At 38.3% G+C, this 72,089-nt stretch overlaps 1 long non-coding RNA gene across 1 annotated transcript; it reads left to right on the top strand.

The window, feature by feature from the left end:
- Window positions 1-32,249: 32,249 nt before the first annotated feature.
- On the top strand, window positions 32,250-67,807 carry LOC125965452 (uncharacterized). The gene is made up of 3 exons (XR_007479326.1): window positions 32,250-32,282; window positions 64,924-65,086; window positions 67,735-67,807. It is a non-coding gene; the product is annotated as an uncharacterized LOC125965452 (long non-coding RNA).
- Window positions 67,808-72,089: the final 4,282 nt, after the last annotated feature.

Genomic DNA, 72,089 nt, shown 5'->3' with positions numbered 1-72,089 from the left:
TAGCCACATTCTCATATTCTTTCTTGTTCTCCAGCCCTGACGATGCCCTTGTGTTTCTTTGTACTTCACACTGTGGACAGTAGAATCAGGCACCAAAGGGTGAATTTAATTTGGAACAGACCTCTGTCTTGATAGAACTGCCTTTACTCAAGCTCAAATGCAGCAACCTGCAATTTGCCAAGGCAGTACCTCATCTCACGCTATCACAGGCTCTAAAAATTAAGTCCAGCCTCGGCACCTCTCTTAGCTCACCCAGCTCCCAACAACAACACAGAGTGGTTGTGGACACAGAAGTCAGCCAAGCAGCAATGGTTCTCTCCCTGATGTAATCAAATGCAGTGCACGGGTATCACTTGATTAACAGCTGCGGTATTAATTTCCCTTTTTGGTTGCTTGACTCACAGCAAGAATCATGTCAAGGCAGCAGAGAAGCAATTAAATTGATTTTAATCTTTGTCAGGGAAGATAACATGCCTCTTTCTCTTCTCATTTAAATAATTAAAGTTTCAGGAGGTATTATTTCTGGCTTTAAAGAAATTGGTATCTTAATGTAATAGAATCCTTGTAATTATATACTTAATGGGTCTTAATAAGTTAATCATGGTTTTTCATTTAAAATGTATTTTTTACTTATTAAACTTTTATTTGTTATAGTATCTTTGCTTTTAAGGAGAAAGGGGAAAACAAAAGAGAGATACAGTTCTGTCATTTCTCATTATTAATCCTTTCAACAGCTTTCTTCTCCTTTTGTGGTGTGTTGGACTTAAGTTTGAAGTAATATTTTTACATTTTAATGCATTTAAAAGAAGCCCACTTCTTATAATGACAACATATTTATTTTAATGATAATGGAGGTTTGGGCTTCTATGACAATTTTCTTATAGAACATCATATGTATTTAAATTGTGTGGGGCTCCTTTAAACTTAAAATTTCATTAAGGTCTTAGAGAAATATTGGAAAAATATTGCAGGTGGTTTCATTCCTCTTTGGTATTCAGTCCAATATTATATAGTTATTTTACTCCTCACCTCAATATTGTGAAATGTACCATAAACATTTCTGAGGAAGGGAAATAGGGGCAGAATTCATAGATCAAGTGGCCTTTCTCACTAGATGCTGGATTTCAGCTGTCATGCACGTGTAACCCACAGGATACTGAGCATTACATAAGTTAACTGCCATCAACCTGAGTCTCTACCACAGGGGTGAGTGACTCCTGAAACAGAAGAAGTGTTATTCTGGAGAATGACTAGTTCTCATTTCAGACCCTAATCAAGAAGTGAGTGTTTCACCAAAAGCTTTAAAAAATGCTTTCTCTTTCAGGACGGTGAACACTGATTAGGAGGAGAGAGCACACATCACGCAGAGACCCTGGGCCCTGGACCAAACACACTGAGGTTAGAGAGAGGCAAAGCCAGCATCCTGGAGCTGGTTCCTCTATCCAGGGTTTTGGAGGGGCTCAGTCTTCTGTAGAAATTAATTGACAAAGACTGAATCTTCCCTTGGTATTTTGAAAGAGAGCTGCTGCTAGCTTATATACTATGAATTGCCAAATGTCACTGCCTCTGGGTGGACAGATTACAAAAAGACACCTCCTCCTCCTGGTATGGCTAGCAGAGGATAGGCTGGATTTCAGCCCCTACTCTTCTCCCTCTGCCTTGCTGCTGCCAAACTGGGTGCTCCTTGGCAGTGCAGGCTCTGCACAACTGTACGTGGTTTGATCGTGCATAAGCAAGACTGTCAACTTCTGATACACACTCTGAAGCAAGGAGTGAGTATATTCACTCCTCTGCAGATGGCAGAGGAGGTGAGCAGTATGGGCAGAGAGAATCATCAGAGAGGCTGCAAGAAGAATGCTCTAGGGCAGTGCTCCCCAACCTTTTTGGCACCAGGGGCCAGTTTCGCAGGAGACAATTTTTCCGCGGACGGCAGGTGGGTGGGGGGATGGGTCAGGTGGCAATGCGAGTGATGGGGAGCGGCAGATGAAGTTTCGCTCGCTCGCCTGCCGCTCACCTCCTGCTGTGTGACCTGGTTCCTAACAGGCCTTGGACTGGTATCGGTCCATGGCCTGCGGGTTGGGGACCCCTGATATACCTCCCCCAAGCACACTGACTACAAGGCTTATTTCTATTGAAACACTGCCCCTGTTTGGGGATTTGTCTTACTTACTTTTTTGCCCCTAGTCCCTAGCACAATGTCTAGGCCAGAGGATTCATTCATTCATCCATTCAACAAATATTTATTGAGCACCTGCTATATGGCAGACACTATTCTAGGAACTTAGGATACAGCAATGAACAAAACAGTTAAGTTCCTACACTAATAGAGCTTATATTCTGGTGGAACAGCTTAGTATTTACACAAGTACATAAGGAACCAAGACGTGTGTTATGAGGAAAATTAAATAGGGGATATGATAATGACTAGATAGGGGTGATACAGATGGGCAGTATTGGGGGAACTCTTTGAGGAAAGGACATTTGAATTGATATCTGAATGTCAGGATTCAAATGTAGGAACAAGGTGTGTCTAAATGATAGAAAGAAGGAGAGTGTGACTCGAACTGAATGGACAAGAAGAGAGAAGGGGTATGGAGATGAGTGGAAGGGTTCAGAGGTGGTCATGTCAGAGAAGGAGGTGAAGGAGCTAGGCAATGTCAAAAGCTGACCCATGCTGCTGCGGTCATGCTGCAAAGCCACACCCTGCTACAAAGGTTCTCCAAAACTTCATTACCACAAAAAATGTTAGGACACCATCAAGAAAGTGAAAAGACAACCCACAGGATGGGAAAAAATGTTGACAAATCATATATCCAATAAGGGATTTATAACCATAATATATAAAGAACTCTTACAACTCAATAATAAAAAGGCAAATAACCCAATTAAAAAATAGACAAAGGATCTGAATAGACATTTCTCCAAGGAAAACATACAAATAGCCAAAAAACAAATGAAAAGATGCTTAGCATTGTTAGTCATCAGAGAAATGCCAATCAAAATCATGAGATACCCCTACATACAGTATGTAGAATGACTAGAATAAAAAGTCAAATAATAGCAAGTGTTGACAAGGATGTGGAGAAATCAGAATCCTTGTACACTTCTGGGACTATAAATGGGAATGTTAAGTGATTCAGCCACCTTAGAAAACAGTCTGGCAGTTCCTCAAATGATTAAACATAGAGTTACTGTATGTCCCAGCAATTCTATTCCTATGTATATATCCAAGAGAAATTAAAGCATATGTCCACACGAAAACTTATACCCGAATGTTTATAGTGGTAGTATTCATAATACCAAAAGGTAGAAACAACCCATATGTCCATCAACTGACAAATGAATAAACAAAATATGGTATATTCATACAATGGAATTTTATTTGGCCATAAAATGAGGTACTGATACATGCTATGACATGGATGAACCTTAAAAACGTTATGCTAAATGAAATCAGGCAGTCAAAGGACCACATGTTATAGGATTCTATTCATATTAAATTTCTAGAACAAGGAAATCTATAGAGACAGAAAGTAGATTAGTGGTGGTTTAGAGGCTGGGGGAATAAGAAGATACAGGAGTGATAGTTAAAGGGTACAGGGTTTCTTTTCAAGGTGATAAAAATATTCTAAAATTGACTGTGGAGATGGTTGTACATATCTGTAAATATACCCCCAAACCACTGGATTGTACACTTGAAATGTATGGTATGTGAATCACATCTCTATAAAGCTGTTAAAGAAAAACACTAAAAACCCCCAAAGCCTAAGGGTACACTTCAGACTCCCTCAGAGTTTCAGGCTCTTCAGATAAAATTTACTAGTCCAGATCAGAATAGCTTTGTGCCCAAGGGAGAATCATCAATGAAGCTATTCTTAGAACACAAAGCTTTTCTTCCTAAAATACTGGAAAGGAGCAACACCTTGAACACCACAGGAAACCCATAAATATCTAATTTGCACCACTGCATGATAAAAGCAGCTTGCTTCTTCCACTCATTGGCAACACTCAAAAATATATTCTAGCTCTTTGCCTGCTAATAAGGATATTTACGTTTGCTCTTTGCACCAACTAAATAAGCCCTGTTTATTCCCACAGTTTCCCTGCCTCCCTGGTCCACCTGGACTGTGTTTGGAAAGCAAGTAGAGAGCCGTTCGGGGACAGACTCAGTGGTGAAAAGTGCAAGTGCTACATGAGTAGAGTCAGTTAAATGAATGCATTTGGAATCATGGATTTCTAAGTGAGTCTGGAATTTGGAAGCTATTTCAGTTTCCTAGATGACAGGAAGTTAGCCATTATATTCTACTACCAGTAACATGCTCTTTGTCCTGCAGATGACAGTCATTGCAGACGCAAATTTTAAGCCATTTAAGACAGGAAAAATCGTATTCATCTTTGTACTCTCTATGTTAGTGCTTTTGTATATAGTATGTGTTTTAGTACTTTTTAAAATTGAATTTGAATTAATAGATCACTAGAGTTTAAGGACAAGATCAAGGACATTTTTCAGTGATTGAAATGAATAAGATTGAATACATGATGGATTGTATTAGCCAAATGTAGGTCTGACTCAGCCTGGGAGCTGGCTTATAAATGTAATGTTATTGGAACCAGAGAGTCTCCAGCTGCTAATCAGGAAGCCAGGGAAGGGAAGGTGTTATTGTAAGTTGTTATAAACAGGAAATGGAAAGTAAGACTTTCCCAATATCTTTTAGCTCAGTCAGAGAAAGCAAGACAACTGCATCTGGTAGACACAAGCATTCAACTCAATAAACTGAGGCTCTGTTTGGGTGGCAGAATAGTTCACTAGGTTTGCCACAGTTTATGTGAGATATCTAATTTCCTCCCTCTCATTATGAGACAAGATTTCCAGTAGTTGGAGTATATGGGGTTGTGCATTTGCCAGTCACAGGAATCAAACTTTCCTCTATATTGACCAGTCACAAGGTACTACCCATGTGTGTGAGGTCTAGTCTAAAAGAGCCTGTTGGCCTCCTTTATGGAAAAAAATTTAACAGTGATTTCCATCAGTTTCTTTCGAACCTTTCCTCTTTTCTGCCATCTATTAGAATAGGACATGTTTTCTTGTCTTCCCTCCGTCCATTCAGATTATGTGGATAAGTCTGAAATATGCACATCTCCTAAATGCATTTTTGAATGTATGAGATGTACTTTGAAATCCTAGGTGTAGGATACTGATGCCATCTTTACCACTTATATGGCTCTTAGCACTTTACAGCTCAATTTTCTGCTTAAGAGGGTGCCGCTTATAAACCAGCAAATACAGCAAGTGACTAATTAGCCAAATTAATGAGGGCTTGTTTACTTGAAGTCCCCAGTGCCCTTGGAACTTGGGATGTTTCATTATTACAATCTGCAAGTGGTTTCCTCCAATTAATTTTTAACATACGGCTCTTGCCTCTTCCCAGTAATATGTAATGTCCTCATACTTCAGAGGGGTTTACAAGCATTAAATAAATCATTATTCCTTATAGGGAATTACTGAAAGACTGGAACAAAAAGAAATCATATTGCTTTTTGGCCTACTTTACAAATTTTAGTCCATAGTTCTAGAGGAAAATTGGCAAAGAGCAATTGTTAAGGCCTATTCTGAGAAACAAATGGAAAGGAAAAAACATATGTAGATATAAAAGGAATTGCTCTTTTCCACAGAATGAGTGATAAGCAAGCTAAGAAAAGTCAATCTTCTTACTTATAGCTCCTTGTGAGATTCCATGATTGGAGACAAATTCAAATCTAAGTAGGCACATAGAAGCATGTGTTTAGAGCACATTCAGAAGCGATGTGTGCATCTAGAGCATATACACAAGTGAGGTGCATGAGTGATGTCACAGAAATAGTGAAGTAGGGAGCTCTAAGAATTGGTCCCTCCACTGAAGCAGCCATTAAGTTGGTAAAAGCTGACAGAATCATGTTTTCTAGAACTCTAGAATCTAATAAAAAACTTGCAACAACTGGGGGAGAACTTAATGAAAAAGAAATTGCTAAATTTCAGCATTAAGGAAATCTCTGTCAGATCACTGACTCTCTGCTGAGAACAAAACAGAGACTTGAGGGATCACACATGACAAAAAATACAGTCTTTGCAAAACAGTTTAGAAAAATCGCTTAACAATGGACGACTGAAGCCCTCAATAAACAATAACAGCAAACCCTGGAGAGGGAGAGAATCTGATTTCCAGAGTTATCACATCATAATGTTCAAAATGTCACTGAAAATTTTAACAAAAATTACAAGACATGCAAAGACACAGGAAAGTATGATTTATTCACAGGAAACAAATTGACAGAAAACATCCTTGAGCCTGAGATCAGACATTGGATTTATTAGACAAAGACTTTAAATCAAAGATCTAAATGAAACTATGGATAAAGAAGTAAAAAACAACAACAGCAACAACAACCAAAAAAAAAAAAAATGGGGAGGACAATGTATGAACAAATAAAGAATATCAATAAAACATTGACATCAAAAAAAAAAAAAAAGAAAGAAAGAAAAATGAACCAAATAGAAACTATGGAGCTGAAAAGTACAGTTGAATGAAAAATTCACTAGAGGGATTCAACAGCAGATTTGAGTAGGTGGAAGAAAGAACAGCAAACTTGAGGATAGGACAATTGAAATTAAAAAGTCTGAGGACCAGAAAGAGAAAAAAGAATGAAGAAAAAGGAACACATCCTAAGGATTTGTGGGACTTCATCAGGTATTTCAACATACACATTATGGGAATTACAGAAGGAGAAGAGAGAGAGAAAGGGGAAGAAGTAACATTTGAAGAAATAATGGCTGAAAATTCCCTCAATTAGATGAAAGACACGAATCTCCGCATCCAAGAAGCTCAACAAACTTCAAGTAGGATAAACTCCAAAGAGATCCACACTGAGACATGTATTACTAAACTATTAAAAGCTAAACACAAAGGGACAATCCTGAGAGAGCAACGTAAAAGCAATTCATTACATACACCTGATCCTTAATAAGATTAACAGTTGTCTTCACATAAGAAGGTATGGAGGGCAGAAAGCAGTGGGTGACATGTTTAAAGTGCTGGTAGCAAAAATTATGCCAACCAAGAATTCTATATGTGGCAAAACTATACTTCAAAAATGAAAAAAAGAAATTAAGACATTCCCTAATAAACAAAAGCTGAAAGATTTCATTGCTAGTGGACCTGCCCTATAAGAAATGCTAAAAGGAGTCCTTCAAGCTTATGTGAAAGGACAGTGATTTGAAGCCATGCAAAGAAATAAAGAACTTTGGTAAAGATAATGACATAGGTAAATATAAAAGCCAGTATTATTGCATTTTTGGTTTGTAACTTATTTTTTTGGTTTCCTACATGATTTAAAAGACAAATGCATAATATATTAATTATAAATCTATGTTAATGGGCACAAAATATATAAATATGTAATTTCTAACAATAAGAATCTATAGTACATGAGACTTCCCTGGTGGTCCACTGGTTAACACTCCATGCTCCCAATGCAGAGGACACGGGTTTGATCCATGGTCAGTGAATGAAGATCCCACATGCTGCATGGCACGACCAAAAAATAAAATAAAATAAAATAAAATAAAGATGTCTTTAAAAAAAAAAGAATCTATAGTGCATGCAGAAATGATGTACACATCTAGAACACATATAGAACTGAAGTCTGTCTCTAGAACACATGCAGAAATGAAGTGAGCATCTTCAGCCTATTCAGAAGAGAGAGACTGATGCCAATGATTAAATTATAATTCATTCAAGATAATTGGTTCTACTTATACTTGAAACTTAAGTTGAATTGTGCTGAATTGGGTGATTGGGATTGACATGTATACACTGATGTGTATAAAATTGATGACTAATAAGAACCTGCTGTATAAAAAAATAAATAAAATAAAATTCAAAAATTAAAAAAGACCAAAAGATTTAAATGAACAAATCACCAACGAAGATGTTTGACAAAGGAACAAATGAAAAGATGCTTCGCATCATTGGTCAACAGGGAAATGCAAATTAAAATGATGAGATACTACTTCATACCCATTAGAATGGCAGAAAAATAAAACAAATACCAAAAAGCTGATGATGTTAACTGTTGACAAGGAAATGGAACAATAAAAAAAAAAGAAAATTTAATAATTCTACCTTTGTATTTTGAAAACAGGCAATCTCATATATTAGGGGCTAAGCTACAGATGGTATTAAGTTTGGAATGACTTTTAAAAAAAGAAAGAAGAAAAGGTTTGTTTTTTTTTTAACTGCCAGCGATCAAGGTGGTATTTCTCAAAATTGCAACAACAAAATTAGGATAATTTACATTTGAGTCAATGGAGGAGATGTCATGAAAAGGAAGGTTTGATGTCTTGAAATTAATGGAAACAATAAGAGCAAAGGTAAGATTTCAGCATCTGTACATGCCAGTTATTCACTTAGAATGTGGAGAGAATGGGTTTTGAGGTTGCCTTTGATGAAAGGGAGTCTGGTTGCTTGACTTGTAAGGATAAAAGGATATTCCAGTTAAAATGGGTGTTGAGCAGAAAATGGCTTTGGAAGCTAAGAAAATAAGGGTCACTTTACAATCCAGCCCTTCTTTGTAGTGAGTGATAAACTCAGGTTCTTAGGAGAAGAAACAATAGTCATATCCTTAAATATGTAGTTATGCCTAACACTAAGATAATAATGAACTGTCAGTGGCCTAATAACTATCTTTCCTTAAATAATCTAAGAGTATTCTCAGCCTTTCCCATCCCCTAATCTGCAAAGAAAGAGTTTTGGCTTTGCCTGCCGTTTCTTTACCTTCCTTGCTGCCTGAAGAGTGTTCTGCTATTACCAGGACAGAATTTTGGGGTTTGTGATGCAAAATGAGAATGATAGTGTGAAGGAAGGATAGAACAACCAGAGTGCTCAGACTAGGTGTGGAGGAGGAGATATTTTTAGAGAGTTTCTAGGAGAGTGGCATGAAAAGTGCTCCAAGGTATGAGGAAAATAAATGGGAGAAGAAATTAAAGTTTTAAAAAATATGTAACTGTGGATTATATTTCCTCTTCACATGCAGTCCAAAGAGGTTGAGTGATTTTGAACATACTCTGGTTGCTGAACAGTGGTTCATTGACTGTGCACTGTTGAGACTGAATCATGTGACTCCTGGCTTCAACACGCTTACACGTATAATAGTGAAGTTCTAGAAACCAAGTGAACATTAGGTAGAATTTGGATTAAAAGGCACTGACACTAGTCCTTTTCCAATCCTGTATCTGAGACTCAAGTTTTTCTTTTATTTAGAGTTCTTTCAAAATCATCTTTCAAGACTCAGCTCCAATACGACCTTCTCTGTGAAAACTTTTCCTGATATTCCTCATTTCTCTGATGGAATCGAATCTTCATCCTTCGGGTCTCACTTCTCCATTGTATAGATTTCTCTCATTTCATTTAAGGCACTTGGGTGAATTTATTTGTCTCTCCAATTGACTGTGAGATCTTTGAGGGCAGAAACCATCTTTGTTTCCCTGGAGCCTAGCGCTGCACCTGGCACACAGTAGACACTTAATGCTCATTTGTTGAAAACACAGCTTATTAGCCATTGTTCGGCTTATTGTTTCTCTTCATTTCCACGCCTATGTACTACTGATTAGTGAATCTTCCTGAAGAAAAATCAAATACACAGTGACTTCACACTATTAAAATGACAGTCCAAATTCATTAGTATAGCATAAGTTCTTGGTAATCTGACCTTAGACTATTTTTCAGGCTTCCTCTCCCTTTAAAGCCTCTGTGTTCTATCCAAATTGAATAATTTATGTGCTTCATTTTTTTTTTCAAAAAAGTTTTTTCAGTAGGAAGGAAGAACCTTATAAAATATCCCAGCATAAACCCTGCCAGCCCCCGAATTTGCACTTGTAGACTATATAGTAAGGAGAACTGGGACAGAGAGACAAGAGATAAAAGATCACACAGGAGGATGCAAGTTATTGTAAATGTTCTAATTTCTATGTTAGGCTGTGGGATCACTGGTGTTCATTATATTTTAAATAAGCAAGCAAGCAAACAAACAAATAAATAAGAGCCACAGGAACCAATGATGAAAGTATGTCATAAAAAGCCCAAATATGATTAATCCAATTCCACAAACTTGAAATAAACAAAAGAGTAGCTGAAAGTTGTAGTGTAATGGAGAAAAATACTACAAGTAATATAGCCAAAGCTGCTTGTCTCCTGTCTTGAATGTCTGAGATCCTTTCTGCTTTCTCCCTATTGCCTTAACTTGTGGGATGGTCACAAATACTAGGCACCTATATAGGAAAGGTATTCATATTTTATGTTAAGAATTTCTCAGTAATGACTTTTTGTAGATGACTCTCAAGGTTCAGTGTGTCCAAAAAAATCTGTGTCTTGTTAACATTTTGAATTTCTGGACCCACCTCCCAGAAATTCTGATTCATTAGGTTTGGTTGTATGATCGAAGAATCTGATTTTAAATAATTACTCTTGGGGTATTTTGATGCAGATGATCCAAGAAAAATATGTCATTATATGACTTTGGAACATCAAATTGAGCTGCAGACTTAGTGGTGTAGAGATGTACAGTGACCCTGAAGACACTCTCAAGAAGAGCGTCAGAAATGGTTAGAGTAATGGGAGCATTGACTTGAGGCATTTTCCGGGTTTAAAGGATCTAAATGTTTCTAATCCTTAAAGCCTCACTCAGCAGCAACTAGTGGGAGATGTCATAATGGTCTACAAATATTTGAACACCATAAACATCAAAGATGGAGAGAACTTATTTAGCTTGTTGGAAGATAGTATGATTAAGAGTAACTAAAAATGACCTCTGGGCTGAATTTAAGATTAGCCTTCTGAAAGTAAAGTGATTAGAGTTCAGGGTAGATTCTTAACAAAAGTGATAAATCAATAGAGGAAAAGTGGAAAAAAATTGATCCACAAATGAGATGAATTTACTTGTATTTAAAAGCTGGGAATGGTAGCTCCCAAATTTCTTCTAGTCTGCATTTCTTTCTGTAGTGCCTACATGGACCTCTCTCCCATCTGCTCTCATGCTTGGCCTTGGCTTTGGCCTTGGTAGGTTTTGATTGGTCCTTTGTCTTGCCTCTGGGGACATTAAAATGTTAGCCAGCCTTGATACTCCAAACCCACAGTTGTTGGTCTCCCTTTCTTCCTTTATACAATTAATATTTAAGCACTTACTATTAAGCGCCTTTAAAGTGTCTTTTAAGCCTAGGCACTGGTTATCAAGACAAACAAAAGCTTTGTCTTCAGGGAGCTTATATCCTTGGGGATTACTGATTATTATGGACTGAACGTTTGTGTCCTCCAAAAATTCATATGTTGAAATCCAAACCCCCAATGTGATGATTTTAGGAGATGGAGGCTTTGGGAGGTAATTAGGTCATGGGTGGAGTCTCCATAAATGGGATTAGTGCCCTTATAAAAGAGAACCAAGAGAATTCTCTAGCCCTCTTTCTGCCATGAGGACACAGTGAGAAGTTGGCTGCAATGAAGAAGCAGGCTCTCACCAGACACTGAATCTACTGGTGACTTGATCTAGGATTTCTTGCTTCCAGACAGTGAGAAATAAATGTCTGTTCTTTGAGCCACCCAGTCTATGATACTTTTGTTACAGCAGTCTGAACTGACGAAGACACTGATAGCACCCCACTTGCTGTGTTTCTAGTTGGAATTGGTTGAATTATTTCTTCCATGAGCTCTGCCTCATGGGGAGAGCATAAAAGGTCTTGGTTGTGAGCTAACTCCAGAGCACAGGTAGCTGGGAGAAATACCGTTATGACAGAACAGGGCATGAGCCTTATCCCAATTCTTCTTTCCAACCCTATCTGACTCATCTCTCTCATAGCCTTTTATTATTAACTCAGCTGAATTTGCACCATTCACATTTGGCAAACATGAAGAATTTATGAATTCCCTTTATTCTGCATTGCCTCACCAGCAGAGAGGTCTTCAGGGCATGCAAAGCTGGGCCATTTCCCCAGGCCTGAGTTCTGTATGCTGGCAACAGGTAGTAGACAGGGAGTAAGAGATGACTTTCAGGTAAAGCACAAAGAAAAAACACACCCATGCATTTGGTGAACTTAGTACCATCTCCTAGTCAAAAAAAAGTGGGACAATTCTTCCTCTTCCAGACCTCTTCTCCTTTCCATCTCAGGCTGCAAGTTGCTCTTTTATGGCATCATAAAAGCATCAAGGCTGATGCTTACTTGAAAACAAACACATGAACAAAAACCCACTTAATTTCATCCACAAGTAAGTGTTCCATGGGCAGATTAGGAGTTAGGGGTTAGTGGCAGACAACACCACATGTATCCACACCTAGAAACATTCTGTGGCTTAACCCAGCCTTCTGCTTCCTTGGGCTCTGTTTGGGTTCTTCCAGTGTCATGGTTTCTGTCCTATTACCCTGGATCCAATTACATCTAGAGCTTGAGGGCAGGGACAGAGCCTTCTCTTCCTTTGGTAATTCTCGACTAGGCCAACATTTGAGGGACCTGATGCCTTTCACACATTATTCCTTTTAATTTTCACTACAACTGCATGCAACATGCTTCTCCCTCCCACAGCTAGGTAAGGATGTGGAACACGCCATGTAGAGCTTTGCCTCCTCTGATCTCTGGGTTTTCCTCATTCCTATAGATAGACAAAGTAACCAAGGCATAGTTACTGGACTCCAGGATTTTTAAAGTTTTTTTAAAATATGTTTTCTGGGTTGAACTTAGAACTGTGATCGTCTTGATTGAATGAAAGTACTCAGCTGCCCGCTGTGAAGAGGACACGTGCAGATATTTCTGAGTGATTAACGAATTGTGGAGAGCCTTGCCAGAGTCATCTTCTCTGAATATTTTTATAAAATGCATGGAAGGGATTAACTATAGTTCTAAATGTAAGTAAGGGAAAAGTCTAGAACTGTGCTGTTCATTATGGTAGCGACTAGCTCTATGTGGCTATGGAGCACTTGAAATTCAGCTAGTCTGAACTGAGATGTGCTGTAAGTATAAAATACACATCAGATTTAGAAAACTTAATAGGAAAAAAAGAATGTCAAATATTTCATTAATAAATTCTTATACTAATTTCGCATTGAAACAATATTTTAGATACATTGGGTTAAGACATACTATTAAAATCAAGCTCCCTTGTTTCTTTTTACTTTTGAAAAATGTGGCTACCAGAAAATTTAAAATTAGATATGTGCTTGCATATATTCCTTTTGGATAGTGCTGGTCTAGAAGAAATTTTTTTTTTTTTTCTGGGACTGCTTTTATCTAACCATTTAAACTGGCTTAGAATTAAACCGCCACCTCTACTTTAAAAACATCTGGCACGTCACACCCAGGCATAATTATTTTTCTTCTACGACTCTGTTGCTATACGAGTAGAGTTATTGTATAATAAAGAACAACTTGAGCTAATAACTTGTATATGAAAATAGTTACATCTTCATTGTGGGAACCACGAGCCACCCATACGGTTTCACTGCACAAACAAATCTCTTTTATAATGATGCTTTTTCATTCATTTGGCATGCTTTTATTATTATTAATAGCACAATGAAAACGCCATATATATCAGGGTAAAAGCATCTCTTTTGGATAATCAAACCTATAAATCTTGTGACTGCTCAGATATAGCCAATTAACTCCCCTTTCTCAGAACTGCAGTGTACCAGATGGTGCAAAAAGGGTGGCCACATAGTTCTTGCAGTGCTCTTGACTGAGTGATGTAGTCACAAGAGCCACGGAAGCTAGTGAGGAGGTTCAAGTTTTTCAGTCACCAGAAGTGCTCATCTTAAGCACTAATAAGAAATGTTTCTATTCCTTCAAATGTTGAAGTCTTCGTTAGCTATGTCAAAGTTCTCATCAGTACATTAACAGAATCCTTCATGGTACGCTAGCAGAACCCTTCTTTATACCTCTGATGCCTCATTGTTTGATAACAGAAGAGGTTTTTTTTAATTGAAGTATAGTTGATTTCCAATGTTGTGTTAATTTCTGCCATACAGCAAAGTGATTCAGTTATATATATATATATAATATATATATATATATATATATTCTTTTTCATATTCTTTTCCGTCATGGCTTATCATAGGATATTGAATATAGTTCCCCATGCTATACGGTAGGACCTTGTTGTTTATCCATTCTACATATAATAGTTTGCATCTACTAATCCCAAACTCACAATCCATCCCTCCTCTCCCTCCCTCCTTCCTCCTTGGCAACCACAAGTCTGTGCTCTATGAAAAGAGGTTTCTTAAAAGATAAGCCGGGGGTAATACTTTATAAATAACTCTAATCACATTTCCTACCTGCTCTGGGCTGTTACTTTGTTGCTTTGCCTATAGCACTAAGCTGCATTGCTGTTGTGTGTGTTGGGGGAACGGGGTGAGAAGGAGAAGCAAATTTGTAGATAAACTGCAGTGCAGTCAGTAGGCAAAGTAGGATCGACATGGGTGATGATCTTTTGTTTTCATTCAATTTTTAAAATCTTTATTTAAAAATTTCTGGTTACAATGTTTAAATGGTTTGGTTGGTGCTACCTAAATAGTTATTGAATTAACTAGTTCTACCACTAAGGTAAAATACACACCTTGAAATTTCAAAGATTAGGAAACTACACTTCATGATCACATGAAATCTGGCTTGAGGGTGTGAGTGTGTGTGTGTGTGTGTGTGTGTGTGTGTGTGTGTGTGTATGTATCCCCTGGGCACAATCTCTTTAGGATATCTGGGATCTTGGTTTTATAGAATTAAAATTTGCCCCATGATTTTAATGTTTTCTTTTCTTTTTTTTTTTAAACATCTTTATTGGGGTATAATTTCTTTACAATGGTGTGTTAGTTTCTGCTTTATAACAAAGTGAATCAGTTATACATATACATATGTTCCCATATCTCTTCCCTCTTGCGTCTCCCTCCCTCCCACTAATGTTTTCTTTTCTTAAGCTGTGTTTTTAGATAATGGTTATAATGGCAGACTTTTGAAGTGCCTAGATATGGTTTAAAAACCTGAATAAAATGAAACTTTCATATTTGTACACTTATCATTCAATATTGTTTCTTGCCTCCAAATCTCCTTCATAAAATATTGCAGATTTCAGTTTCTGTTTGAGTTGTTCATCATTCCTACAAGCTATAGCTGACCTTTTCATAAATTTGTTTTTGGATAAAAACGATGACCTAGAAGATATTGCACCAAGTAAAACCCTGCCCAAACCTGATAAGTGGGGTCCAAAGTATTCAGTTCTATAGAGTGAAGGTTCAAGATATCATGAGCTTAATAAAGCGAGGGTGGAGGGCTTGTTCAGCTAGCTGCCACAGAGTGTGGGATTTAGCTGAGGGATCCAAATCTGTCTGCATCCCACTTGCAGCGTGATGCCACCTAGTGATGGTCGTCCTCTCTGACTTAAGCTGTATCACTGGCAGTGATCCAGCATTCTATGAAAGGCTATGAGTTCTCTGACAGCAGCAGCAATTCCAGGAAATCCCCTGGTTAATTTGTGCCCATTTCATTGGCCTCATCTGGGGAGACTGAGCCAGGAGAACCCTGGGGATCCAGGGAACCACTCTCCTCCTCCCTACCTCCCAGGAAGAGGCTGCCTGCTACTTCCAGGAAACCACATTCCCCTTCTCATTCCACTCCATTCCTTCCCTCCCTCATAGAAGAACTGTAGCCGACCAGATCTGCGAACAGGGTTGGGTGGAGGGAAGGAGTCAATTACATTGTATCTTTATTGCGGGGCCTGTTAGTGTGGAGTTTTGCTGCAATTTTGTTATTTTCAGTGAAATATCGTTAGGAATGAATTTGGCAAAAACTGTGCCCTCTATTAACATGAGTAGTGCTAGATTTTAGTTCCCATATAATTTCAGCTCATGCCTGTAGGTGAATACTAAATGTGTAGATACTACTTATTTTCAATTTTTGGTTTATTTATTTAGCTGAGGGATATCAACTTCATTAGGACATACAGATGGTATTTTACGAAATTTTTTGTTTTGTTCCTCCTCCCCTCCCTCCCAAGGCTTTTGATTGATTAAAAAAAGAAGAATTGGGGCAATTCATTTGCTAATCACAGATGAAAGAATATCTAAATTTCTTTTTTCTTTCTTTTTTTTCTTCGTTGTGGCATGGGGGCTTCTCTCTAGTTGTGGCATGAGGGTTTTTTCTCTCTCTAGTTGTGGTGCGCAGGCTCCAGGGAGTATGGGCTCTGTAGTTTGTGGCATGGGGGCTCTACTCACTCAGGCATGGGAACTCAGTAGTTGTGGCGCCCGGGCTTAGTTGCCCCGCGGCTTGGTGGGATCTTAGTTCCCTGACAAGGGATTGAACCAGCGTCCCCTGCATTGGAAGGCGGATTCTTTACCACTGGACCACCAGGGAAGTCCCAAGAATATCTAATTTTCAAACAAGGTAAATCTCCTGTGAAAGAACTCTTCTCCTTTTCTGAATACCTATAGCATTTGATTTGAAACAATTGTACTGCATTTGAGTCTTATCTCCCCAACCAGAATATAAAAGATTATCATTAATGACATCTAATTCATCTTTGAGTACCTCACATTGCCCACAGTAGACCTTCAATAAATGTTAAAAAAAAGAGCATGCACATACACATGTGCTTGTACAATGTTTTGTAAAAACCAACAACAAAAAAGACAAGGCGTTACCCCTAATCATAGCTTCTCAATCTCCTCCAGCCTGAGTGAATAAGCAACCGTGAATGTAGGTTGCTAAAACATTATGTAATCATGCTTAGCACACATGCTTCACAGAGTTGTAAGATGTTTTCAACCTCCTTTGTCACTTAACTTATTTGACTATCTGATCGAGGCACTGGAGATTGAAATCAGCTGTTTTTTTCATGCTGTAAAAGAAATGGAGCTGTAGACACAGTCTTAATAAGCTTTCATTCCAGTTGAATGATTCTATCCAGAGAGACAGCTTTTTCTGAAGGCATGTTTACCCAATTCTCAGTAATTAAAACCTCCTCTACTCCAACTAGAACTTTGACAAGTTCTCAAGGAAATTCAAACACTTTGAAGGTGCTGTGGGAAGGTCACTTAATGTAGCAAGATACTTTAGATATGTGGGTTCTTGTTGCATGGTGAGAAACAAAAAGCTGATTTTGCTTAGTATTTTCCATGAAGATGATTTGGGCTTCAGTGACACGGTGCTCAGCAAGGCAGAATCTTTTCTTAGAGCTAATGAAATTGTCTCTCCGAGTTCCAGTTGTATGATAGTCATGGATTTAGTTTTGTGCCTGGACCCTTAGCTTGAGAGAAATGGAGTAAATATGCTAGTGGGTTGGGGGAGAGGATGCTGTAGGAGGAATTTAAATGGAAATATGGGACTCTAAGCCTGGTTCCAGAGACAGACTTCAGAAGAACACTGACCTCGGCATCTCATGTGGAACTCTTTATGGATGTGAATACATGCGTTTTGTGGGTGGGTGCACAGGTTTCATCGGATTCTCAAAGGAGTTCAAGGCTCCTCAAAGAACTAGAACCTCTAATTCAAGAGACTCAGCTGAGCAGGTACATTCTAATGGCTGTTTGGAAAACTTAGGGGATCATGTCCCTAAGATTCCTTACAGATGATTATAACAAATTCTTTGTAGATATTTGTGATTCATCTGGAAAAAAAGGTAACATCCGACCTTTGTGTATAGTTGTGCCCTCTTAGACTTGTGCTGAAATCATGACTGTCAAGAACAGAGCCTTAAGGGGACAGACTTGCTGGGGAGCAAAGTCGGAGGGGGGGGAAGGGACAGAACATTTATGAAACAGGTCAACCAAATGGAATCCAGTCAGAGAATAGCAACTAAGATGGTGGAGGGTCAGAAATTATGGAGCAGGGTAAACATGAAAGAACAGAGAACATCTACAGGCTGTAAGACTTTGCCTAGGGGAGGAGATCCATGCTAACCACCTTTACATATCCTATGGAAGAGAAGCTAGGCTGTTTTCACTTTGGGTGTCTGAGAAGGGTGGAATCAGGGCAAGAGTGGGATTTGTAGATTTGGAAGTAGCATAAAAAATGCTCTCCTTCTGTAAGAACCATCTAGTCCTGGACTGAGATGCCTTATGGGAATGAATGTACAAGATGAGGTTAGGCAGTCATCCACAGGGAGTGTGGTAGAAGAGACTCTTACATTCAGAAGACTTGTAGTAGATGATTCACAGATTCATTAGTTCACTGTCAAGTTGTCGTCTCTACTTAGATGTCCGGAAGGCACCTCAGACTCATCATATCCTCATCAAACTCATGAATTTCCCCTTCAAACTTGATCTTCTCTGGTTCTCTGTTTCAGTGAGTGGCCCCACCATCCACCCAGTTATGCAAGCCTGAACCCTTTCTACTGCCTCTTTTTCAGTCCTCATTTCTGATCCATCACCAAGTCCCAATTATTTACCTCCTTAACTTATCTCAAAAATGTTTTTTTGGCTCTAACCCCATTGCCACTCCCCTACATCATGCCACTAACCCCTCTTCCAGGCCACTTCAGTAGCCTGCCCATTGCTTTGTCTGCATCCCATCTTGCTCTTTCCAGGCATTTTTCATACATCAACCAATGTAGTCTTATTAACACAAATCTGAGTAGGTTCTTTCTCCACCCAACTCTCTCCTCTGGCCACTTCTTAACACTTCAGTGACTTCCCACCGCTTTAGCCACAGGATCTTTGCACATGTAGTTACTTCTGCCTGGAATGCTCTTCTTCATCCCCATGCCACATCCTGCTCCTAGCCCTTAACTTCTTTTTTTTTTTTATTTTTATTCATTTATTTAGTTATTGTTTGGCTGCATTGGGTCTTCGTTACTGCGTGTGGGCTTTCTCTAGTTGCGGCGAGCGGGGGCTACTCTTCATTGTGGTGTGCGGCCTTCTCATTGCTGTGGCTTCTCTTGTTCTGGAGCATGGGCTCTAGGCGCACGGGCTTCAGTAGTTGTGGCATGCAGGTTTAGTTGCTCCGAGGCATATGGGATCTTCCTGGACCAGGGCTCAAACCCGTGTCCCCTGCACTGGCAGGCCCATTCTTAACCACTGTGCCACCAGGGAAGTCCTCCTTCACTTCTTAGCACCTAACTTTCTTTGAGAATTCAGTTCAGCCATCACCTGCTCAGTTCTCTCTGACTTTTCTGTTAAGTAGTTTCCTCATTGTACTTCTTATGACAGCAGACTCTTCACAACCTCTTCCATGCGTGCCATGTAGCATTTATTAGTGTGAGCCTTTGATTAATGTTGTCCTCTCCAGTAGACAGAATTTCTATGAAGTCAGGGACTGTGTATTTTTACTGACACAGAGCTTAGTAGCTGCTCAGTGAGTAACTCTGAAATTCTATGATCCTGATCCAGGAGCTTGGGGATAGGGATGAGGTAGAGGGGCACTGAGTATGCCAAGGCTTGAGGAGGGGGCCTTAAAGAAGAGTAGTTGAGGAAGCTGAGGACAAAACTGGCCCACTTCCCAGATTCGCAGGGATCCTCAGTAATGGCAGCCTCAGAATGGTAGTGGTTCTGGTAATTCCTTAATCCAGTGTTTGATCCTTCATTCCATCCGGGGTTTGTGATACAGCAGGGGGCAGGGGGATCTTTCTTCTTACTGAAACAGAGAAGATGAAGCTGGGAAGAGGGCCCCTCCCCTCTTACCCTGATGAACAGGTAGTACAGCCCTCCCTTAAGCCTGCTCAGATCCCAAGGGGAGAGGGTCTTTGAACTGGCCTGGGTCTAGTTCCTGAACTGACTCCTCTAACCCAGTTGTACATCTCATAGCCTATGGTTGCTCACCCCAGTGCTTCTGCTCCTGTCACACATCCCCTTGGACTCTTATGTTTCTTGCAGGCAGAACTTCTAGCCAGTGGTTCAGCCTCATGGACAGGATCCAGAAACATCCCACCAGAGTCTATCACCATAGACCATTTCATCACATACCATAGTCAGAGAAAGACCCATGGCCATCTATTCAATTCAGCACATATAGCATGTTTATTCTGCAAAACATTACATTTGGACTTTACTAATAAAGAAACAAGGACCTGAATGGGAAACTGGATTGCTGGAGGCCACTGGGGGTGGCAAGGTGCACTGGGTTCTATTTTTCTGATTGTTATGGTGGTACAGTAACAGAATTGTGGTAAAGTGCAGTTACATTATTCATATCTTATATTCAGGCTTAAAGCGAATCTTTTTCCAAATTTCACAATGCAGTGAAATCTAGGGCAGCACACTGTAAGTCACTCAACAGCATCTGTTGTTCCCCTCTGAGTGCAGTGAATTTTGGATTACATCACTCAGGGGTGAAATGCCAGCACTAGAGCAAGGGCCCAAAGGCACCACTCTCTTAAGAGGATACTTTGGAGGAGCCTACTCTGCCCCAGCTCGCTGCAGTTTCCCCTGTATCCCGTCTGGTGGAACAATTGGCTTTGTCCTGGTAGAAGTAGCCATTTCATTAACAAAGGGCATCTTTTGCTTCCTTGGGAGATCAGAGATGGGTCTTTGGAGTCAGGAGCAGCTCTAGTTTGGGTGGGATGTAGCTGCAGTGCCAAGGCTCTTCGACGGTGTTCCATGTAAAGCAGACCTGGAGAGGGTGGTTCAAGTTAAGTAGTTTATTTAGGAAGTGATCCTAGGACATTATGAGGCAAGACAGGAAGGCTGAGAATGGCATTGCTGTGGGCCCCCACTGGGGACCCCATGAGAGACTGCAGAGCATCCTTTAGAGCTCTGAGGGCTGAGGAAACTGATGTGGTTATCCTCTGACTCCTACCCCCCATCTTGAGGGTCACTCCTGAACCTCATGGCCTGCTCTGAGCCCAGACTAAGTTTGCTCCTCAGCCAGAGAACCTACCCCCACCGGTAGAGATGCAGGAAGGCATAGGCCTGTGTGGGGACTGGCACAGAGCATCTCTGGGGTGGGCTGAAGTCATCTGGACACTGACGCCATTTGTAAGACCACGTGAGGGAGAACCCCTACCAGCTGACACACCTATGCTCACTTGCCTACTGCTTCTTTGTGTCAGTGTGTGGCTGGGCACTGTCACCTTAGCAGCTAACAGAAGTGGGGATGCACCACTGGGCTGTGGTCAGCTGGGCCCATGCCTGGGACCTCAGGCTCTGGGCCAGGGGCAGTAACTGAGGGAACAGAAGGTGGGAGGAGAAATTGAGGTGGCAACATCAGGGGATGCCAAAGCAAAGGCAATGAATGGAAATGGTGATTTGCCTTTCCATGCTGCTCACAGGGACCAGTGAGGGATTGGTGGCCTGGGACTAACTCCCTGGTAACAGCACCCTCTTCCACACGTCCTCCTTAGGTTGTGCTTTTTGTGACATTGCTCTCCATGCTATGGTGTTCTCTTTAACCAGATTCCCATATTACCAAAGGATGGGCGATAAGGGTAGAGGCTGTTTTGTGATTTACAGCAGGCCTGCGTTTGTCCTACTGGGTGTGGTCTTGCCTGAGCTGTGTTCTCTGAATTGAAATGAATTGAATTTTATCCAGGTAAGATCCAGGGCAAGAAAACAGGTTTATGCTCACCTGGATTCTGGTTTATCCATGCATGAGGCCAGCTAACAGAGTTAATTCAAGCTCGTTAATAAATCTGTACTAACTCCCCTGCCTTCTAAAATTTGGACCAGGGATCAAAATAGATTAAAGTGGGCCTTGTCAGCAGCGTTCATTTTTCTTGTTGTTTTGGGTTAAATGGATAAGGTGAATCAAGGAAATGGATCTGATTATGCCGGTTTCCATCACGTTTCATCGTAACTATCATTTATACTTTTCCCCCTTTCCCACTCATTCCTTGCCTCTCTCTTCATGCATTTCCCTTCCTTCCATCTTTAATTTAGTGATCTTTTCAAATAAGATATTTAGAAAAAGTGCTGACTCATAAAGCTGGCGTCCCCTCCACCAAAAATTAGACTACTCACTTCTTTGAAAATAAAACTTATAGCAATTTAACCCTAGGATAGAAGAATATAAAAATATTTTTCAATCCAATTTTAATTCAGGTGCACGATGCCCGGTGGAATGGTCTTAGAAACTAGACAAAAATTAGAGTGATAAAAGCCGACCATACCTTTGCTTGGTAAGACATACACTATTATGCCTTATAAATTTCAGTCCTTCTGACTAGCTTCATTTTAACTAGCTGAGAAAAATATAATCCGCTAAAGATGGTTTCCAGTGTTCAGAGTCACCTGAGACCTAGCCAGTGTTCAGTAATTACAGCCTCGCAATTTATAGGAGATTCCATCCCCACCAGTCCTGCCTTCTCATGTCCGCATTTGTAACATTGTTCATTATATTCAACCTGCTGCCATCACTCTGGAGCTTTCAAAGGTATTCAGGGGGCTATCTTGCTGTAGGACATGGATAATGAAATAGTTAGATGTGACTTGTATTATAATCGCCTCACCTAACCCCCATTTAGCTTGAAAAGTAGACTTAATAAAAGCAGGAGTGAAAGGCACTTTATGTTTTTAATAAGGAGTCTCATATGGTATTACCTGCTGTTTTTCATTGTGTGTCTCGTCTCATGGTTTTCCTTTGAGATACATGACAGAAGAAAGCCAAGCACATCTCTTAATCTTAAAGCACTTTAAGAATCTATTGCAGTAATCTACCAAAATTGATCAATAACTTCAAGCTAACAGGGTTGATTTCTAAAGTACATATGTGTACTTATAGAGATAGGCACATTCATTCACTAGCAAGAGAAGGCCATCTTATGTCCAAGAAACTAGAGGATTCCACTGTATAATAATTTAATGTTCTGTTTGCAAAAGGTAATTATAAAACTCTCATTCCATCTCCTGCTCTGATGGGTTCAGGATGAATTTAAAATGGATTAAGAGGAAATGGATAAGACGTTCTGTATTGCTGAACTCTGCCCGGGTGTCATGATATGCAAACAGTGAGCAGAGCGCTGAAACTACTAAATACACACTGAAGAGATGACAGGCTCAAATGCGAGAGCGCCTGGATCTGCCAGAGAAAAGGGCTCCTAAAAATAGTGCTAACAATTTACAGAAGAGAAATCCTGACTGTGGTGCAGAAATATTTGAAGGCAGAGCTGCTTGGAGCTGGATGCTGTAAACATATTCATGTTATATTAGGAGAGGCATCTATTTTCTATGCATTAACGTCAGATGAGAAAGGGTAACAGCATCTATGGACCTGTAATATGTGAAGAAAGAAGAATCCGCTGGTAGTTGGAAGGCTTCATTTCTAGATGAGGCTCTGCTGCTAATTAGCTCTGTGACTTCAGCAAGGCACCCTACCTCTTCAGGCCTTATCTATAAAATGGGTCTGTTAAACTGAGGCTGGTTGCCCTGTGCTAAAAGGTGCTGGCAGGTTGGATATTCAGGAGTTTCCCTAATTCTAGCCTAATTATGATGCTAAATTGATTGTTAATATTTAGGGACTACATTTCTTTAAAGCTGTTTGATACCTTCCTTCTTTGATGTCATTAGATGTTTTTAAATTAAAAAAGTAATGTATTCTCATTTTAACAAGTCAAATACTATAGAGATGTAGAAAGAAAAGGATTCAAATTTAAATCTCGCTCAAATCCTCCTCTGAAACCCCCTCCTACCCCACCTGAGGTAATCAGAGATAACAGATTGGTATATATTATTCCATTGTTTTCACCGTACTTTTAATATATACTTATATGCAGGTTGTTCTTTAAATAAATTCTTTGATTAAAATGACATCATTTTTCTTGTAATGATTTATCATGGACATTCTCCTAGGCTAAGGGTAGGCAAGCTATGGTTCACAGGCCAAATCGGGCCATGCTAAGTGCATTGTCTGTGATTGTCTTGCACTACAAAGGCAGAGCTAAGTAGTTGTGACAGACCCCTTTTGTCAGCAGACCCAAAAATATTTACTATCTAGCTCTATAAAGAAAACATTTGCCAACTCTTTTTAATATGTGTAGCTCTATTGCCTTGTTTTTTAAAAGTTGCATAATATTCCATAGAAAGGATGCTCAATATCAATTCAGCTCAAGAGGCTTAGGTAGTTGAAAAGTCCAGATGACTATGGGCTTCAGGAGCTGTTAGATCCAGGGACTGAAATGATGTCTTCAGGATTCTGTCTCCCACTGGTTCTTGTTTCAGCTTTCTTTTCTGTAAGCTTACTTCTCAGGCAGTCTTTCTTCTTTTACTGACAAAATAGCTGTCATCAGTTGCAGTCTTAAATCTCATTCAACGGTGCTAAGAGAGTTTTTTTTTTTCCCCCAGTAGTTTTATTAGAAATCCTTGGTAGGGCTTTCATTGGCCTGGTTCATCCCTGAACCAGTCACTGTGGTCAGGAGCCAGCATTCTATGGCCAAGCATAGGCCACATGCTCCCCTCTGGACCTGAGTGTGAGGCTACTAGCCTTACCAAAAAACATGGATTGAAAATGAAGAAAGTGTGGTTATCCACAGGATAATTGGGGTGAAGTTATTGACAAAAGGGAATGAATACCAGGAACTTGAGATGACAAATACCCACTCCAAGCACAGATTTCCCAAAGTGCTTTGCTGGGTTGCAGATTTGTATTTTAAAATTTTCAGTATATATTGCTGGAGTACTTTCCAAAAAGTATGTTATAATTGATCATAGTTGGTCTCATCAGCGATTCTTGAGAGTGTTAAGTTTTCTGTATTGTCACCTGCACTGGTTATTATAACACGATTTTTTTTGATTGGTCTGATGTTTGAAAAATGGCATCTCATTGTTTCAGTTTGCATTTCAGTGACAGCTAGTGAGATTGAGTATCTTTTCATGACTTTATTATTGGTTATACGTGTTTATTCTTACATTAAATATCACTTTACATCATTTGCTAATTTTTTTATTATGTTACTTATCATATATATAGAAGCTCTGAGTATATCAAGTATACTAATCTTTGGTCCGTCATATGTGTTGAAAATATTTTTCATCAACTTTTGTCTCTTGGCCTGATTCACGGTATCATTTACTACATTAAAGAAAAGTATATGTTAAACTCTCTGAAGGAGTATTTCTAAACGTAGAAATAAATCTCAGTCTCACTGGACTGAGAGAGCTGGGTGAAAGTATTATTGAAAGTTATGTTCATCTCTATAAATATATTTAAAATGCTCATCTTCAGAGTTATGTACTTTAGGTGTGTAAATAGATAGAGCACCACCCGGGTTTCTCTATTGCTGTGTGGTATTCAGGGACAGATCTGGGCTCAGATACCTAAGAACTCAGTTCTCTTCATCAAGGAGGGGTTATCTCTTACTGGTATGGCTCATCTCCACCACTTTGGTCAACTAACAGAAGCCAAGGACTGTTTTTGCTTAAAAATAAAGATGCTGGATTCATTAGCTCTCATTCAGATCTTCAGTCTACTGAAATTACTTCAAATTATGAAACATTTTTGCCTAATCATAAGACACTTTTCTTAAACTTATTTTTTCATATAATTGTGAAAAGGAAAATCACATAGAGAGGTGTTTGTGTGTTTGTGCGTATGAGCAGAACAGTTTTTAAATCATTACCATAAAGGTACGAATACGCCATTTCTGTGTGCAGAGTAGGTGTGCAATAGAATAGGATTTATTTACCTTAAATCTGGATTGAACAATTGACATAATCACACAGCAAACTGACAGACAAAAGGAATGTAGTTTACATTATTTTTCTGTTCTTAATGACCTAAATATCAAGAGTCTTAAAGTAGTTTTAATTACCCAACACAGTCCTACCATTTTGCATTAGATTACGGTCTTTTAGAGGTGTGACACAAAATTGCTGGAGGGTTTTTCTTTTTCTTTTCCCTAAGCCATGCCTATCCATAGCTTTTTAATAAATACATCAAAAGAGTTAGTTTCCCCAAATCAATAAAGCCCTTTTATATTGGGTGTTGTTTTCCTTAACCGATTTTTGCATTAGGCAACCTGGTCAAAATTGTGGGTAGGCATTTTCTCTACTGAAAGAAGAAACTGCTTTGGCATCAGTCACAAAGCAGCAAAGGGGAATATACAGGGTAGTTGGCCGAGGGCCAGGCCTAACTACTCTGGGTCTGTAGTCAGCCTTTGATTAAGTGATATATATTATGTATTAAGTGATCTTTATTACATATTATGACTAGAAATTAATGTCCTAGTTAATATAATATCTTATAAAGAAAGAATTATTGTATCAAATAAACGTAGGTCACCAGTCGTAAAGAATTAGACAACTAAATTCTAAGTATTCGATATATGTGAATGTATTTTGCATGATTCATACCTGAGAGTCTCATGGTGTCTGCCTCAGAGTCATCATCCGCAAAATAAATATCTACGATTAGCATACTTCCTGCCAATGCTGGTGAAGAGAGAGTTATGAATATTAGAATGTGAAGCTAAATCAATTAATCCTCACCCAAAATCTACTCCTCCAACTTGCATGCCTTCTGATTGAGGATTAGTAATAGTAACAAATACAAGAGTATCCTCCTCTCCCCAACCCCACCATTAAACCCGTCAATCTTCTCAACAATTCCATAAGGTAAACACGATGAATTCCCCCTTTTTACAGATGAGGAAATGGAAGGACAGATAGATAAAGCACCTTGTCTAAGGACACAAAGCTAGTATGGAAAAGCCAAACCCAGGCAGCTTAGCCCCAGGCCTATTTTAATTTATCCATTAGGATTGCCACCTAAGTTATTGTGATGGTCTGGAATGGGGATTTAGGCTTGGTGACTTTAGGAATATTTCCTCCCTCCTTCCAAACACTCATTGTTTTAGCTTTTGGTGGTGATGACACATTTACCTCCACCATTGCCCTACTTTACAGATTGTGTGGAATGAAATATCATAACTGGTTGCTATACACACTGCTGCTCCCGACTTGCTAAACAGTTGGCAGCCTCAACCCTCATTTTTAGTTCCACCTGTTTTCTCTTATTCTGCTCACAGTGGGAATGAAAAGCAGCCGAGTTTCTATTTTTGTCTATTAATTGGTCCCATTACATGGAAGCCATTTTTAAATAGAGCTCCCACCTTTTCCAAGTTTAGCAATCTGTTCATTTCTTTAGTCCAACCCCTTAATCATTGTGAGGGCTCATCTCCCAGCTTTCTCCAACATCTCTATGTTCCTGTGGAGTCCAGGATGGAATGAATATTCCGATACAGGTCTGGCCATTAAGAATGGGAAAGCACTTCCCGGCCCTCATGTGCTTTCTGATTCTTTGCAGTATCCAGGTTTCCAGTTTATATTCTTCCCATGCTTCTGTCTTCTGTGTCCATGCATTTTTATTCAACAGCATCCCTTTAATAATGAAATGATGCAAGGTTTACTGCATGGGCAGAGAAGTTGCTCTGCTCCTTTATTCCCTACATATACCAAATGCAAACAGTGCCAGATTATATTTTGAATCTTGTTGAAGAGGTTATCAGCAGAACACATTTCAAAACAACGATTAGAACCACAACTATTCTAAAGTCACAATTGGAATGCTCATGAATTCAGAGTCTCTGTTAGGAGTTTTGAGATTTTAAAATTTGAAATAGTTAATTTGGGAAAAAAATGGCCAAATACATGTGACTTAGTTTTGCTTAAATTACTTAGTTTGATAGCCAATAGTTATTTAAAAAGACTAAAGTTTAATGACATTCTGCTATTAAGTTACTCTGTTAAGTTTTTTGGTTTTTTTGGTGGAGGATGGTCCATGGTTTTGTGAAAGTGATAAAACACTAGATCCATCTTTGTATACCTAGGACAAAATAATTAGCTTCACATCCTTTCAGAAAAATGCCCAATTCAAACAAATAACTACCTGTTTTAATTATACAGCTTTTTAATACCAGAGAAAGTTGAGTGGCGATTCTTAGAAATTTAGGAGACAGTGTATAAAATCCTATGCCATAAGCTGGGTCTGCACCTGTGGATGACAGAATCTTTAGTACAGAACTAAGAGGCTGAACAGATTAAGGAATGATCATCAATCTACATAATTTAATATGATTCCCCGTTTACTGTCACTAATTTTCATTAATAGTCCTATATTTCATTTGAGAAAAGTGAATTATATCTTTCTCTTTTCCTTACATCCACACCCTTCTTGGTTGAAGGATCTGGGACTTACAACATTGGGTACTTAGAGATTAATGAACAGTGTAAGATATATGGATCCTTTAAAATATCAAAGATAATCTCTTGATAACTATATTGGTTATTTGGCAGCTGTCTTATAGATGACAGAATAGACTGTGAATTTTTACAGAGTAAAATAATTCAGCATTAAGGACAACTCCTGTCTTTAGAACACTATTTTGAAAAATTTGCCTGTATAGTCTGAAGATTCAATTAAATGAATCAATTGTGTTAGCATATTTGTGTTAATTTAAAAATAGTGCATTGAAACAAAATTAAAATAATACATGGGTAAAATTAAGAAAAAAAAAACAAATTCCCCTCTCTTATTCTTTTAATTTTAATTGTCAAAAAGGAAAAAAACACAAAAAGATTGATAATATCTACTGTAAGAGAAGATATGGAAAAAAGGACTGTGCACTGTTGGTGGAAGTATAAATTGAAAAGAAATTTTTGGAGAAGCATTTGGCAAAAAACACCATCAAAACTTTAAATGTGTATACCATTTGACCCAGAAATTTCGTCTTAGTAATATATCATACAGAAAATTTCAATTATCCTATAGAAAAGTTCAAAGATGTTCATTCCAGCATTATTTGTAATAGAGAAAACAGAGATAACTGAAATAACAATCATTAGGGTGTGTTACATGAATTATAATGCATTCTTATGAAGGATATATGGCTGTACAAAATGTGGTCAATACAGATATGATAAGTTGTCGAGAGAAAAAAATGTAGAACAGTACCTCATTCATGTAATATGCTATAATTATTTTTTTGTTGCATAACTTTTTGCTTTTCACTTAGGTTAATAATTATCTTGCTATTTTGTTTTCTTAGTTTTCTATGTACTTATCCCTTATTTACTTTTAATGTTTCCCTAAATTTTCTTAATCTCCTCTGATGAAACACATCAGATATTATATCAATTTCATGTCCTTGGGGACATCTGTCCTGGAGTTCACTGATCTCCTCAACTCTCAGCTGGTTGCTGTCTAGTTCTCATCTTGGTCTCCATTTACCATCATCCCAAGCGGAACCCTTCACCTTTCTCCAGAGTGGCATCTTCTGTTTCCTGCATGCAATGCCTTTCCCTTTTCTGGTGTACTCCATCATTTTGACAAAAGCACCTCCTTCTGTAACTTCATGAGATAGTAAGTGTTTTGCAACCTTTAGCGGATATTGTTGGTGCCCTCTCCGGATTATTTTGATATTCAAAATTCCGTATCTGTTGCTGGATATGACTACAAGCACTTCTGGCTCTCCATCAAAGGGTTTCTCTTTGTTCATACACAGGAGAGGCTCTCGGGCAATGATGGATCAGCTTTTTCACCCCTTGGCAAGGGTGGTTAAGATGCATGTTCTACCTGTCTCCTGCTGTTTCTCAGGAGGGTTGAGTCCCAGTTGTTCATAGAGGGGATCTATTCAATAAAATATGCTTTTCTTGCTCCCCTCTCTTCCTTGTCTGAATTCTCCATTCCCCTGCTAGTGCTCCCTGGGATCACCTGCAAATAAACTGTTTGCACCAAAACCCTCATCTCAGGGATTGTTTCTGAGGGAACCCAAATCAGAGATATCTTTCATGCCTGAAAAGATCTTTAGAGTTGACCCCCATATTTATGGCTATTTTAGCTAGATATAGAATTCTAAGTTGGAAGTCATCTTCTGAAATTTGAAGTTACTGCTCCATTATATTTCAGCTTCTGTTGTTTTTGAAAAATTTAATGCCATTCTGATTCCTAATATTTTGCACGTAACTTGATTTTTTTTCCTCTCTGGAACTTTTAGGTCTTTCTTTTTGTCTGTAGTGTTCCAAAATTTCATAATAATGTGTTGTACTGTAAATGCATTTTCTTTTATTGTGGTGGGTATTGGACAAACTCTTTCAATTTGTGAAACTCCTACCCTTCAAATCTGGGATATTTTTCTGATTATTTAAATAATATTTCTTCCTCATTTTCTGTGTCATCTCTATCTGGAACTCTTATTATCTGATGTTGGACCTCCTGAACTATCCTCTAACTTTCTTAATGTTTTCTCCTTTTTTCCCCACCTCTGTCTTTTTGCTTTACTTTTTGGAGATTTTCTTAGTTTTCCAACTATTCTATTGAGTTTGTTGTTTCTTTGACCTTAAAATTTAATTTCAAGATCTTCAAATGCATTTTTTCCTTTAAATTTTTTACAGTAATATTTATTCTTATTTTGTGGTTGCTATTATCTTTCCATATCTCACTAAGGATATAAATGATAGCTTTTATTTGAAGTTTTCTTCTTCCAGAGTCTCTTTCCTCCAAGAAGTTTTTTCTCCCTCTCTTTGTGAGCTATGCATTTTATGTTAGAAAATTATCTGTCATCTGGTGATCCCTGGTTGTTTCCTTCAGGACACTCAAAAGTTGATTGAAAACTCTGTGGGCATGAATGGAGCTGCCACCTGTGTGTTTCACTGTAGTATCACGTGGTCAGACTACTATATAATCTTTATGTTTACTACTTTTGATAATTGAGTAATCCTTCACAGAGTAAATATAATGTAATAATGACCGATATTGAGCTGCTGATTGATATTGAGTTGCCTTTAAAGTTCTGCTACTAGAAATAATTCTCAAATGGACATCTTTTTACATGTATTGAGTTATTTCTTTGGAAGAGAGTTCATTTTCTGTGTTTGTCAGGAAGATTCAGTGGAGCAGGAAATAGCAATCAGGCCTCTGTGATGGCAACATTGTAGTAAGGTTATTGCCTTTCCTCAGAATAAACCTCTTTGTGAGGCTAGGTCAGTGGGTGAAAGAGTCTAAGTCTCTTTAGAATTTCTCAGTTGCAAAGCCAAATTCATCTTAATTTGATTCATTGGAATATCATTCTGTTGTTCAGCTTTAGAGAGGAAGATATTTTTCTAGAGGTGGTACTTTCTTAGAGTGCCTAAGAATGTCACTGATAGAGAAATTTAAATGTAGAATTCAATGGTTCCATATTACTAGAACTTAAAAATTTGGTGATTGTAATGGTCATAAGTGATATAGGATGGCTAAGCATGTAGATGATATTTTTCCTAGTCAGATTTACTGAGGCAGTAATGGGGTGGGTCTACAGAAAATTGCCTGTTAATATTTTTGTACAGAAGGAACTGGACTGGCATACCAATCTGCTTCTCTCAGCAACTGAGCTCTCTGGTAATGTATCTCTAATTTGTCTCTGTTTTATCTTATTACCTGGGGATAGTTGACAGCAAGTAACAGGTAAATGGATGGACTTAAAGCCATTCGTTTACTCTCCTAAAAAGTGTTATTTAACCATTGTTATGGATTGCATTGTTTCTCCCCCCCAAAAAATGTTGGAGTCCTGACCTCCAGTACCTTAATATATGACCTCTTTTTGAGATAGGTCTTTATAGAGGTAATCAAGTTAACATGAGTCATTAGCGTGGGCCTTAATTCAGTATGACTGGTGTCTTTATAAAAAGAGGAAATTTGGACACAGATACATTCATAGAGGGAAGATGATGTGAAGAAACATAGGGAGAGATGCATCTACAAACCAAGGAGAGGTGCCTGGAGCAGATGCTTCCCTTATAGGCCTCAGAAGGAACCAACCCTGCTGGCGCCTTGATTTTGGGTTATTAGCCTCCATTAACCATGAGACAATAAATTTCTGTCATTTAAGCCCCTTGTTTGTGGCATTTTGTTATGGCAGCCCTAACAAATTAAAATAACCGTTTATTCTATTCTAGCTTGTTAATCCAGCTCCTTCTGCCACTTCCTCCAAGTACTTTTTCACTGAAGAAAATCTTAATTTTAGGAGAATGTTAAGTTGACTTACACTAAATAGGTAATTGTTTTCTAACCCCCCAATACTAAGTAGTAATATATTTTGAAATATAACTTTTTTTCCCTCTCATTATTTCTGAGTTTGGAAAAAATAATCTCATTAGAAATATTGTTTTCAAATACATTAACAACCCAATTAAAATATAGACTTCTGGGTTTTGCCTGGATTGTAGGGATAAAGCTAGTTATGAACCCAACACTTAAGCTTACTATGTTTTCTCTCCTGTTCAGATCAAGCTGGCAGTTCTGTAATAGTAAAAGTGCTGAATGGTCATTACCAGTGTGCGATGAAATTATTGATGAATGTTTGACAGCTTGTAAGGTACAGTAATGTTACTCAGATGTTTCTTTTTTTCCTTGTGACATGGGCAGTATGGTAATTACAGTATATTTAAAATCATTGCTTACAGGGAAATGACTCACTCCAATATACAGTACTTAGTTGGATACCTGGCCATGGATATAGACAAATATCTTTCTGTTTATGGCTTTTCCTAGGATATGAGAAATCAGACAGAGGCTTATGTTCTTTAGAAAGTTTACAGTATATTTTTCATTTTAATGAGATGCCTGTTTAAATTCAAAACTAGTGTTTTACAGTGACATTTCATATGCACTGACATGTCATCATGTCATACACATGCTAGCCAGGACTTATAAACTAAAACACCAGAGCTGTCCCAAGAGTCTCCAAATAGCTATGGAATGAGTATTATGCATGAATAGGTGAAGCCTCTTTGCTTGTGCACTTGCCATTTTTTACTGACCTTGTTTGGAGCTGAACACTGCTGCAGGCGCCCTTAAATTGATGACCTATGACAGGTTCTCAGTTGAGTAGTCAAAACAGCCAAATTTACTATAAGTTCTTTTTCTATTCTTTCTGGCCCATTTGCCCAACTAATAATAGTTACTGTTATTCTTGACTCTACTAGTGACTGAACAGTCACTTTTTATCTAGTATTTTTTATTCAATAAAAAACAGTCCAGGGGCTTCCCTGGTGGTGCAGTGGTTGAGAGTCTGCCTGCCAATGCAGGGGACACGGGTTCGAGCCCTGGTCTGGGAAGATTCCACATGCTGCAGAGCAACTAGCCCCGTGAGCCACAACTACTGAGCCTGTGCGTCTGGAGCCTGTGCTCCGAAACAAGAGAGGCCACGACAGTGAGAGGCCCATGCACCGCAATGAAGAGTGGCCCCCGCTTGCCGCAACTAGAGAAAGCCCTCGCACAGAAACGAAGACCCAACACAGACAAAAATAAATAAAAATTAAAAACAAAAAACAACAGTCCAACTTATGTGAAAAATTATTGTGTGAAGAAAGAAACCAAAAATTGACATATTTATTATTCATCATGGTCAAAGACCTATCATCATTTATGTCCTCATTAAGTGTTATTCATGATGGAGTTGAAATTGACCATATATTGGGGCTGGTCTGCTCTTAGAGTTTTCGAATTGGTCTCCCTTTCACCAGCTTGTCAGTTTTCAGTTCTTCTAACACATAGACACATGTCAAGTGTCATGAAATCTTTTTGTCTTTCAGTGGGTCTCCAGCTTTAGAGGCTAGAGTGGCTGCCATTTCAATCATCTACCTCCACCCACAACAATCTAGATATGACTTCCCTGGTCAATTACCATCCATTCCCTTGGCTGAAATAGATGCTGATGACTCTCAGGACCATGTCTCCCATTCCCCACCTCCCTCTTAAACTCCGGACATACCTTATGATTACAAAAATATTATTGAGTGCTTTCTTTGTCCCATGGGTATGTCAGACTTAACATGTCCTAACCCAAGCTGTTATTTTTTTCTCTAGAACTCCTCCCCTTCTCAAAGAGCATTGAGGCCTCCATCAATATAATTGTTACTCCTATAGTCTCCCAAACGAGAATATCTGTTGGTCTTCAGCACCTCTCTTTCCCTTACCCCCTCATATGTAATTATCATCAAAATCTATTAATTCTTTCCTCTAAATCTCTTTGTTCCTTCCTCTGGATTCCCACCATGGCAGGCTTAGTTTATGACCTTATTATTGCTTGCCTGTGCAATTGAAGAATCTCCTACTTCATCTCTGACCATTTTCTCTTTCAATCCTCCATTCACACTGTCTCCAGGGTTATATCATTTCAAGCCCTGCTCAGAATCTGGCAGATTCTGACTTTCAATCTGCTGCTTTCGCATTGACATTGAAAGGCCTGTGCAGTCTCAAGTTAAACCAAATATCAGAGCTCCAGGTAAAGCTCCATTTCTTACTATGCTAAGTGAGTCTGGTCCCCTACCTATGTGATTCTTTTTAATTCACAATGATTTTGCAAAGCCTGTGTCCCCTCTGTCACAGAAGGGCACTGCTATTTGTCCATTTGCTGGAACTGGAAACCAAAAACCTCACAGTAATCCTCAACTCTTCTTTCTTCATACACAGCCCCAAACCAGATGTTTCTTATATATGCCCAAGACTTTCTATCTCTACTGTTATGAACCTAGTAAACTACCATTGTCTGTCTCCTGGATTCCTATAAGAGTTTCTGACCTAATCTCCCTGTCTCGGAGCCTGCTTCTTTTCCATCCTTCTGTTTGTCACATGATCTATCTTCTAGAATGCACAGTTTATCAGGCCCTCCTTTTAAAAGCATTTCAAAGGCTCTCCACAGATTTTAGGATAAAAACTAAACTGAAATTGGCTACTGCCTTTTCCCCAGCTGCATGTTCCTCTACTTTCCTTCTGGCCTTCTCCCTTCCATGCTTTAGCCATACTGAACTTCTTCCCTTTTCTTTAACATCATATACTCTCTTACTTCCAAGTCTTTGTACATGTTAGACCTTCTCCCTGGAATCATCCTCCCTTTCCTCTTCACTTGGCTAACTCATATTTAGCTTTTAGATCTCAACTAAATGTAACTTCCTCTGGGCAGGATTCCTTCTCATCCCTTGGTTATATTAGGTGTCTTCTCTATGTTCTGACATAACAGCCCGCTTTCCCTTATTAGAACACTGATCGTAATTGACTGTAATTACTTGTTTAATTAAGCCTCTCATGTTTCCCCAGCTATAAAGTGAGGTAAGGGGGGATATCTTGTCTATTGTATAATCCAAGTCTAGTATAGTGCTGGGTAGCTGGCACATACGTGATAAATATTCACTTATTAGGCTTGTAGTGAGACAAACACAGAGTACTTTACGAAAATGCCTACACAAAGCAGATGTTGAACCAATGTATAGTGAATCAATATTCTTCTCCTTGACTGAAATGTCTTTCCTTCCTTTGCCTGTGTGGTTAAAAAAAGAAAATCCTTAAAGAATCTGATCAGAAGTCATGTTTTAAAGTCTTGCCAGATCCCTTCATCCTCTCCTCATTTATACCCTTCTCTACATGCAAATTAACTCCTTCCTGGCTTTGCATTTCTGGTAGCATAAACATCTGTTAAAAACTATAATGTATTGGGGTGTTTATGTGAACACTAAAAAACAATGAGATCTAAGATTAGTGATCATAACTCATTTATGTTTGGTTTCCAAGTGATCATAACTTATTTATCTTTGACTACTAGAGTACCTAGCTCAAAATATTTACTGAACATATGAATGAATGAGTGAAGAACTGGTGAATTAATATCAATGCCTACATTCCTTTGTCTGGTCTTCATAGGTCCCTTCCAATTGTCTTTTCTTACCCCTCTTGAGCATCTCAGTTCTTAGTTCTTTACTCCAACAACAAGTCAAACGTGGCTTTGCTCATGTGACTTGTTCATTTTCTCTCCTACACCTTTACACACATCATTTTACCCACCTCTCCCATTGCCCATGCCTCCTGCACAGCCCAAGTTGAAATTCCTGCCAGTATTTGACCTCTGATTATTATGGTTATGCATTTATTTAGTGATTTCCTTGCTCTTTTGTCTTCTGTTTACAAAATTAAGATTTTTCCATTTATACTTAGTACTTCTTTACTTTTTTTGGTTCTTTTTTAAAAAAATGAGGTAAGATTGGTATATAACATTATATAAATTTCAGGTATTCTACATTATAAATCAATATTTGTATGTACTACAAAGGGATCACCACCATGAGTCTATCTACCATCCATCACCATACAGTTGATCCCTCTCATCCATTTGCCGTCTCCCTAACCCCCTTCTCCTCTAATTATCACCAGACTGTTCTCTGTAATTATGAGTTTGTTTTGTTTGTTTGTTTGTATTTTAGATACCACAAATAAGTGAAGAAAGCAGTGTTTCTTTATTTTTCTGACTTATTTCACTCAGCATAATACCCTCAAGATCCATTCATGTTGTTGCAAATGGCAAGATTTGTTGATTTTTTATGGCTGCATAGTATTCCATTTTCATATATATCTCAGGTCGTCTTTATCCATTCATCAGTTGATGGACAACTTAGGTTGTTTCTGTATTTGGGCTGTTATAAACAATGCTGCAATAAACATAGGTATGCATGTGTGTTTTCAAATTAGTGTTTTCATTTTCTTGGCATAAATACCCAGAAGTGGAATAGCTAGATCAATGGCAGCTTTATTCTTAATTTTTTGAGGACTCTCTATACTGTTTTCCATAGTGGCTGCACCAATTTACATTCTTACCAACAGTGTATGAAGGTTCCCTTTTATCCACATCCTCCTTAACACTTATATTTTCTTGTTTTTTTGATAATAACGATTCAAACAGGTATGAGGTGATATCTCACTGTGATTTTGATTTGCATTTCCTTGATAATTAGTGATTTTTTCATGTGTCTGTTGGCTATTTGTATGTCTTCTTTGGAAAAATGTCTATTCAGATCATCTGCCTATTTTTGTTGTTGTTAAGTTGTGTAGGTTTTTTATATATTTTGGATATTAACCCCTTATCATATATATGATTTGCAAATATCTTATCCCATTCAGTAGATTTCCTTTTGTTTTGTTGATGGTATTCTTCACTGTGCAGAAGCTTTTAAGTTTAGTATAGTCCCATTTGTTTATTTTTGCTTTTGTTTCCCTTACCTTTGGAGCCAGATTGGAAAAAAGTCACTGAGACCAGTGTAAAAAGGTTACTATCTATGTTTTCGTCTAGGAATTTTATGGTTTCAGATTTTATATTTAAGTCTTCAATACATTTCCAGTTAATTATGGTGTAAGATAGTGTTCTAGTTTCATTCTTTTGCATACAGCTGTCCAGTTTTCCCAAGAACATTTATTAGAGAGGCCTTTCTCCAGTGTTTGTTCTTGGTACATTTGTCATAAATTACATGTCCATATATGTGTGAGTTTATATCTGGGCTCTCTATTCTATTCCATTAATCTGTATGTCTCTTTTTATACTAATACCATACTGTTTTGAGTACTATAGTTTTGTAGTATAGTTTGAAATCAGTAAATGTGACACCTCCAGCTTTGCTCCTCTTTCTCAAGATTGCTTTGGCTATTCAGGGTCTTTTGTGGTTCCATACAAATTTTTAAATTATTTGTTCTAGTTCTGTGAAATGTGCTATTGGAATTTTGATAGGAATTTCATTGAATCTGTAGATTGCTTTGTGTAGTATGAACATTTTAACAATGTTAATTCTTCCAATCTATGAGCATGGAAAATCTTTCCATTTATTTGTGTCTTCTTCAGTTTCTTTCATCAATGTCTTATAGTTTTCAGTGTACAGTTCTTTCACCTTCTTGGTTAAATTTATTCCTAGGTATTTTGTTCTTTTTGATGCATTGTAACTGGGATTGTTTTCTTAATATCTGTTTTCTGATAGTTCCTTATTAGTGTGTAGAAACATCAAAGATTTTTTATATGTTGATTTTGCATCACAGAGCTTTACTGAATGTAGTTTTTAGTTCTAAGATTTTTGTTGGTGGAAACTTTAGGGCTTTCTATAAATAGTATCATGTCATCTGCAAACAGTGACAGTTTTACTTCTCCCTTTCTGATTTGAATGCCTTTTATTTCTTTTTCTTGCCTTGTTGCTGTGGCTAGGAACCCCAGTACTGTGCTGAATAAAAGTAGTGAAAGTGGGCATTGTTTGTCTTTTTTTCTGATCTTAGAGGAAAAGCTTTCAGCTTTTCACCATTGATTATTATTAAAATTTTATTTATTTATTTTTGGTTGTGATGGGTCTTCATTGCTGTGCTTAGGCTTTCTCTAGTTGCAGCGAGTGGGTGCTACTCTTCATTGCATTCTTGTTTCTTGAAGTAGGCCTGTATTGCTATGAACTTCCCTCTTATAACTGCTTTTGTAGTGTATTCTGCTGCATTTGGATGGAATGTTTTGTATATATCTATTAAGTGTATCCGATCTAATGTATTATTTAAGGCAGATGTTTTTCCTTTTTGATTTTCTTTCTGGATGATCTGTCCATTGATGTAAGTGGGGTGTTAAAGTCCCCTATTATTATCTCATTCCTGTTTATTTCCCCTTTAGGTCTGTTAATATTTGCTTTATATATTTAGGTGCTCCTATGTTGGGTACATGCATATTTACAAATGTTATAGCTCCTCGTTAAATTGACCCCTTCATCATGTAATGCTGATCTATGTCATTTATTATAGTCTTTGTTTTAAGGTTTATTTTATCTGATACTACTCCAACTTTCTTTTGGTTTTCATTTACATAAAACATCTTCTTCCATTCCTTCACTTTTAGTCTGTGTATGTCTTTAGATCTGAGGTGGGTCTCTTGTAGGCAGCAAATAAATAAGTCTTATTTTTTTTTAATCCATTCAGCAACTAAGTTTTTTGATTGGAGAATTTAGTCCATTTACATTTAAAGTAATTATAGATAGGTATGTACTTACTGTCATTTTGCTAATTGTTTTCTGGCTATTTTGTTGTTACTCTGTGTTCCTTTCTTCTTTTGTTGCTCTCTCCCTGTGTGGTTTGATGACTTTCTTTAGTGTTATGTTTAGATTCTATTCTAGTTATTTTTTGTGTTTCTTTTGATACTATGGGTTTTTGCTTTGTGGTTACCATGAGGCTCACATATATCAGTCTATGTATATACCAGTCTATTATAAGTTGATAGCAAGTTAAGTTTGAACACATTCTAAAAATCCACATTATTACTCCCCCTTCCCACATTGTTTATCTTTGACATCACATTTTATATCTTCGTATTTGGTGTATCCCTTTACTAATTGTTGTAGTTTTAGTTGTTTTTACTACTTTTATCTTTTAACCTTCATATTAGCTTTATGATTGATTAATCTGCTACCTTTACTATATATTTACCTTTACCAGTGAGATTTTTCCTTTCTTTTGTTTTCTTGTTACTAATTAGTGCCCCTTTTCAAGCTTAGAGAAATCCCTTCAACATTTCCTGCAAGTCCAGTTTAGTGGTGGTGACGTTCCTTAATTTTTGCTTGTCTCGAAAACTCTTTATCTCTCCTTCAATTCTGAATGAGAGCTTTGCCAGGTAAAGTATTCTTGGTTGGAAGTTTTTTGCTTTTTGGCACTTTGAATATATCATGCTACTCCTTTGTGGCCTGCAAAGTTTCTGCTGAAAAAAAATCTGTGGATGGTCTTATGGGGGTTTCCTTATATGTAACAAGTTGTTTTTCTCTTGCTGCTTTTAAGATTCTCTCATTTCCTTTAACTCTTAACACTTTGACTGTAATGTATCTTGGTGTGGATCTCTTTGGGTTCATCTTATTTGGAACTCTCTGTGCCTCCTGAATTCAGGTTAGGGAAGTTTTCAGCCATTATTTCTTCAAATAAGTTTTCTGTCCTTTTCACTCTCTCTTCTCCTTCTGGGAACCCTTTTAATGCAAATACATTACACTTGATGTTTTTCCATACATTCCTTAAGCTATTTTTTAACTTGTTTTTTCTTTTTGTTGCTGTGTCTATGTGAGTTCCACTGCCCTGGCTTCCAGGTCACTGATTCTTATGCTTCATCTAGTCTGCTGTTGAACCCCTCTAGTATATTTTTCAATTCAGTTACTGTATTCTTCACTTTTGTGACTTCTGTTTGGTACTTCCCTTTGTTGAAGTTCTCTCTGTGTTCACCTATTCTTTTCCCAAGGTTGGTGAGCATCTTTATGACCATTACTTTTAACTCTTTATCAGGTAAATTACTTATCTCTGTTTCATTAAGGTTTTTCTTCCTGGGGTCTTATTTTGTCCTCTCATTTGGAACATATTTCTCTGTTTCCTCATTTTGCTTGACTCTCTGTGTTTGCTTCTTTGTATTAGGCAAAATAACTTTCTATCCCAGTCGTGAAGGAGTGGTCATTGGGAGAGGGTGTTTCAGTCTGCTGTCTGTGCAGTACCCTGGAGATGATAGCCTGCCAAGAACTGTATCTTTGATTGTTTAAGTACTATGGGGCCCAGAAATATAAGCCCCCCTGGCCACCAGTGCCAGGTGTTGTGTGTGGAGTGAGCGCACCCTCTGGGTCTGGCAAGGCAGGAACTGTGGGGTGGATAAGAGCTATGTCAGGGTGAGCCCTCCCACTGCGACCAGTGACATAGGAGCCATGGTGGATGAATGCCAGGCCGACGGTCACTGTGAATGAGTGCCACGTGGAGCCGGCCTGCTCGGTTAGGGGCTTCAGGAGAATGCCAGGGTGGGGCAAGTGGCTTCAGTGAGGCAGATAGGGAGTGCCAAAAATGGTGCATACAAACTCTAGGCTAGGAAAGCAGAAGAAGAAGAAAAGAAAATGGTGCTCACCAGCGCCTCCATCCCTAGAGAGCATTCCAACAGGCCTCTGCCCCTCTGGTATATGCCCTAAGATTAATCTCCTTCACAAATGGCCCAGGCTCTTTTCAAACTGCTGCTTCTATGCTGGGACTCAGAGCAAATGAGTATGTGCAGGAGCCCTTTGAGAGTAGAGTCTCAGTTTCCTATAGCCCTTTGGTTCTCCTGGATGTAAGCTCCACTGGTTTTCAAAGTCAAATGTTTTGGGAGCTTGTCTTTCTGGTGCAGATCCCAAGGGCCTGATGTGGCACTCAGACCCCTTGATCCTCAGGGAGGAGCTCTGTGTTTGTGATGTCCCTCTTGCTTGTGAGTCACAACAGTGGGGGTGAGGGTCCTGGCAAGACCACGTCTCTGTTCCTCCCACCCATCTCGACGTGGCTTTTTTTTCTTTGTCATTTGTTGAGGAAGAGCTGTTTTGCTGGTCTTCAGGTCCTTTTCAGAGAGAATTGTTCTATATGTAGTTGTAGCTACCGTGTAACTGGGGGAGGAGGTGAGCTTAGGATCTTCCTATGCCTTCATCTTGAACTGCTTCCTCTTGGTGTGTTTTTAAAGGTGTTTTAAAATCTCCTCAGTGATTTTAAGTTTGCCAAGGGTCAGAGAAAGCTGTGTAAGTCAAGATGCAATTCCCAAAACTCAGTGGCTTAAAGCAAAAGACTTCTTTAAAAAAAATCATTCATTCCATATATCTATTGTGGGTCATTTTGGACTTTTTTCAACTTTGTTTTAACTTGGGACCCAAGCTGATAAAGCATCTACTATTTGGATTGTTGCTGATCAGCATAGCAGAGGGAAAGAGATCACAGAAAATTTACACACCGGCTCTTAAAACTTTACCTGGAAGTGACACTGCTCATCTGTGAAGCAAGTCATTTTACCACACCTGATTCTAAGGGGTGGAGAAATGCAACGTTATTGTACGCTTGCAAAGAGTGGAAGTCTTTGATGGACAGCACTAATGATCATGTAAGGCATCTATTCCATTTGAAGGTTTGTATAGATTCTAGTACAGAGCTTTGAGCATAGGAGGAATCAGTAAATGCTGGTTAACTCTTTGCTTGACCTAAGCTATATTCATTCCACAGTTCTGCCTTGGCTTGATTTTGAATGGCGGTTCTCTTGGAGATGAAACCCAAGCTCTGAAAAGGCAAGAAAATGAACTGCACCCAAAATACAAAGGCAAAAATCATTGAAAGTGCTTTAGCACTTTCTGAACTTGGCAGTGATAAAGACCTCACTAATAGTGTAGATGAACTTGATATTGTGGCCCTATTTAAAAAGCACTAAATCCTTCCAGCTGGAGATAATTGATGAAATGGCTATATCTCAGAGTTTCTCTGGCTGCCACTAACAATGTTAAATTAGATAACTAACAGCAGCGTTTTGAGGAGATGGAAGCCATCTGATACCAGAGAATAGAAAATAGAAACAGAGAAAAGCATCAGAATCCTGAAAGCTGTTTGTGAGTTTTCTGAAGTTCAAGCTGTACAACCTTAAGAAGTTGAGTTTTAAAGATAATGGACATGGGAAAAGTGATATATATTGTATAGCCTTTTAATTGTGCTTCATGTGGGAGGATAACCATAGTGTGAATAGAAATATCCTGTCGTGTCTTGTTCCTTCTTGTGTCTATTAGTAGCCAGTGAATTGTGATGAGAAAAACAGGACAGTGTGGGCAATATAGTGTATTGTAGAGTTAAAACCCTCAATTCCATCATTTGTAAAACAGAGATTATACCTTGGAAAAAGTAGCTACCTCACAGGGTTGCTGTGATGATTTAAAAAGATAATGAATGCAAAGAATTTCGCTCTATGCCCAGAATTCATTAAATGTCAGCTGTTATGATTATTGTACAATTTTCTTCTTATGCTGGTTATTGGTGTTTGATTTTTTTAAAGATAGTGGTATTTGTTCTATTTCAGAGACCAAAGAAATAAACATTCTACCTTTGATAGGAAAAAAAAGAATAAAACAATACCTATTTTGCCACTCAAAAATCAGTGTTTTTCAAACTGTCATTTGTGATCAATTAGTAGGTCATAAAATTAGTTTAAGTCATGATCAGCATTTAACATAGGAAATAGAATAGAAACATGAGAGTGCATTTGATGTTCAAGAACAAATATTTTTTCATGAAAAGTTTATTTCATGTGTGTAGTATATGCCTTTGTTAATGTGTATTTATACTGGGTTAAAATTCAAAATGCAATTCTAACTCTTGGATGTGGCCATAAAGCCTGAAAGTATTAATTCTAAATAAATATACATGGGTCTCTGTTTATCAAAGACCCCATACCCCAAGGTATGCCTGAATTTCTCTTGAGGATAATTTTCTAAAAATGTTCTTATAAACCACATTTGTTATGTATAGGTATAAAGTACTAAAAATGATGACAAATTGTTTCATGGGGTTTCTGGGGTAAAAGAAAATAATGGATTGAGGAATTTTCTCCCTGTCCCCTTTCATATGCACAAATCCAGTGAGGTTTCCTTTATAACCATTCAAACTATAGCACATTTCAAGTGTAAGAATGTGAGTGTCATTCTGGAATCCTAATGAAATCTGCCTTAAGATTTAAACCCTTGGCCTAGCAGTATAGCCAGTGTGCTGATCTATTCAGCTTTCATTACTGGATGGCCTAAGCACTACTGGAACCCCAAACTTCCATTTTAACAAGCTAAGCGCTTCCCAAATATAAAACAAAAGCAAATGAAATTAAAAAGTGGTGCGTTGGGGCTTCCCTGGTGGCGCAGTGGTTGAGAGTCCGCCTGCCGATGCAGGGGACATAGGTTCGTGCCCCGGTCTGGGAAGATCCCACATGCCGCGGAGCGGCTGGGCCCGTGAGCCATGGCCGCTGAGCCTGCGCATCCAGAGCCTGTGCATCCAGAGCCTGTGCTCTGCAACGGGAGAGGCCACAACAGTGAGAGGCCCGCATACCGCAAAAAAAAAAAAAAAAGAAGTGGTGTGTTACAATTGGCCTCTGAGGTGCAGTGGTCTTTCTCTTGGCTTACAAGGATGGATGTTCAGGCTTCAAATTTTCTATGGCTTCTCTTCCTCAGAGCATGAAGCACATGAGAACAGGAGCCTCAAACTGGTTTTTCTGTCTTTTAGCACTTTTGAATGCACTGCTCAGTCAAGGAAAGCATCATGAGGCACCATTTAGTGAAGGCATTGGGCCAACGCATGGAAAGCTCTTCACGTGGAGGAAACACAATAGACCATCATTAGCGAAGTCTGCTGTATTTTCCTGGCTTTTCCCTGAAGAGACTGCTTCACTTGCAGCTATATTATTTGGTGTCTATTTCTCTCACACACCTTTCCTACCTCCTTGTATTTTCATTGATGTTTACAAACCATTCTGACCCCTCCATAAAAAGAAAACCAAGCTTTGCATCTCATGTCATTGCATTCTGCTACCCACCCGCTGCCTCCCCATGTTGTGGTTATCTGCTGAGCTCTGGGTCCCTGCGTTTTGCAAGTTTTAGCTCCTGACTCCCTGTCAGTCTCTCAGCACCACTCCAGTCATCCTTCTTGGCAAATGGTTTATTTGCATATGTAAGCCTTCAGTCAACTGGCCTCTTAGTTCCTGGTCTGTTCTCCACCCCCTCCAGCACCCCACCCCCACCCCACCATTAGCCGGTCCTAACTGTCCTCTCAGCCATTCACTCAGTGATCACATCCTAGACCTTATCTTTACAAGTAACTGTGACCCTCTGCCACTACAGATTTCCCCCCAGCTTTTCTGAGGTACAGTTGACAAATAGAAGTTGTATATATTTAAATCGTACCGTGATGTTTTGATATAAGTATACATTGTGAAAAGATTACTACAATCAAGTTAATACATCCATCTTGTGTGTGTGTGTGTGTGTGTGTGTGTGTGTGTGTGTGTGTGTGTATGTGTGGTGAGAACACTTAAGATCTACTCTGATAGCAAAGTTCCACAATCTCAGTTGTTTTTTTGTTTGTTTGTTTGTTTTTGCGATATGCGGGCCTCTCACTGTTGTGGCCTCTCCTGTTGCGGAGCACAGGCTCCGGACGTGCAGGCTCCGGACGTGCAGGCTCAGCGGCCATGGTTCACGGGCCCAGCCACTCCGCGGCATGTGGGATCTTCTCGGACCGGGGCACAAACCCGTGTCCTCCGCATCAGCAGGCGGACTCTCAACCACTGCGCCACCAGGGAAGCCCCACAATCTCAGTTTTAAACAGCCCACTCCTTGACCCATACTATTGATATCTTGTTTCATGGTATTCATGTTTAAATAATCTCAGTTGGATAAAGGGTATTTGTTTTACGGGTCTATCAAACATAATTTTTTGTACCCACATACTTCTTCACATAAACTTTTTCTCATGCTCTTCTTTGGTTATTTTTAACAGATATGATAATGGCTCATAATTAAACTGTGGAAAATGATGAATGTCTTTTGGGATTTCTTTTGCATCTCTCTCTCCAGTTCTACTCCAATCCCCATTTGTTTGCTGAGTCACGAACTATGCCCCTTGTTTTACAGAATTTCTTATCCCTATATTTGAAGTTTGACCTCTATCAGTTACTGTCCCTCTTTCATTCATTCACTGAACTCTGTGAATTAGAGATTGACGTACCCTTATTGCTGTAGTTGCTATAGTTGAGGGTTTATTTGGTTGATTTATGGGATTTGGGTCAATTACTTTAATGGTTTGTTGCAGCATACACGTGTAAACATCACCTGATAAATGCTTCTTCTTTTGTAGCAAATTAGGAAATTACCAATTCATTGTATCATTAAACATTTCCTGCATGTTTTTGTTCTCTTAAGAAAAATGAGCGAATGCTTATATTTTGCATTCAGTCTTTACCATTGCTTTTACATTCAGTAATAAAACAAATATTGAAATTCATGAACTCAGCTATTTTTGGAATAACCAATTATTGGCTCATTGTATTGTAGTTATTTTAATAAAAATATAATCGGTTCACAAATACTTGGCCTGATCTTTTCATTGAGGAAGGAGGTTATTTTTCACTCTGCATTAATTTGCCTTTGCTACTAGAACATAATTAAGTAAATTAATTCCTTCAAGATTTTCTCAAGCACCTCTTGTGCAAGTGAAGGTGCTAAGAAAGCAAAGATGTTTAATCTGTGTTTCCTGTTCTAGAGCTACTTGCGAACTAAACGAAGAGACAGGGCTGAGCCAATGGTTAACCACACTGCAAGCATTTCAGATTTTTGTCCTTAAAACTTTAAATAGCACTCTAATTGTGGCAGACTGGCTAGTTGTTTACCAGACTAGCATCCCCCACCCTCCTTGACAATTAGCTAGATCGTATTTTCCAGAATCCCTTGCAAGCAGGTGTGGACATATGACTATGTCCTGGCCAATGGAATGTAGACAGAAGTGATGAATCCCACTTTTTAATTCTGTCCCATGAAATGGCCATACAACCCTTTATTCTCTCTCTAATACTATCTGCCGGCTGGATGTCTACACCTAAAGCTGTCTGAAAGTCATGTATTGAATACAGCAGAGCCTCTGTTAGTTTAGGTCCCTGAATGAAGCCGAACTGTCTATGCTGTCACTCCCTGCTGGACAAAAAATAAATCTATGTGTTAGGCCCACAAGATTACAAGGTTTATCTGTTACAAACTCTAGAGTCACAATAACTAATGTACAAATGAACTTAAAAAGCAATCTTGTTCGTTAGAGTCGAGTGTACTTTCATTTTGTGAGAAAATGAGGCTCATAATATATTTGAGATGCATCGTTATGGAAGCTAAATATGGACTTGGTTGTATAATGGGAGACTGCCATGAAATCTAGGAATCACAAATTATTTGCTACTGTTTACTAGAGACTATGAGAAAAAGGAAAAGGGAGTGAGGTCGTGAAAGGTCTTGGGAGTGGATGGGAGCATTACAGGTGTAGTAAATTATTCGGTAATGACATTGTTATATGTTCAAATGCCCATTGATAGGGCTCCCTGGTGTCTTGGATCTACTCTAGACTGTCCTTATTCATTGCCAGGGAGGGTGGAACTTAATTAAATAAATGTCACTGCCAGGCCCCAGCTGACTCTGTTTCACAATTCTGATCTCTGGACTTCTGTATTACTTGTATACTATTAAGATTTTAAAACATTTACCTTCTGGCCTATAACTATAATTAATTTTTCTATGTGCTGTATATAAGTCGATTTGAGAAGATAATTACCCTCAAACAGTATTCACAATTTTATTATTAGATACATGGTATTCACTGAAGAGCTAAGTAGTTTGATTTTACTCTAAAAGAGAAAAATGTAATCCTATGTCATTAAACATGTGACATTTAATGGCAAATGTTCCAAATATCAGGGAAAAGTGGCATCTCTTTTCTTAGACTTAGGCAATAACTCGAAATCATGCTACATTATAATTTTATTCTTACTTGAATGACTTTTTGATAAAGCATTTTGTTTCCTTTTCTGAGTTCCTAACTGTTCTCCTTTTTTTTTTTGGTTATTGACAGAAGAGACATATGCTTTCATTGTGGCATATTTTTACAGAAATACATATGCAAGTAATTTTTTTTTAAAGAGTATCTGTGGGAGGCAAGCTTTTTAATTTTTTGCATGTCATAAAATGTCTTGATTTTGTCCTTACAGTTGATTGATAATTAACTGGTTATAGAAATATAGGTTCAAAATAATTTTCCCTGGGAATCTCAAAGGAATTGTGACATTCTTTTAAAGCATTCAGAGTTTGTATGTAAAGAAACCTGCCCCCCTCCCAAATTCACAAGTTTTAGATTTTCTCTTTGTGTTTGAAGTTCTGAAACTTTATCAGAGTATTTCTAAGTGTGCATCTTTACTCTTTGTGCCTGGCACTCAGATGGCTTTTTCTGTATGAAAACTTAAGTGTGTGTGTGTGTGTGTGTGTCTGTGTGTGTGTGTGTGTGTGTGTGAGCGCGTACGCGCTTAGGCTCAGGGAAATTGTCTAATCTTATTTCAATACCTTTCTCCTCCCTATTTATTTATTGCTTTGGTTTTCTCTTTTTGTAACTGCTTTTAAATAGTTCTTGGATTTTCTAGGCTTGTCCATATTTCTTGACTTATTTTGTGTCATATTTTTCCATTTTGTCTTTTTGCTTAATATTCTGGGAGATTTCCTTCTCTTTATCTTCTGTCATTCATAACCATTCTATTATATATATGTTTTTGCTGAGCCAGTATCACTACCTCCTAATATTTACATCTGAGTGTATCATACTGCACTGTATCTGTATGCATGTTTTCCAGTGTAAATCCAAGATCTCAGGCATTTGGTAGAACATTCTAAGTCTCTGGGGGTCCACAAAGCATTGTTTGTGACAACTATTATAAGCGTTTATACCAGAGTGGGCCTTCTACATCTGTGTCAGACTTTCTACTCTTTAAAAGAGCACTTTTCTAATCCCAAATATTTCTGTCAATATAACTTATCATTTAACTGACACTTCAGCATGATGATTCATCCACCAAGGGGTAACCCGAGGAATCACAGCCTTATTTCCCCACAGTTTTGAGATGGATCGTACTCAGCCACAGCCTGTGGGGAGACAGTAAGCATGGATGTAGATATGATGACTGCTAATGCTTGTTCTTCTACTAGCAGCTTAGTTCTTCATTAATAATTGCTGTGGTGTAAATGGCTGGGTGAACCCCAGTGCCTCATGTGATGGGTCTCACTCTCTGAAGGTGGAGTGTAGTAGATCGAAGGAAGCTGCTCATTTGGAACTCTGATTTATATTTGACAATATATATATTGTTCTGGTGAAGAAATAAGCCTTACAAGTTTTCTTTTTTTTTGAAATAAAAAACAAAGTCAAGTCTGCATTTTCAATCTATGTTGCTGACCCAGACTTTGTTGACAAGTAAAATTAGTTTTTTGAGGAGAAAGTAGCTAAAGGGCTCTATTTGTGATTATTAAAGATTGAATTATATATGAAGTGATTCACCTTGGGATCAAACTTTATTCTGGGTCATCCAAACAACTATCTAAAGTTGCCAAAGAAACACAATGAAACAAGTTCTTGGAGAGTGTCATTTGAAAACTGACCAATAAATAAAATAAAATTTTAGGAGTTTAGAGCAATAATAAAGATATCAATATACTCTGGGTGTGTAAAACCTTGCTAGGAATTTTTACTCGACAGAAGCCAAAGCTAAGAAAGAAGCCTGCTACCAGGGAGCACAATGTCTTCTAAAGACAGGAAAACAAGACTGGTACTAAGAAGTCCCAAATGTCTTTCAGGAATCTCAATAACTCTAGTACAGAAGTATTTTCAGGATTTAAGGCAAACAGAAGGTCTGTAAAGCATTCCTTTATGTTTTTTTTTTTTTTTTTTTTTTTGCGGTACGCGGGGCTCTCACTGTTGTGGCTTCTCCCGTTGCGGAGCACAGGCTCCGGACGTGCAGGCTCAGCGGCCATGGCTCACGGGCCCAGCTGCTCCGCAGCACGTGGGCTCTTCCCAGACCGGGGCACGAACCCGCGTCCCCTGCATTGGCAGGCAGACTTTCAACCACTGCGCCACCAGGGAAGCCCTATGTTTTTTTTTTTTAAATAGGATATTGAGTTCTGTACCAATTGCTTATTTTTTCATTCACTTATTTCCTCATTTATTAAATTTCTATTATGTTTTGGGGACTGTGACAGGCGTTAGTGATTCATAGTCCTGGTAATTAAGGGGTCCATAGTGTTGTACAGAAGATATACAAATTATATTTTTTGTGTTTTTTGAGGTATAATCTCCATAAGATAAAATTCACCCATTACAAGAGTACAGTATGTTTGACAAACGTATATAGTTGTGTAAACATCACTACAGTCACACTATTGGTCACATTTCCATCCTTCCAAAAGCTCCCTTGTTCCTCTTCATAGTCAGTCCTCCCCCATCCACCCATGCAATCACTGTTCAAATTTTTGTCATGATAGTTTTGTTTTTTCTAGAATTTCATATAAGTGGAACAATATAGTACATAGTCTTCTGTGCCTGGCTTATTACACTTAGCATAATATTGGGTTGGCCAAAAAATTCGTTTGGGTTTTTCATGTTACAAAAATACCCGAACGAACTTTTTGGCCACCCCCAATTCTTTTGCGATGCATCAATTTTATTGCAAATATCATTAGTTTTTTTGGTTATTCATCGAAGAGCAGTATTACTTGAATGGATGCACCAAAATTTGTTTCTCCATTCATCAGGTGATAGACATTAGGGTTGTTTCCAGTTTTGAGCTCTTATAAATAAAGCCGTTAACAACATTCACATTTGGGTCTTTGTGTGAACATATGTTTTCAGTTTTGGGGGGTAAATACCTAGGAGTAATAATTTCTGAAAATTTGGATAAGTGTTTAACTTTATAAGAAATTGCCAAACTACTTTTTAAAAATAAAAATTGTAATAACACTTTACATTTCCACCATCAATATATGAGAATTCCAGAGGATCCTTACTCTTGCCAACATTTGATACTGTCACATTTAATGGATGTGTATTGTTACTCATTATTATTTTACATTACATTTTCCTGGTGCCTAATTATATTGAATATTTTTTTTATGTGCTTATTTGCCATTCAGTGTCTTCTTTGTGGAAATGTCCTTTCAAATCTTTCACTCTTTTTTTTTTTTTTAAGTGAGATTGTGTCTCTTTTTGTTATTGAGTTGTAAGAGTTCTTTACATATTCTGGTTAAAAGATCTTTATCAGATATATGTTTTACAAATATTTTCTCCTACTGCATGACTTGACTTTTTACTTTCTTGACAGTGCCTTTTGAAGGCCAAATATTTTTCATTTTGATGAAGTCCCATATATCAATTCTTTCTTATGGTGCATGCTTTTTTGGTCCTTTGTAAGAATTGTTTCCCCTAACTCATGGTTATAAAATTTTTTTCTTAAGTTTGTCATTTAGAAATTTTATAGTTTTAATTTTTATACTAAGGTCTATGACCCATTTCTAGTTAAATTTTTCTTATATGATGTGAAGTATACTTCAGGGTTTATTTATTTATTTTTCTTGCAGATAGATACCTAATTGTTTTAGCAGATAATTTGTTAAGAAGACAGTCCTTTCCACATTGAGTTACTTTATCACCTTTCTCAGAAATCAGTTGACCATATATGTGTAGGTCTATTTCTGGGCACTCTATTTGGTTTCTTCAATCTGTATGTCTGTCTCTACCACTACTATCCTGTTTTGATTATTGTAGTTTTAAATTAAATGTTGAAGTCAGGTAGTGTGATTCCTGTAACTTTGTTCTTTTCAAAATTGGTTTGGCAGTTCTAGGTCCTTGGATTTTCCACCTAAGTTTTAGAAAAAGCTTGTCAATTTCCACAGAAAGCCAACTGAAATTTTGATTGATATTGTTTTGAATCTATAGATCAATTTGGGGAGAATTGACATCTTAATGATATTGAGTTTTCTGATCCATTAATATGGTATCACTTTCTATTAATTTAAGTTATTTTAATTTATCTCAGCAAAGTTTTATAGTTTTCAGTGAACATTTCTTATATGTATTTTTTAATGTATCCCTAAATACATCATATTTTTAAAGCTACTGTAAATGACAGTGTTTCTTAAAATTTAAATTTCTAATTATTTTATGCTAGAATATATAAACGCAATTAATTGTATATTAATTTTATACCCTGAGAACTTACTAAATTCACCCCTTTCATTCTATTTCCTTAGGACTTTCTGCGGGGATTATCATGTCATTTGTGTAAAATTACAGTGTTTTTTTTTCAAAATTTTCTCACTTTTTCTTGCTTTAATACACTAGTATCTAGAGCCTTGAGTACAATATAAGTATAATAATACTTATAAGACTATAATTCTTGAGAATGGACATACCTCTCTTGTTCCTGATTATGAGGGGGAAGTAATTTAGTCTTTCACCATTAAGCATAATGCTACCTGTAGGTTTTTTTTTTTTAAATAGATGCAGGAGGAGTTCCCTTCTCTTTGTAGAATGCTGAGAATCTTTATCATAAATGTGTGTAGGATTTTGTCAAATGCTTTTGTTGTATTTACTGAGATGGTTATGTTGTTATTCTTTTTTGGTTGGTTAATATAGTAAATTACTTTAACTGAATTTTCGAATGTTAAAACAATCTTGCATTCTTGGAATGAAACCCTCTTGGTTATGGTGTATTATCTTTTCATATATTGCTAAATTTAATTTGTTAAAATTATGTTTAGGATTTTTGTATCTATGTACATGAGATATATTGTTCTGCAGTCTTCTTAAAATGTGTTTTTCTGGTTTTGGTATTGGGGTAATACTGGCTTTATCATAAAATGAATTGGGTAGTAGTATTTTCTATTTTTCTAGAAGAGTTTGTGGAGACTGATTATTTCTTCCACAAATAATTGGTAGAATTCACCAGGGAAGACATCCAGGCCCTGATATGTCTTTGTGGGAAGGGTTTTAAGTATAACACTTTAAAATGTATATAAGGCTATTCAGATAATCTACTTTTTCTTGGGGGAACTTTGGGCCTTTTACACGTTTCATCTAAGATGTTAAAATTTTTTGCTGACATTTGTCTGAAATAGTATTTATTTTGCCATTACTTTTGCAAGATAATTGACTGAGTAAAGAATTTAGGTTGACAGGTTTTTGGCTTTGTTTGTTTGTTTTTTCTCTTTTTAATACCATGAAAGAACTTTCCACTATCTTTTAGCTTGCAAAATTCCTGGTGAGAAGTGAACTGTTATTGTTATGTTTCCTTCATTTTACAAGATGTATCTTTTTTCTTCTGGCTGCTCTTATGACTTTCTCTTTAATACTAATTTTCAGCAACTTGATTATGATGTGTCCTTGTGTGGTTTTCTTCATGTTTCTTCTGCACTGCTTTTGTTGAGCTTCTTGGATCTGTGGATTTATGGTTTTAAACAAGTTTAGAAAATTTTTATCCATTATTTTTCTCTGGGGTTGTTAGAATTGATTATGCTGTCTCCCATATTTCAGTTAATCCCCATGGTTTTTATCCATGTTTTATACTTGACCTTCTTCATGTCTGTGTGTTAGGCCTCTCTAGACCTCTTCACGGCAGGACAGCCCTTTGTCCACCTGTAACCTCCTCTGTGCACATTCTGTGATGTGCCTTTCTTGGCCCCTTTTTCTCAGTGATCACTTCTCCATACTCTTTACATAGTCATATGCAGGAATTAATTGAAATCTTTTGTCTATTAATTGTTCCTTTCCCATGCTCATGAAGGACTCAACTCAAATGGCCTTCTTTGACCACCTTGTTCAATATTAAATTTTCCCAGGGTTGACATGATTTATGTCTCTCAAAACACTTGTAATTCTCCAAATGGTCTTATTTGTTCACTTGTTTCTTATCTGTCCCACCAGAATGTAAGTTTCATGAGGGCAGGGACTTTATTTTGTTCACATTATGATCCCCAGAACCTGGAATAGCTCCTACCACGTGGTAAACACTACATAAATATTTTCTGATGAAACAGTGAATTCATGAATTCTCAACCTGACAGTCAGAATGTGTCATAATTTGGTGTCCCTTAATTTCTCTAGTGTGAATCCTTGGATGCCTTCAAGCTTATATTTTTATCGTATCTTACCATGAGTCATGATTTTGAAACTTGCATATGCCCTTTGCTTTTCTTCCTCCATCCTAAGATTATACTTGTTCTTTAGGGCCTGATTCAAATCATCTTCACCTTGAAGATTTCTGTAAAGATCACTTTGCCATTGTTCTTACTGTGAAATTTGTGTAGATGGTCTAAGTAACTGTTTCATGGTTTGTTTTATATTTCTTTATTTTCTAATTATTTCATGGTAGAATGTTTTCTCCCTAACAGACTTATAAGCTCCTCAAACCTAGGATCCCTTTTTCTATAAGCTCAGAAGAGTCTAAATTAGGCATTTAAGAAAAATCTTATAATGCTTGGTTTTATGTAGAGATATAAAGATAATGGAATTGTCTTTCTAGGTGTATCTACACATGTAGGTGGCTACTTTAATAGCATCAGTTATTTATTTATTCATTCCATGAATATTTTTTGAGTGCCTTCCATGTGCCAGGCACTGCTATAGATGCTGAGGATACATAAGTGAATAAAATAACAATAAGAACAAAAACCTTGGGCTTCCCTGGTGGCGCAGTGGTTGAGAATCTGCCTGCCGATGCAGGGCACGCGGGTTCATGCCCCGGTCCGGGAAGATCCCACATGCTGCGGAGCAGCTGGGCCCGTGAGCCATGGCCGCTGAGCCTGCGCATTCGGAGCCTGCACGTCTGGAGCCTGTGCTCTGCAACGGAAGAGGCCACAACAGTGAGAGACCCGCATACCGCAAAAAACAAACAAACAAACAAAAAAAACCCCCAAAATCTCTGACCTTTAAAATATTTTACTTTTTTAATTGAGGTATAATTGCCATATAACATTATACTAGTTTCAAGGGTACAAAATAATATTTGACATTTGTATACATTATAAAATGATCACCACAATAAATCAATTGTCACCATGCACAGTTACAAACATTTTTCCAGCTCACTCCCTCTTGCAAGAGCACTGGAATCACAACTAACTCTGAACAATCATCTACAGGAAGACACTGGAACTCACCAAAAAAGATTCCCTACATCCAAAGGCAAAGGAGAAGCCACAATGAGATGGTAGGAGGGGTGAAATCACAATAAAATCAAATCCCATAACTGCTGGGTGGGTGACTCACGAACTGGAGAACAATTATACCACAGAAGTCCACCCACTGGAATGGAGGTTCTGAGCCCCACGTCAAGCTTTCCAACCTGGGGGTGAGGCAACGGGAGGAGGAATTCCCAGAGATCAGACTTTGAAGGCTAGTGGGATTTGATTGCAGGACTTCAACAGGACTGGGGGGAACTGAGACTCCACTCGTGGAGGGCACACACAAAGTAGTGTGCACATCAGGACCCAAGGGGAGGGAGCAGTGACCCCATAGGAAACTGAACCAGACCTACCTACTGGCATTGGAGGGTCTTCTGCAGAGGCCTGGGGTGGCTGTGGCTCACCACAGGGACAAGGACACTGGCAGCAGAAGTTCTGGGACGTACTCCTTGGCATCAGCCCTCCTGGAGTCCCCCCTTAGCCCCACCAAAGAGCCTGTAGCCTCCAGTGCTGGGTCGCCTCAGACCAAACAACCAGTAGGGAGGGAACTCAGCCCCACGCATCAACAGACAAGTGGATTAAAGTTTTACTGATCTCTGCCCACCAGAGCGACACCCAGCTCTACCCACCACCAGTCCCTCCCATCAGGAAACTTGCACAAGTCTCTTAGATAGCATCATCCACCAGAGGGCAGACGGCAGAAACAAGAAGAACTACAATCCTGCAGCCTGTGGAACGAAAACCACATTCACAGAAAGATAGACAAAATGAAAAGGCAGAGGACTATGTACCAGATGAAGGAATAAGATAAAACCCCAGAAAAACAACTAAATGAGGTGGAGATAGGCAACCTTCCAGAAAAAGAATTCAGAATAATGAGAGGGAAGATGGTCCAGGACCTTGGAAAAAGGATGGAGGCAAAGATCGAGAAGATGCAATAAATGTTTAACAAAGACCTAGAAGAATTAAAGAACAAAGAAACAGAGATGAAAAATACAATAAATGAAATAAAAAATACACTAGAGGAATCAATAGCAGAATAATTGAGGCAGAAGAACAGGTAAGTGACCTGGAAGACAGAATGGTGGAACTCACTGCCATGGAACAGAATAAAGAGAAAAGAATGAAAGAAAGAAGACAGCCTAAGAAACCTCTGCGACAACATTAGATGCACCAACGTTCGCATTATAGGGGTCCCAGAAAGAGAAGAGAGAGAGAAAGGACTTGAGAAAATATTTGAAGAGATTATAGTCGAAGACTTCCCTAACATGGGAAAGGAAATAGCCACCCAAGTCCAGGAAGTGCAGAGAGTCCCAGGCAGGATAAACCCAAGAAGAAACATGCCAAGACACATAGTAATCAAATTGACAATTAAAGACAAAGAAAAATTATTAAAAGCAAAAAGGGAAAAACGACAAATAGCATACAAGGGAGCTCCCATAAAGTTAACAGCTGATTTCTCAGCAGAAACTCTACAAGCCAGAATCAAGTGGCACAATATATTTAAAGTGATGAAAGGGAAGAATCTACAACAAAAAATTACTCTACCTGGCAAGGATCTCATTCGTATTCAGTGGAGAAATCAATAGCTTTACAGACAAGCAAAAGCTAAGAGAATTCAGCACCACCAAACCAGCTCTACAACAAATGCTAAAGGAACTTCTCTAAGTGGGAAACACAAGAGAAGAAAAGGACCTGCAAAAAACAAACCCAAAACAATTAAGAAAATGGTAATAGGAACATACATATCGAAAATTACCTTAAATGTGAATGGATTAAATGCTCCAACCAAAAGACACAGGCTCACTGAATGGATACAAAAACAAGACCCATATATATGCTGTCTACAAGAGACCCACTTCAGAACTAGGGACACACACAGACTGAAAATGAAGGGACGGAAAACGTTATTCCATGCAAATAGAATCAAAAGAAAGCTGGAGTAGCAATATTCATATCAGATAAAATAGGCTTTAAAATAAAGAATGTAACAAGAGACAAGGAAGGACACTACATAATGATCAATGGATCAATCCAAGAAGAAGATATAACAATTATAAATATATATGCACCCAACATAGGAGCACCTCAATACATAAGGCAACTGCTAACAGCTATAAAAGAGGAACTCGACAGTAACACAATAATAGTGGGGGACTTTAACACCTCGCTTACACCAATGGACAAATCATCCAAAATGAAAATAAATAAGGAAACAGAAGCTTTTAATGACACAATAGACCAGATAGATTTAATTGATATTTATAGGACATTCCATCCAAAAACATCAGGTTACACTTTCTTCTCAAGTGCACATGGAACATTCTCCAGGAGAGATTACATCTTGGGTCACAAATCAAGCCTCAGTAAATTTAAGAAAACTGAAATCATATCAAGCATCTTTTCCGACCACAACGTTATGAGATTAGAAATAAGTTACGGGGAAAAAAACGTAAAAAACACAAACACATGGGGGCCAAATAATACATTACTAAATAACCTAGAGATCATTGAAGAAATCAAAGAGGAAATAAAAAAATACCTAGAGACAAATGACAATGAAAACACGATGATCCAAAACCTATGGGAGGCAGCAAAAACAACTCTAAGAAGGAAGTTTATAGCAATACAATCCTACTTCAAGAAACAAGAAATATCTCAAATAAACAATCTAACCTTACACCTAAAGGAGCGAGAGAAAGAACAAACAAAACCCAAAGTTAGTAGAAGGAAAGAAATCATAAAGATCAGAGCAGAAATAAGTGAAATAGAAACAAAGAAAACAATAGCAAAGATCAATAAAACTAAAAGCTGGTTCTTTGAGAAGGTAAACATAATTGATAAATCTTTTGCCAGATTCATCAAAATACAGAAGGAGAGGATTCAAATCAAGAAAATTAAGAATGAAAAAGAAGTTCCAACGGACACCACAGAAATACAAGGCATCATAAGAGACTACTACAAGCAACTTTATGCCAATACAATGGACAACATGGAAGAAATGGACACATTCTTAGAAAGGTATAACCTTCCAAGACTGAACCAGGAAGAAATAGAAAATATGAACAGATGAATCAAAGGAATGAAATTGAAACCGTGATGAAAAATCTTCCAACAAACAAAAGTCCAGGACCAGATGGCTTCACAGGTGAATTCTATAAAACATTTAGAGAAGAGCTAACAGCCATCCTTCTCAAACTCTTCCAAAAAATTGCAGAGGAAAGAACACTCCCAAACTCATTCTACAAGGCCACCATCACTCTGATACCAAAACCAGACAAAGATACTTCAAACAAAGAAAATTACAGACCAGTATCACTGATGAATATAGATACAAAAATCCTCAACAAAATACTAACAAGCAGAATCCAGCAACACATTAAAAGGATCATATACCATGATTAAGTGTGATTTATGCCAGGAACGCAAGGATTCTTCAATATATGCAAATCAATCAATGTGATAACACCATATTAACAAATTGAAGAATGAAAACCATATGATCATCTCAATACATGCAGAAAAAGCTTTTGACAAAATTCAACACCCATTTATGATAAAAACTCTCCAGAAAGTGGGCATAGAGGGAACCTACCTCAACATAATAAAGGCCATATATGACAAAGCCACAGTCAACATCATTCTCAATGGTGAAAAACTGAAAGCATTTCCTCTAAGATCAGGAACAAGACAAGGATGTCCACTCTCGCCACTATTATTCAACATAGTTTTGGAAGTCCTAGCCATGGTAATCAGAGAAGAAAAAGAAATAAAAGGAATCCAAATTGTAAAAGAAGAAGTAAAACTGTCACTGTTTGCAGATGACATGTTACTGTACATAGAGTATCCTAAAGATGCCACCAGAAAACTACTAGAGCTAATCAATGAATCTGGTAAAGCTGCAGGATACAAAATTAATGCACAGTAATCTCTTGCATTCCTATACACTAACAATGAACGATCAGAAAGAGAAATGAAGGAAACAATCCCATTCACCATTGCAACAGAAAGAATAAAATACCTAGGAATAAACCTACCTAAGGAGACAAAAGTCCTGTATGCAGAAGACTATAAGACACTGATGAAAGAAATCAGAGATGACAGAAACAGATGGAGAGATATACCATATTCTTGGATTGGAAGAATCAGTATTATGAAAATGACAATCTACAAAGCAATCTACAGATTTAATGCAATTCCTATCATATTACCAATGGCATTTTTTACAGAACTAGAACAAAAAGTCTTAAAATTTGTAGGGAGACACAAAAGACCCTTAGTAGCCAAAGCAGTCTTGAGGGAAAAAAACAGAGCTGGAGCAATCAGACTCCCTGACTTCAGACTATACTACAAAGCTACAGTAATCAAGACAATATGGTTCTGGCACAAAATCAGAAATATAGATCAATGGAACAGGATAGAAAGCCCAGAGATAAACCCACGCAACTATGGTCAACTAATCTTTGACAAAGGAGGCAAGGATATACAATGGAGAAAAGACAGTTTCTTCAATAAGTGGTGCTGGGAAAACTGGACAGCTATATGTAAAGAATGAAATTACAACACCCCCTAACACCATACACAAAAATATACTCAAAATGGATTAAAGACCTAAATGTAAGGCCAGACACTATAAAACTCTTAGAGGAAAACATAGGAAGAAAACTCTTTGATATAAACCACAGCAAGATCTTTTTTGACCCACCTCCTAGAGTAATGGAAATAAAAACAAAAATAAACAAATGGGAGAAGAAGAAGACCTAAATAGACGTTTCTCTAAAGAAGACATACAGATGGCTAAGAGGCACATGAAAAGCTGCTCAACATACTAATTATTAGAGAAGTGCAAATCAAAACTACAATGAGGTATCACCTTACACCGGTTAGAATGAGCATTATCAGAAAATCTACAAACAACAAATGCTGGAGAGGGTGAGGGGAAAAGGGAACCTTCTTGCACTGTTGGTGGGAATGTAAATTGATATAGCCACTATGGAGAACAGTATGGAGGTTCCTTAAAAAACTAAAAATAGAACTACCATATGACCCAGCAATCCCACTACTGGGCATATACTCTGAGAAAACCATAATTTGAAAAGACACATGCACCATAGTGTTCATTGCAACACTATTTACAATAGCCATGGAAGCAACCTAAATGCCCATCGGCAGACAAATGGATAAAGAAGATGTGGTACATGTATACAATGGAATATTCCTCAGCCATAAAAAGGAACCAAATTGGGTCATTTGTCGAGATGTGGATGGACCTGGAGATTGTCATACAGAGTAAAGTAAGTCAGAAAGAGAAAAAACATCTTATAATAATGCATATATGTGGAATCAATGGTACAGATGAACCAGTTTGCAAGGCAGAAACACAGATGTAGAGAACAAATGTACAGCCACCAAGGGGGGGAAGCGGCGGGGGGTGGTGTTGATAGTGGTGGGATGAATTGAGAGATTGGGATTGACATATATACACTAATATGTATAAAATTGATAACTAATAAGAACCTGCTGTATAAATAAAATAAAATAAAATTCAAAAACCTTTTTTCTTTTCTTTTTTGTGATGAGTACTGTTAAAATCTACTCTCTTAGCGACTTTCAAATATGCAATACACTATTAGTGACTATAGTCATCATACTGTACATTACATCCCCATGACTTATTTATTTTATAGCTGGAAATTTGTACATTTTGATCTTCTTCACCCATTTTGCCCTTCCATCCCTGACCTTTTTGAGCCTATGTTTTTTGTGGGGTTGACAGACAAGAACAATTTAATAAATAGAATATATTATGTGCTAAGTAGCCATATGTAAAGCAAGAACTTCAAATCTGAAGGAGAAAAGGAACTCAGCAGTTTAGTTAAAATGTAAGTATTAGGTCCTCAAAATTTTATATAAGACATTTGCCATATCTTCTGTTTTGATATAGATTCTATGATCTGTTTTAAAACAATGAAGAACTATGTGGGTTGAAAGGGAAAGAATATTATTTTATTTGCTTCAGTGTGGAGTAATTAGCAAACAATGAGTATAGGCTTCTTTTAACTTGATCTGAATTATCTGTGCTTTATCATGAGCCACAGAAGTTGATTTAATGTATCCTTGAAAACGGCTAAAGTGGAGATTTCATTCATGACTGTAATCCACACATCATCAGGAGAGAATGTTTGTACTTTGGTTTGCTTGGGGTATGTTCCTTTCAGTTACTGCTTTCTGTGTCCCCCTCCCCATTCTCTCCTCAAACCCTAGGTCTGAAATCTTAAAATAGTCCTTTCGCCGTCTTCTTTTCCAAGAATCCACTCCAACTGGGGCACATAAGTGGACTTCTTTGCAGCAATTTGATCTCAATCTCTTCTCAGGACCTTTGTCCATAAGGGCCTCTTAATAGGCATGTAGCCAGTGGGCTTGCAGGTAAAACTTTTGGTTCAGCAGCTATGTTTCCTGGAATCATATATTTTGATCATTTAAATTGTTTAAATATCCTCCAGCTTCTCTAATCCTACCCTCCCAACAGCTTGTTTCCATTTCCTGGAGTATGTAGCCTACTTTCAGAAAGTAGCCCTTGAAAAAAGGTTAAAAATTGGGTATTAAAATTTTTTTATAGCGCAGGCAAAGACTAAAAAGAGTATGATTGTATTAGCAAATGTATTGGTTGCAGAAATATTAATGACTATTAAAAATAAATATCTATTGATACAAAACTTCTAAATTGTGAAGTAGTAATGGATTTTAAAGGTAAATATTATATGAACTTTTGAAATGTGTGATATAAATATAATCCAATAACATTTATAAGATTCATATTTTAAAGATGAGATTAATTTCTATTTGTTTTTCATTTTTATAAATGTCAAAGTATAATGTATTATGAACAATTCAGGGAATAGAATTTTTGAAATTTCCTAGGGCATTCATAATTTATCAGTGTTATCTGTCTTTTCCCAATACAACTTGGTATTTTGGGAATAAAATTATAAAGTAGAGTGTATTTCACTCAGGTACACAGTTAGCTGGGCTTAGGAAAAAAGAGAAGATTTGAAGGCTATATACCACTTCTCCCTGCCACTCTTCATGTCATTTCTTTTTTTAACATGTCTGCACGTCCATTTATTCATTGAACAGATATTTATTGATCTGTTATGTGCCAGACACCACTCTAAAGGCTGAAGATATAGTAATGAAAAAAATATTCTGTTCCTCATGCAGTTGATGGTCCAGCAGATATGCAATGGAATAAAAAGGCAATGCACGTGATATGTGAGATAGCAACATGTACTGAGGCAAAACAAATAAAGCAAGAAATGTGGTTGAACTTTTAGATGATGACCAGGGAGACCTTCAATGAGAAAGCGATTTAAAGATTTAAAGGAATAAGAGAGCAAGTCATGTGGTTACCTGGGGAAAGAATGTTCGAGTCTGAGGAAACAGTAAGTGTAAAAATCTTAGGTAGGAACGTGTTTGGTGTATGAAGGAACAGAAGGATGCCAGTGTGACTGGGATGGAGTGATTGAGTCAATGAATCCATTGATCTTTCTCTGCCTATATGAATGTAGTAATATATGTAGTCTAATGTAATGTTTGCCTACCATTCCTTAGGGGTTCCAGACGTAGCCCAAATGAAAACAATTAAAGCTGTATTAGTTCAGGACAGTGCTTATTTACTTTTTCTATATTTATTTTTAAAGACTTTATTTTGGAGGGAGCAGTTTTAGGTTTACAACAAAATCGAGAGCGAGGTAGGGAGATTTCCCACATACCCTCTATCTCCAGACATGCATATCTTCCTCTATTATCAACATCACTCACCAGAACGTACATTTTTTTTTTTTTTTACCAAGGAAGAACGTACATTGACACACCATAATTACTCAAATTCCATATTTACGCATCATAATTACTCAAATTCCATATTCACTCTTGGTGTACATTCTATGAGTATGGACGTATGTATAATGACATATATCCATCATTACAATATCATAAGAATATTTTCACTGCCCTAAAATTCCTCTGTACTCCATTTATTCATCCCTTCCCCTACCCTCTGCAAACACTGGCTTTTAAAATTGTCTCCATAGTTTTGCCTTTTCCAGAATGTCATATAGTTGGAATCATACAGCATGTAGCCTTTTCAGATTGACTTCTTTCACTTAGTAACATGCACTTAAGTTTCCTTCATGGCTTTTCATGGCTTGATAGCTCATTTCTTTTTAAAGCTGAATACTATTCCATTATTTGGATGTACCACAGTTTATTTATCCATTCACTTCCTGAAGGACGTTTTGGTTGCTTCCAAGTTTTGTCAGTTATGTACAAAGTTGCTATAAACATCCCTGTGTAGGTTTTTGTGTGAACATAAATTTTCAGTTCCTTTGGGTAAATACCAAGAAAGGTGATTGCTGGACCATATGATAAGAAAATGTTTAGTTTTCTAGGAAACCATCAAACTTTCTTCCAAAGTTATTGTATCATTTTATATTTCCACCATCTAATGTATGAGAGTTCCTATTGCTTTACATCCTTATCATCATTTGGTGTTGCTTACTTAGTTTTCACTTCTAAAAGAAGTGTTGTTTCTGACATGAATTAGAATGGAACTAATCAGTCTATTCCATGGCTTTGATTGAAGAAAGGATTTTGGGAAATGAAAAGCTGTAATGTCTTGTTTAAATTAATTGAAACATCTACAAATTTAAAAAGCAAAACAAAAAATAAAATTTTAGAATTGATATTTTGCCAACTCCAATTTAATTCAACAGACATTTATTGAGATTCTCTAATGTAAAATGTTTGCTGCTGGCTCCTTTTGGGGATATGATGAGCAAAAAATCTTGTGGACTACAACTTTCTCAATTCCAGGGATCTTTAACAAAAGAGTCTAATAATCTGTCCTAATAATACTGTTCCATTTATTCATTACTTTGCTCTCAGGGTCTTGCTTAACTTGCTTGCAAGCTGATTTCTTAATAAAGAAACTTACTATGCCTTCGTGAAGTGGTAGATATTAATACTATTCTCAAATTTTGCAGAATAGTAGAGAGATTTCCAGTGTTTGTCCTTAGATGCCTGTGCACCCCTGGCTGTACTCTGTCTTGGAGTGGATGCTTGTAGACAGCCACTTTGCACCTGCAGCAGTGGGCAGACTGAAGCATAGCTCCCATGTAACTTCAGAACATGGTTCTTCTATCCCAGAGGTAGTGTAGCGTTAAGCAAATAAACTTTCTTTGGAAGGAACGTTTTGCATTCACTGTCAGAGCTAATAGGTATCTGTGATAGTTCTCTTCCTGATAACTCTAGATACTGTGGATTGGTGGATTGGTGGAGGTTATTTGGTACACTGCGTTTGGAAGGATTCTGAGACTGAGTCCAGGTTCAGGAGGAGAGAGTGTGGGGATTAATCTGTAGTGAGAGAGTGGGAGGAAATAGTGGTTGTAGCAGGACCTCACTGTACTGTTGACTCCCATGGATGGTGAAAAGCCCCGCCCCTCAACCTACCATCCAAATCACCCTTCTTAATCCCATAAATTGCAACATGAGGTCAAATCATGCTCAGTCAAGGTTCTTGAGCTACCGTATCTCAGCAAATGTTTGATACTTGGAAGGAACTGTTTACTGTATATAGAGGGTACCCAAGATATGCAGATTTGTGATATATGGATTTTAATGGGATGAAGCCTTGAATAGTTGAAATCACTCGGGATCTTCTATTTCAGACCTTCTGCTTTATGGATTGGCTTGGTCAATGGTATCAACAGGCAGACTGGATATCTAAAAGACTCATTGAAGTTGCAGGTCCCTGAAAATTTGTGGGGCTTATTTCCCACTTTCTGGAATACATGTTGCTAAGGCATTTAAATCTTCTGCCAGTTCCTGTTCATAATGCCCAATAAACTTGATACCATCAATGTAGTTCTGTGAATTGATATTCTGTGAAATGTCAGGGTGATCAAGTTCTCTGTGTGCTAGGTTATGTCAGACAATGGAACAGTTGAAGCAAGAAGGTGAAGGTACACTGCTGTCCCTGGTAGGTGAGAACAAATTGATTGTGGTGGGACTTGCAATTTGGTATAGATAAAAAAACATTTGCTGGGTTAATAGCTATATACCAGGATACAGAGGTTGTACTGATTTGCCCCTTTAAAGATACTACATGAGGAGTAGCTGCTGAAATTACAATCATCAATAACTTTACAATAACCCATGATCCATCTGCCTTCTATATAGGCTAAAAAGAGAGAATCACATTGGAATGTTATAGGAATAATTATCTTTTCACCTTTCAAATTTGTGATGAAAGCAATGATCTCTGTAATTCCATCAGGGATTAGTTGCGGCTTACTACTCTGTTGGCAGAGGAAGTTTCAGATGCTGCTACCTCACCAGTATACCATAATAGCTCTACCTTTGCAGGTGAGAGAGCTCATATGGCGATTTTGTGAGTTTGACTCACAAGAATGACTTTTCCAATTATGTAGCCAGGATGTGGGGATGTAATTGGAGGTCCAAAACTTCAGTTTTATCAGTTCACCTCCATAATCCCCACATTGACTAGGGGGCCACAGTGGCCTTATGGGTTAGCATCAACAGAGCTAGAAACTAGTAACCTCGAGATAGGCCTGAATGCTTTTCTTTTCCCAGAGTGTTATCACCGTATATGAGGATCCTTGTGAAAGGCTTAGAAGAATATTCTGGAATATAGTTATGGCAGTGTTGAGTGAACCTTCTGCAAAGGGTCCAAGAACTCTGAGCCTATGAACTTGCACTGGGTGAGAAGATGTACTTCGTCATTGTGGTGATCCAGGTCAGATTCCTGCTCAGTTGACCTAGAATTTTTCTGATTATAATTATATTACATATATAATTATTTAGTGGGCTGCCTATTTGTTTTATTGAAACACTGTGATCAATTAGCCACTACTGAAGATACCTACAGGTCAGACAGGATTGCTTTTTATGGTAATTATGCCTACCTTATCTTTAGTGGTTAAGTGATACTGCTTGGCTCTTAATGTTCCAGGATTCCACTATTTACTTTAAAATCAGGAAGCCCTTTTCAGTGGTGGCATTTCTCACTGTCATCCCTAGCGTGCAAAAGACAGCCACTCAGAGCTCTTCCAGGAGGATGATGGCCCCTTATTAGTGCCTTTCTCAGTGCTTTAGTGAAGGGAATATTCTCTGGACTCTCTCAAGGAGCATAGTATTGTGGGTATTCCGTTCACTCCAGTGTTCCTATCTTTCTAGGGCTTTCCGTCCTTTCTTCTATTTTACACCAAATAGGTTCTGGCATCTCATCCTGATTGAATTAGGTCATCTTGGAGTTCATATTTCAGTAATCATTCAAGCAAACTATTGGAACCTCTCACATTTACTCAATTCTCTGTTAAGTTAAACCATCATAATATATTTGATTTGATCCAACATTATATTTCATCGTCATGGGTTAATAACCTTAGAATCTACTCCCCTATTGATTCTCCAAGTTTCTACCAATGTGTATTTGCAAAATCTTGCTCTTCATTTGGAATATGAACTCTCTTCTCCCAAATAAGACTTGGCACTTACCTTCCTGGAGAAGACTCTGTGAGAGGAGAACAGATATCCTTTTTGAAGGCTTCAGCCATAGAGGAGGTTATCGTAGAGTCTTCAAGTATGATAAAACTACCCTCCTCAAAATGTGAGAAATGGCTTCTGCTGGCAAGAGACGCTCGGGGATATTAGATTAAAAATACTTAACCTGTCTAAGTTGAACAAAATTTCTTCCTTCCAAATGTCAGGCATCCATTCCTTACAAAGAATTCCTAAACTTTCACATAAAAACTTTGTCTCTAAATTCATCTTACATTGTAATTCTGTAACTCATGAAGTTATATTTTGATTAGTTGTATCTGCCTTATGACTCCAAGAAATGAGGTTCTTTTATGGCCACCAAAGACAATATCTGGTCCTCTATGACTTGATGTCAGAGAAAGCTCATTCCTAGCTCTTAAAGTTACAATTATTACTGTAACTGTCAAGTTCCTGAGCAATTTTGTCACTCAAAGCCTTGCCTTCAGTAGAAAATTCATCCTAAACAGCCACAGGTAATAATTTGTCTTCTTGATACTATTGCCTGATACAGATTACCAGTCTCCCATTTGCCATTGACAAGCAGATTATCACTGTGTTCAAAGTTAAAGAGGCAAGTAACTCAATTACAGAATTCTATCTTTGAGGGTCAGTTTCTGGAGTCCACTTATGTTACCAAGTATTCTATCAATCAAGGTCCAGAAATAAACCATGGTAGATATTTCAAAAGGAGCGCTTTAATATAAGGAATTGGTTACTTGGTGTATTAGTTACCTGTTGTGGCATAACCAGTTACCTCAAAATTCAATGGCTTGAAGCAGTGAGCATTTATTATTTCACACAGTTTCTGAGCTTCAGGTTTCCAGGAGCAGCTTAGGGTCTCTCATGAGGTTTTAGTCAAACTGTCAGGTGGGATGTTAGTTATCTGAAGGCTCGGCTGGGGGTGGAGGATCTGCTTCCAAGATGGCTTACTTTCATAACTATTTGCAGGAGGCCTCAACTTCTCACTGGCAGTTGGCAAAAGGCCTCAGTTCCTCATCACATGGACCTCCCCACAAGGCTGCTTGAGGGTCCTCATGACATAGCAGTTGGCTTCCCTCAGAGAGAGTGATCTAAGAGAGAGAGAGAGCAGGAGGAGGCCATGATACCTTTCATGACCTAGCCACACACCATCATCTGTCATATTCTATTCATCTGAAGCAAGTCACTAAGTCCAGCCCACAATCAAGGGGAGATGAATTAGGGTCCACCTTTTGGAGAGAACAATGTTGAAGAATCTGTGACATATTTTAAAACCATCATACACTGGCATTTGAAGACTGAAAGAACAGAAAGGGAATACCATGGTAAGTCCAATATTAGTACTGTAGAAAGCTGCTGCTACTCTTGGGGCTGAAGGGACAAAAGGGTACTCTGTGTGGCCAGCTCACTGACTCTGAGTGATGGATATCCTGTGGCTGTTGTGTGGATCTCTAAGGAGGCTACCACTTGGCTACTGTTCAGCTTCCTGAGGGAGAGATGCAATGAGGCTGGTGCTCTCTGAGCAGTGTGTGGTGTCTCTGGTACTCCGTCACTGAAGGGGCACAGCCAGCTGGTGGTTGTGACTTTGAGGGGGTGTGGCATTGTTGGTATGTTGGCTGTTTTATGCTGCTGGAGGAAAACTTATAGGAACCATAAACAGAAAGAGAGTTTGTTCTTCCCTTCTCCTGTCTTTCAGTTTCATACCAGTCTCTTTCACTGACAGAAACTAAACAAGGGTCCACCTGGCAAGAGAATATTGAAAATAGAGTGCCAAGAAGCAGAGTATGGATGGGTTATTTGGCACTGAGAAACGATAGGTAACTAACTGGCACAGCTTGATTTTGGTTTGTGTTTTTCTTGCAGGTACTACCTCTCAGATCCTACTGGTGAATTCTTTTTGTTGAACTATGAAGGCCATCATATCTGGTCCAGATCCCTGTTACCTCTTCATGGTAAGTGGCTGGTGCTTAGTATGAATTGGATACTCTGTATTTGAAAAGTACTCAAGATAAGCAGATTTATGATAGATGGGTTTTGATGGGATGAAGCCTTGGAAAGTTGAAATAATTTGGGGTCAGCATCGATTTTAGACCCCCAGTGCCCAGTTGGCTATGTGGACATGGAGGCTGTACAGAGGTTGGATTCCTGGAAGTCTCTGTCATGCCAAGCAATAATGGTTCACCTTCTCTTCCTTCTCCTCTGCCATGTTGTTTTGGAAAATCTGATTAACTGTGCCCCAGTTTATTGTTGTTCTATAAGGCTTGCTCTGGCCAGAGCTGGACCAAGTGACCTCCTGAAGGTTTGCAGCTTTGGAGAAGGCTGTGAATTGGGCACTCTTTTGAGTCTCTGCCAAAGAATATTGTGATTGCATGAGCAGTCTGGAGCCTTCCCCTTTCCCAGGTAGTCTTTGAACAAGGAACCCAAGTGGTCAAATTCTTCCCACTCCCTCTGCCCAAGCACTCATCCAATCCCAGCTGCTTTGCAATTCTTAGACAGGTTTTGTTCCCAATCTAAACTCTGGGACCTGTCACTAGGAGCTCTAAGTTGCTCTGGTATTTGGTATCCAGGGAGTGTCTGCAGCCCATGTGGGTAGAGCAGCTCAAATAGATTTCTGCCATTTTAGCCCACACCCATTCTGTCTTTACATTCTCATTGCACACCCTTTAAGGGATGCTTAATGCTAAAACAAATTTAGTAGATACAATTAAGAAATTAATGGAAAAATGAACATTAGAAACTAGCAATTGGATAAGATTTTCCAGTTCCTCTTCTAGTTGATGAGCTTTTATCTGGCTTGGCTGCCCACTTCCTGGCCAAACAGTGAGGAGGGCTGAACCTACCTTTGTCTCTGTCTTGCTTTTCCTTTTAGGGATCTCCTTTTCTTCTCACCCAGGTGCTATCTTGTTCCCGCTCTGATGGTGCCTTTGTGATTGGATGACATGATATAATTCACAACTTCTCTGTGTGTCCATTTCCTCCATCATACATCTCTTTGGATGTCTAAGTTATACTTTACACGTAATATGCCCCAAACTAAGCTTCTGATTATTAAAACTCCCCCGACTCCCCCAAGCTTTTAGTTTCCTGTCTTTTCATTTCAGTTGATGAAAACACCATCCTTCTAGTTGCTCAGGCCAAAACCCCTCAGAGTTATTCTTGTCCTTTTCCTTCTCTTATTCTTCTCCATTAATCTGTTAGCAAATCTCATTGGCTCTACTGTCAGAATCTGCCCACTTCTCACCATCTACTGCCACTGCCATCCTTCACACCACTGTCATCTCTCACCTTGATCAAAGGAATAACCTCCCACCTGATTTATCTGCTTCTATCCTTGCCCCACTTCTGTCTCATCATAGCATGATCCTTTAAGAATGAAAGTTGGAGCATGCGGTTCTTCTGCTCAAAACCCTCCAATTGCTCCCCACCTCACTCAGAGCAAAAACCTAAGTCTAAAATATTTACAGAGGATCTTTGATGATCAGGCCCCTCACTCATCCTCTGAACCTCATCTTCTACTTGTCTTCCCTTTGTCCCCTGCATACTCTCGTCTTTTTGTTTTTCTTTTAGCAAATCATACAAATTCCTCCCTCACGATTTTTGGATTAGCTTTTCCCTCTGCCTACAATAGCCTTCTTGCTCAGATATTTGCATTGTTTGCTCCTTCCCCTCTTTCAAGTCTTCTCTCAAATGCCACCTTCTCAGTGAGGACTTCCCTGATAATTGAATTTAAAATTGAAGCCACCTCGACTTACTGCCTGGTATGTTCTGTCTCTCTTCCCTGTTTTATCTTTATTCATAACAATAATCATCATTGGACTAACCCAAGCAGCCAAGTAAAAAATACATTTTACTTACATATTGTTGACCATCTGTCTCTCCCTAGTATAATGTAAGCCATATGAAGGCTTGGGTTTTTGTCTGTTTTGTTCATTCCTATGTCCTGAGTTCCTAGAGGAGTGCTTGGCACAGAGTAGGCCTTCAGCAAATGTTGGTGAATGAATGAATGTATAAATATATGCATGAAAAAATAAATCTCTTAAATGTAATGTAGGGGGTACTGGATGATTTATAAAGTGCTTCCATTCCTAAATCTAGGAAAGAGGCTCAGGCTGAGGTTCCTTCTGGGCTTCAGTACTAGGCTATACATTTAACATTTGGTAATAGACTAGCACTGAATCATGAAAATTGTTGCCAGCCATAAACAATCACCCTGGCCTTATTGACTGTGCATATAGGCTAGATACCAACACTGCTTCTACCTAGGACTATCTGAATTTTAAAAGGATTCTCTTGAAGATTGAGAAGCCAAAGGTTATCATTTTGTAATAGAAATCTCAGCATTCTAGTGTGCCAGTAGTAGGAAATATTTGACAGTTCATCTCACCTCTAGAAAGTGTCTATTCTGTATACTCACAAGGTTAACCCTGAATTTTTATGTAAATCTCAGAGATCTAAACATAGTAGGAATAAAATTTATGTTTATGTTTTCTCCCTGGGTTAGTAGAATTTTCCATGGCTTGGTTTATTTGTTGTTCAGCAGTTGAGTGGAAAAACAAAGCAGTTTTTAGTTTTGAGTTCTTAGGAGTATATCTGAGAAGGCTGACACTAAGAAGGAAGTCCCCAAGGAGCTATCCGTAATGAAACAATTAGCCAGCAAGGCCATATCCAATCGGTGTCAGAATTTGACAGTGGCATAATGGGCATCGTTACATTACAAAAAATAATATATGGAGAAGGATTACTTGGAAAACTGTGACCAGATCTCCAGCTCACTGACAAAGTATAAAATGATTCATTCATTTACTTGTTCATTCATTCATTCAAGAAATTTTTATTGAGTGCTTACTATATGCCAGCCGCTTTTCCAGGCATATGTGATATGTGAAACTCCTGTAATGGGTTGCATATTTTGTTAATTTATTCACTCAACATTGATTGAGTGCCAAACATGTGCTAGGTACTGTGCTAGGTTCTGGATATACAAAATAAGTTGGTATGGACCTTGTCATTGGGAAGCTTTCCTTCCAGAAGGGAGACATGTTTTAGATATCTGGGCAAGGTGCAGGCGGAGGGCACAAAGGAAGAGGTGGTTAATTCTACCTCAGAGTTCTAGTAAGATAAACAAAGAATTCCTAGAGAAGGGGGTGTCTGGAATGAGCCTTGGCAAAAGTAGGTGTTTGTTAGGACAGGAGGTTGGGGGTGGGAGGCAGGCTTTGCAAGCAAAGGGATTCAGTAAGAGGAAATGCAAGGTGTTATGAAAGAGCATGGAAAAGTCAGGGAGTTATAAAATTTTTGAAGTCAAGACACAGATAATTTAGGGTCTTCTATGTCACTTTAAGAATTTTGCTTTTTGTTCTGTAAACTGTGGAGAGCCTTTGAAGGATTTTAAGAAGGAGGGTTACATGATCTTTCTTGGGTTTTAAAGGTCACTATTACTTTGGTAGCATTTGGAGAATGAATTACAGGAAGTGAGATTAGAGACAGGGAGTCAGGGGGTATTTCTGATTTGATATAAAGGGTGATGCTGGCTGAACTCTGGCAATCAAAGAAAGAAGGAGAGAAGGCCATAGGTATAAAAAATGTTAAGTTGGGCTTCCCTGGTGGCGCAGTGGTTGAGAGTCCGCCTGCCGATGCAGGGGACACAGGTTCGTACCCTAGTCTGGGAGGAGCCCACATGCCGTGGAGCGGCTGGGCCCGTGAGCCATGGCCGCTGAGCCTGCGCGTCTGGAGCCTGTGCTCCGCAACGGGAGAAGCCACAACAGTGAGAGGCCCGCGTACCGCAAAAAATAAAAAAGTTAAGTTCATGGAATTGACAAGGCTTGGTCAGTGGGGCTGGGAGACAGAGAGAGATAAGATAAAGGGAAGAGTAAAGAAGGAATTCCTGCTTTCTTGCTTGAGTTAAAGGAGTAAGTAGTGGTGTCTTCTCGGAGACAAGAAACTTAGGATGAGAGCAGGTTCTTAGAGGTAAGTCTGGTTTTGGAGTTGATTGTGTGGTCTGGCTAGAGATCCATACATAGCATCCACCAGTAGGAACTGGTAAACTCATTCAGAAGGTTTTTGTAGATGAGATGAGTTCGGGGATCACAAGCATATGAGGGTAAGCTGAGGAAGAGTCTGCGCAAATACCTTCCCTGCAGGACTGCACAACCTCTAAACCACAAATGGGTTCATCATCTGAAGTGGCTTTTTTTCCAGTTAACATATTTGAATCAAGATCC

The sequence above is a fragment of the Orcinus orca genome, chromosome 1, assembly GCF_937001465.1.
Source record: "Orcinus orca chromosome 1, mOrcOrc1.1, whole genome shotgun sequence".
Lineage (NCBI taxonomy): Eukaryota > Metazoa > Chordata > Mammalia > Artiodactyla > Delphinidae > Orcinus > Orcinus orca.
Note: the sequence above shows the minus strand (reverse complement) of the source record. Positions and strands in the feature narration are given on the sequence as shown.